At 36.6% G+C, this 72,089-nt stretch overlaps 2 protein-coding genes across 4 annotated transcripts in view; one reads left to right on the top strand and one right to left on the bottom strand.

The window, feature by feature from the left end:
• Positions 1 to 19,669: 19,669 nt before the first annotated feature.
• LOC148845251 (transcription factor TGAL1-like) lies at positions 19,670 to 40,521 on the bottom strand. 3 transcript variants are annotated; one of them, XM_088954055.1, is made up of 12 exons: positions 39,347 to 40,513; positions 37,586 to 37,689; positions 36,049 to 36,125; positions 35,721 to 35,915; positions 35,008 to 35,085; positions 34,853 to 34,912; positions 30,586 to 30,663; positions 30,420 to 30,471; positions 29,665 to 29,936; positions 24,783 to 25,028; positions 20,651 to 20,798; positions 19,670 to 20,150 (listed from the first exon to the last, which is right to left on the bottom strand). In XM_088954055.1, the coding sequence occupies exons 1-11, from the start codon at positions 39,442 to 39,444 to the stop codon at positions 20,697 to 20,699; spliced, it is 1,362 nt and encodes a 453-aa protein (XP_088810181.1). In that variant the 5' UTR covers positions 39,445 to 40,513; the 3' UTR covers positions 19,670 to 20,150; positions 20,651 to 20,696. The 3 variants fall into 3 exon arrangements, with proteins under 3 accessions (XP_088810181.1, XP_088810180.1, XP_088810182.1); XM_088954054.1 differs by lacking the exon at positions 20,651 to 20,798 and having other exon boundaries at positions 39,347 to 40,521; XM_088954056.1 differs by lacking the exon at positions 20,651 to 20,798 and having other exon boundaries at positions 37,586 to 37,713; positions 39,347 to 40,494.
• A 29,333-nt stretch (positions 40,522 to 69,854) lies between these two features.
• LOC148845250 (zinc finger CCCH domain-containing protein 12-like) overlaps positions 69,855 to 72,089 on the top strand; it is an 8,221-nt gene continuing 5,986 nt past the window's right edge. Inside the window, exon 1 of the mRNA XM_088954053.1 lies at positions 69,855 to 70,313. Within this exon, the coding sequence (XP_088810179.1) occupies positions 70,124 to 70,313 (190 nt within the window). The 5' untranslated portion in view covers positions 69,855 to 70,123. The remainder of the gene's footprint in view (positions 70,314 to 72,089) is intronic.

Here is a 72,089-nt window from a genome sequence, read left to right as displayed (position 1 = left end):
CTGCAGAAATGAGTTCGACATTAGAAAAAATGAAAAGAGTCCATTACACCTGCAGAAACGAGTTCGACATCAGAAAAAACGAAAAGAACTGAGCAAGCAAGAAAACCGCATAGCTAGAAACCTACCCGAACTCAGGCTGGCTGCAATAAGCTTGGCCTCCGTTAAGTAGTGGCGGCACTTTAAACCTTGCCATGCCCATTGCCAGAGGCCCTTCACCGTCTCTTTATCGAGAGTCACGCCTAAATCGGGAGCGGCCTCACCCCACCCGGTCTGAAAGGGCCATCCTTGTGCACTTCGCACGCCGAAGTAGTCCCGCTTCCATGCTGGGACCTTATTAGGAAGATCGTGCAGAAGCTTAAAACCCTGGCGAGGAGAAAGGTAATACGCCCGTCTCCCCCGAGGAAAAGAACCCGCCTGTCTCTTGAGCATCAAGATAGAGGAGAATATCTCTAAGTCCAAGGGAAGTTTTGCTCGCAAAAAAGGGAAACTGTCCCCACCAGGTTCCGAATAGAGTTCGGATGAAGTTGGCCAATGGTGACACCGAAGTAGTTTATGACTTCGACGAGAAGGGGATGGAAAGGAAGTCGCAACCCTGCAGCGAGCTGCTCTTGAAAAATCACGATCTCGTCAGGACCGTGTTCCCAAGGAAAGCTACCCGAAGGAATAAAATATGTGTACCCCCCAGGAAGATTGTAAGACATAAGTATGGATTGAAGCCCCTCAGGCGTCATGGTCGAAGGACCAAACCTGTCTAGCATCCGACCTCGGCGGGAGGTAGATGCCAAACTGCCTGAAGCAACTCGGCCTACTGGTTCATAGTCCTCAAGGTCCACCTCAGGATCACTGAGGCAATCGGGGGACACGGCTCGGTTGGTGGAACCTACGTCGGCCCTACTCGAAGAATCATCTGAGCTATCAAAGCTAGACATTGGGGAAAGAATGGATTCAGGAAAGTACTCACCGAAAAGTTTGAAGAACAAGCCAAAGAACCGTGAAGACTATATAACCAGCCTTGATGCGAGCTGGAAAAGACTTGGACGTGAGCTGAAAGGTTGGACGCGAACTCAGTAGACAAACCGCAGAAGTGACAAACCGACGGGTCCCCCACTATTTATAGCTACAATAACCAAGAATCGACCGTGCAGATCGAAGATGATCCGACGTCCCACGTTCTTACTGACCGCACGACCCTTAAGGTCGAGACGTGATTGGTGCACGTCTTTCCGAAAAAAGCGAAACGCCAGCGCACGTCTTTTTGAAACCGACGTCATTTCGACATGCGTCTTTCCGAAACTGACGCGCCGCACGTCTCCCTAACAGTCGCCCGCGCACGTACAACAGTGGCGCACCTTTTAGAAATGACCCGCTGTCACGTCCCAACGGCGCGAATTGGTTTGAAATTTAAAATGCGCCCTGTCACAACCACCAGCATTCTTGAGTAAGCACGTTTCCAGCCTTCTCGGAAACCGAAAGAACCCTAGCAAAAGCAACTCGCGCAGTGAAGATTCGAAGAACGGGACAAATCCACCTGCTACCTCACGAAACTCCCCGCACCATGGCAAGACCCCCGGTGCAAGGAGTGGGGGGCAATTGATGAAGGAAGATTTGGCCCGACCTCTCTATTACGTGACACATGGCAGAAACAACAGCTCGGAAAAAGGGGCCAAGCCTAGGCGGGAACAAGGGGACACAAGCGGACTGAACTCCCTACCGGGGGCCCGAACTCACCCTTTGTAACAGCCCGGGATACACTTCGTCGAACTGGCCCACCTTGTAACAGCTCGGGACACACTTTGCCGAACTGACCCACTTTGTAACAGTTTGGGATACACTTTGCCGAACTGACCCACTTTGTAACAGCTTGGGATACACTTCGCCGAACTGACCCTTGTAACAGCTCGGGATACACTTCGCCGAACTGACCCTGTAACAGCTCGGGATACACTTCGCCGAACTGACCCACCTTGTAACAGTTCGGGATACACCTCGCCGAACTGACCTGCCCTATAGATACCTCCGAGCTCAAGACCGCCTCGCTCAGCACTTTGCATCACCTTCTGGGCACCAAAACCAAGCAAGTCGTACCATGACTGACACTAAGGAAGTCCGTGCCCGAGGGCACCGCGCCTAACTGACTTGGAATCTGATGTTTGGCAGCAGCACTCTAAACGGCCACCTGCCACTGCCACTGACATCGCCATCTCCAGTTAGAAAGACGGTTAGGCAGTGACGGTTCTGTTTCAGCAGAAAGGACGACGGCCGAATTGACAAGCACAAGGGTAATCATACCCGACCTGACAAGGGCCTCGGGACGAGTGCACGAAGTGATTATAAGAGCCCCCTACCCCCCGACAAACGAGGTATACAAACTCTGCGCTATCTGGTATTACCTTGCTTTTGAAGGATTCTGACTTGAGCTTTGGAGCCTCTACACCGGGTTCCCCCCGGAGCTTCCCCATCTCCTCCGTTTCAGGTTCCCTGCTACCCCGTTCAGAAGCAAGGCCGCAGACAACTAAGACCGGCCGGATCGCGCTCCATCATCATCAGTTCAAAAGTGGAGTATTCCCTTCTAAAATCATCTAGACTCTTCCTATAAGATGTGATAAATATGGAAATAATAGTCGCTAAAACATCAAAATTTCAACGCCCAACACAAGCTCACCCATCTATTTGGCAAATAGAAATCTCAGAGAGTTCGGATTACCTGCCAACAAAACACGTTCTAATCCTCTACCATAATCTCATACCACACATTTCATGCATGGCGAGTCCGGGTCTCAGTCTCATAGTGAGAGATGCGGTGTTAAATCAAGTTGGTAGAGGGTTGGATGTTTTGCCATAGTGTGGTGTTAGATCAAGTTGATAGAGGGTTACAACATGTTTTATTGGCAGAAGATCTCAAACTAAATTAATCTTAGAGTCTTAATCTTGCTATAGTGTGATTCCTTTTGGTTTCTTATTTCCCCATTTTGTAGTTACAACTTTAAATTTACTGGAATACCCAGCAAAAGGATATGGATAAGCTCAATTTTTCTTTGATCAATAACATATAATTTCATTAAAAAAAAAAAAGAAAAGATTATGGAATTATAGAGGCAGAGAGAGGTAAACTGTGTTAACTCTCCCCGAGAACAGAGAAAATAAAAGAGCTACAACAAATCACAGAACAATTGATTTCTTCCCACCCCTTGTTTGGCCGGTGAATCTATAAATAAATTAGGACACCTTTTAACGCATTGCAGTTTCACTTCCATCCCTTCAATCCATCATTTGAATTGTCTCCATTCATTAATGCAATAAAGCATGCCATTGTCTTCCTTTTTAAGTCATCCTATCACCACTTTTGAGTCTCTGACAATCAAAGTTGCTAATTCAAAAAAAAAATGGTAATATTAAGTTCCTTAGGCTCAGTTTGGAAGGAGTAGAAATGCAAATATGTACAGTATAAATATATCCAAAATAATAAAGTTTTGCACTCTATGGTTACCAAATGGATCCTTAATCCTTTTTGCAATATGGATGGGCTCAATTATCATTTTTCTTTAGATTTACTAGTGGGAAAATTTAATGACTACCTTTTTTTTTGATTAATTAATTAATCATGCAAAGAGGGAGGAATGTAATTGATGGACAATGGGGTTTTGGAAAGTTGAACAACTAATTTGTACATATGAGACTAGTGAGTATGCATGTGCTTTTCAAGTAATAATTTTTTGACTCCGGATCACCCGCCTACGAGAATTCTGCCCACGTCAACCCACAACACACTACCCCATGTGAATTGGAAACATCTCCCCTGCATAATATTATGTAGAGGATGAGATGTTCTCAATGTGTGGCTGCGATAAACGTGGACAGAGTTTGTGTGGGCAGGAGATTCGAACTCTAATTATTGGTGATGATAGTAAATAATATGTTTCCAAAATTTTTATAATTTTTTGTATTTCTATGTCTATAAAAAATATTCTTATTTGTCACACTCTCTTTTGTTTAGTATAATGAATATACAATATTAGAGATCTGCCCATGGTTTTTACAAATTTATTTATTGTTTGTTATACTTTTGAGTGTTTTCATCCTTTTTAATTTTTATTATTATGTAATTATGATATCAAAGGTTGATACATTTGACCCATTATGTTGAATTGTTGACTTGACACCTAGAAAATAACTTCATTTTTTGGGTTGGTTTTAAATTTGTATTTTATTTCTACCATCACTAATAACATTTATTCCTGCTCACACTTATTTTTCTTTAATATGTTTGATTAATATATGGTTAAATGGAAGAATAGAAATTAATACCATCAATATAAGACTTAATGAGGGGGATTTGAATGAAGAGAAAGGTAGTTGATTAAATTACATTTTTGTCTTTATAATTATAGAGAGACCAAATTCAAAAATTAGAGTATTTTAGTCAAATAAAAGTTCTACACTCTTATTCACACTTTTAATAATAATAATAATAATAATAATAATAATAATAATAATAACAACAACAAAAACAACAACAACAACAACAATAATAATAATAAGTATGTTGAAAGGCTCACTTGGATATGCATCTGGTACATCCATGCCCTAAGCACTTTCTTAAAGAGAGTTAGGTGAGTGAAAGAAAGAGTTTTTATGGGGTATTCTATTTGATGATTGTATTTTAAGTGAGACTATATTAGATAAATTTTTTGTTCTATCTATAGATGAAACAAAGGGAGCACACTTGACATCTATCAATATTGTAACTGCTACTTTGAGGAATCTTAGGGTCCGTTTGGTTCGTAATCGGAATTGGAATCGGAATCAAAATCCTTGGAATCGGAATCGGAATGGTCCATTCCTATAGTCTGTTTGGTTCAAACAGGAATGGGAATGAGAATTAAAATCAGGAGGAATGGGATTTCATTCCCAAGGGAAGGGCAGGGAATGGTCATTCCCTCAAATGGGAGAATGGCATTCCAGCAGGAGTGGGAATGGGATTCCGATTCCGCCCAACCAAACAATTAGGATCGGAATAGCCCATTCCGATACTGATTCCATACCCTTATTCCCATGAATCAAACGGGACCTTAGTATGCTAACTACAATTATATATGATGTAGTTTCAAAGTATGCTTGGTCAAGCATCATATCTTTTTCAGAGAATAAAACAAGTGGGCCTTAATTTAAACTCACTAATGGATTTCCAACAATAACTTTGATTAGTGGGTTTCTAACAACTAGTTTGTTAATGAATTTTTAAGGATGTTATGTAATCCTAAATATGATGCAATAAAGTTCTTTCATTTTCTTTGGCTGAGTGAGTCTCCAACCTTAATATCTCATTATAATCTCTCGTATTAATGAAATTCTATCTAATTTTCTCCTTCTTTTTCTACTTCCGTTTAACACATTTCATCCATTTTCTTTCTTTATATTTGAGCTATATCAAAATATTTAGGGCTAGAATTAATTTCTGTCATTGGAGCCTTAAGTCTCTTACTATGCATAAGATGACTCCGTAGTTGGTTCTTCAATATGATATGGGATCTGCTAGTTGCTTATTTGCCAAATCCATTTCTAGATCCCAAGGAATTTGCATATGATCTTCTATAATCACATTCAGCAATTAAGTAGGGAAGGAATTCCTTTCCTCACATATAAAACATATTGAAAGTGAAAATGTAACTATAAAATTAAACATAACATATAAAACACATTCAAGCGCTTAATAATTTAAGCATAGGAAATTTTCAATTTCTTTATACTTTTTCTGATTATTTCACGCTAACTCTAGAATTAGCATGGACATTTTTAGTGGTGTAAATTGGGTCATGCCGCCCATGGCCCGGCATGGCCCGGCCCAATATAGCAAGACAGCTCGCGGGCTGTGCCAAGCCCAGCACAATGGTCTGTGTCATGTTGGGTCGGGATTCATAGTCCATGGGTTGGCACGGCCCATCACGAGCCAGAACGGCATGGCCCACAGGGCCCATAGCAGGTCGTGCTCAGCCCGTTGGAAAACTAGCCATTGGGACCCTCCCCCCTAACAGCTATATAGGGGGTATTTATGTACTTTGCTTATAGAGGGGGGGAAATGACACAAATGCCCCCAACAACTAGTTTAGAGGGCTTTTTTGGTAAAGTTATAAATAACTTTACAATAACCAAAATACCCCTCCCAACAACTAAAAAATAGCTAATTTTTACGGTATTTTAGGCAATTGAATTATTTTTAATTCCTATAAATAGCCCTATCCTCCACCACTCTCGTCACACCACTTCAACAATTCTCTTAGTCTCTTCTCTCCCTCTCTCATACATTCTCTACAATCTGAGTGAACTCTGATAGTCTGATTAACTGATTGTCCGATTCTCCAATTCTCAACTTTATTGAAGTTTCAATAAGAAGAAGGCTTGCTCAACCAGCTCAAATATCTCAAGTTAGAAATTTTGGAGGCTTGGACATTGAAAGTCTTTAACCGTTGAAATCAAGTTTGGATTCTGAACTGGCAATATGGGTAAGTCCAATTAAATTAATTTTTATTTTTTTAGAATTTAAAAAAAAATGGTTGAATCTTCCCAAAACTAATTCCCCAACATGTTCACTATTGACGATATTCAATCGCATCATGATAGTGTTAGCACTGATGCTATTGACATCGATGGAAGTGGAACTTTCACCCCTGGTACTAATACTAGGGGAAAGAAAAAAGGGCCTCTAAGTTTAGTAGCCTGGTTTGGAAAATATTTAAAATAGAAGATGTTGAGGGGAAGGGAAAAAGAACAGTTTGCCAAAAATGAAGAAAAGACTTTAGCTATTGTAGCAAGGGCAGTACTGGCCATTTGAGTAGACATTTGCTCACACATGAGAAGAAAGAAGAAGAAGAAGGGAGAGAAACAACACAAACACAAATTGGGAGGGGGTTTTTGGTACATTTAAATATTCACAAGAAAAATGAGACAAGAATAGAAAAATACATTGTACATAAAGAACAACAATTTTTGTTAGCTGAAGATACTAAATTTCAAAAATGGTTACATAATACTGTAAATCCAAAATATAAAAGAGCTTCTAGGAATACTATTAGATCAGATGCTTTAAAATTTTTCTATTCATATAAACAAAATTTAATTTATTTGTCATCAAATCTTAATTCTAAAGTTGCAATTACTTCTCATGTTTAGACTTCTAAATTTAACATAAGTTATATTTGTATTACCAATCATTTTATTAATGGAAATTGGCTTTTAAATAAAAGAATTTTAAGTTTTACTAGGCTTGAATGACCATATATTGGCTCAGCTATTGATGCAAGCATTTTAAATACTTTACATGCTTATGGAATTGAGAATAAATTATTTTCTATTAGTTTTGATAATGCCAACAATAATGATTTTGTAATAAATATTTTAAAATATCAATTAAAACCATGTTTAAATGGTAAATTAATTCATTTTAGATGTGCATGTCACATCTTAAATCTATGTATTCACGATGCTTTAAATATTATTTCTACTCATATTTCTAAAATTAGAAATTGTATTTTATATATTAACAGTTCAGGGGCAAGAAAACAAGAATTTAAATATTTATGTCAAAATTATGGTTTAAAATATAAACATTTTATATTAGATGTTAAACATAATGCAAAAATGCCTAATGATATTATATTTGAGGAAGACTAGGAAGTAGCAGTTTATATAAGAGATTTTTTAAAACATTTTTATGATGCAACTAATGAATTATCAAGTATTTGTTGTCCAACTAGTTGTAATTTACCTTATCAATTAATGGTGATTAGTGGTTGTTTCGCAAAATAAAGAAATAATCCACAACTTAAATGTATTGTTGAAATAATAGAAAATAAATTTAAAAAATATTGTAAGAACATTTCTCCCATTTATTGCTTAGCTACAATATTAGATCCTAAGACTAGGAAAGATGGTTTAGATATTTTACCTTAAACATATTGTGAAAATATGAATATTGAAATTGGAAATAAAAAAAAAAGAAGATATTAATAATTTATTATTTGAAATGCACAGTTTATATGAATCTGAAGTAGTAGGAAATAATCCTATAACTAGTACAGCATCTTCTACTTTCAATCTTGAGCCTAGTAGTAGAAGAGAAAAACTTTTTTATTTAATAAGTAGAAGGCAGAAATTTGCTACTTCTACAACAAGTTCATTTATTGAACTTAGTTTTTATTTATAAGCAAATTTTTCTAGTTTTGGTGAGGGAACAAATAATTTTGATATTTTAGCTTGATGGAGTGAACATTCAAAAAAGTATTCAATTCTCGCCGCCATGGCACGTGATCTACTAACCTCTCTAGTGCCTACAGTTCCATCGGAGTCTTGTTTTAGCGTAGGTATCAGGGTGTTGGATGACAAGAGAAACTGCATGAACGATGAAAGTATAGAGATGTGCATATGCTTTAATGATTGGCTAAATGCAGAAGATAGATTACAAAACAAAGGAGGGCATGATACTACACTGGATATTTCACCTTAAGCAGATGATGAAAGTCATGATTCATGAAGTTAACTAGTTGTATAGAATTTTTTTTTTCAAATTATTGTAATTTTTTAATTTTACTTAATTTATTTGCTATTTTTTTAACAATGTAATTTTGTATTTTCCATTATTAACTATATTGTATTTTTTATATTTTTTTTAATTTATTCCATTTTCATATTTCATTCATTCAAGTATCCAACCATTGTGTGCTTTGTAATTTGTGTCATTCAAATTTAAATGAAATAAAATTCTTATTTTTCTTTCAATTTGTTATTCCATCATTCTTATTTGGTTAAGTATTTTTTTCATTTATGTGTTAGATTTCCCATTTCTCATTTCTTAACTTTTCAAATAGTTACCACAATTCAAAGGAAAGTTAAATATTTTAGTTTTACACTTTTACTTAGAAAAGAATTAAAAAAATTCAAAAAAAAAAAGTCAACAAATCAGTTTAGCCCTATTTGGCCTACGCCCAAGGCCCACCCTGTGGCCTAGCCCAACACAGCCCAAGCCCATGGCCTAGCCTAGCAAGGCATGGGCTTGGGCCGTGAGTCATGCCAGGATGACCCCCAAAATTTTCACCGAGGGCAGCACGAACCATGATGACCTACGGGCCAGCACGACACGACCCACTTTATGGGCTTTTGCACCTCGCTTAGCCTCCATGCTTAAAAAAGGTAGGGGTGCAATTTAGGTGGGCCCAACCCGCGTGAACCAACCTAGTCCAAAATTTACATGGGCTAGGTTTGGATTTTTGGTCCTCAAGCTAGGTTCAGGTTGTATATATACATATGTAGATATGTATTAACATGTATGCATACATGTTAATATATACATATATTTACTTATATGTGCACTATTGGGGACTCGTGCGATGCACAGATTTTGTTGAGTGAAAGCTAAATAATAAAAACACATTAAAGTAGACAATTGGTTTATATTTCAAATTTTTAAATAATTAATAGTTATTTCTTATAATTTTTTGCAATACAAAAATAACAATAATTAATTTTAGCTAGGTTTGTTCATCAAACTGATGAAACTAACCAACCTGACCCAACTTGACCCAAGTTGGTCGACTTTGATTCAATAACTTTCCAACCTGATCAAGACAGGTTAGTTTTGGTTTGGCCCTTTGTAAACCAACCAAAACCCAGCCATACCCACCCATTTGAGAAGTGGGTCAAGATGCGTCAAATTACCCATTGGGGTCAAGTAAAAAAGGGTTGGGTCAGGGTGGGTCCCAAGGGTTGGGTCAGGGTTTGAAAATGAGAGAATCAAGTAACCCTTTACCTTAACCTCTCCACCTCCACCCTCTCTATTTCCACCTCTCTACCTCCACCTCTTTATCTCTTCACCTCCTCCCAATTTTGGATTTTCTACAATTTTATATAACTTTTTGTGCAAAAAATTCTGTAATTTTCAGTTTTTTATATTTCTTTTGCATTTTCTATAATCTTCTACTAATTTCTGTATTTAAGCATTTTCCCCAAAATTATCCATTACTTATTTTTTTCCAAAATATATTTTTTTTGAAACTCTTTACCGTTCTATTTGTTTTATGCATTTTTATCATTTAATGCATTTTTACGAGTTTTACTTCATTTTCTATATTTCTTGGCATTAGCTAAAATATATAATTTTTTATTTTTTTAATTTTATGTACTTATGTCAATTTTTTATTTTGGATTGCAATATATATATATATATATATATATATATATATATATATATATATGTTTTACATTTTATAATTTTATGTGTCTTTTGTAATTTTTATAATTTAATATATTTTCTACAATTTCCATATTTTCTTGTTTTTATGAAATTTCCATTTTCCTTAATTTTCGTAATCTTTGCATTCTGTACTTTCCTGAAATTTCTTGGAATTGTTCTATATTTTGTACAATTTTCTATGTTTTTCACAATTTCTCTTTTATACTTTTATTTAAATTTTCTATTGTTTACTTTTTTGTAACTTCTAATGTTTTACATCAAATGTATATTTTTTACCAATTTTGTGTTTTAATGTTTAATGTATTTTTATTGGAAAATTTTGAAATTTTTATGCTTTTGAGTTGAAATATATGGACCTTTGTTTTTTAAGCAATTAGAATTAGAAAAAAATAAAAATAAAAGAAAAACTATTTTGAATTAGAGGGTCAAGTGGGTGGGTTAGGGTGGATCATGGTCAGAGTGGGTTGTGACCCACTTTGATCCGCTAACATGAGTGGAAAATGGGCTAGTGGGTGAATATGGGTGAGTTGTTACTCAACCCTCACCCAACCCACCCATTTGCCACCCTTTTTTGTCTGTAGCTTCAGTCATTTCAGCGAAATGGGATTCAGTCGGTGCAAAGCCCGTTCAAATAACCATCGTAGCCTTGCATTGGAAATATCTCCCCATGAAATAGAGCATAGAAGTACGGAGATGTTCCTTATGCAAGGCCATAAAGGTTGTTCGAACAGAAGCCGATCTCCATTTCGACATAAAGGAAAGAGTGCATATGCAATAATGTCAAAGTACTGGAGAGGACAATGGTATTAGCATAAAGTAAGGTACTGAACCCCAACTGTCAATGGGGAGATTTCAGCAATTTGCTCTTTTTCTTTCTTTCTTTCTTTCTTCTTTCTCATCTCTCATATTATCTTTAAGCATTAGTTAGGGTTCTCAAATTCTAGATCTATTCAATCCTTACAAAATGGTCTATATATTGTACTCACAGCCACTTGCAACTGTACATTGAAAATATTTTCTCATGAATAAAAAACATATAAAAACAGTGGCTGTGAATATGGTGTGAACACCATTTTGTCAATACTGAATCCAAGTTCCTTATCATGATTGCTTTGTCTAAAAAAATTTAGGCCCTGTTTGGTTCACGGGAATAGGGGTCTGGAATCAGAATTGGAATGGGCTATTCTGATTCCAACTGTTCAATTGAATAGAATCGGAATCAATTTTCATTCCTGTTGGAATGACATTCCCCTATTTGAGAGATGCCCATTCCCTACCCCTCCCTTAGGAATGAAATCCCATTCCCATTGATTTTAATTCCCATTCCCATTCATATCTGAACCAAATAAATTATGAAAATGGACCATTTCGAGTCTGATTCCAGAATTTCGATTCCGATTCTAACTGCGAACCAAACGGACCCAATAGCAACCTTAACATGATTGCTTTATCTAATTTTGATAAAGCAATCATGTTAATAAAACTTAACCACTACATTAAATTAATAAAACTTGGGTCAGTAGCTTTCCAGGCTTCGGTGCTAATTAATATGTGATGGACCGGCACCAACCTTAAGGCTGTGAATTTGTACTGATTGTAAAATTATAGTAGCGTAAATGATTTGGGTGCAAGTTTTAATTTATTTTTGTTTCAAAATTTATTTTAATTTATTTGATTGTATTAAAAATTAAATAAAATTAAATTAAAATAGAATAAAGTAAAATCCAAAATAAAATTAAACCAAAAATTGTATTTTTTTTTCATTTGCACTCTCATATATTTATACTAACACAAATAAAATTGGAAGGTGACGAGCAGTAGTTATTCTACAACAAAAAGGTAAATGCAATCATGTATGAGCATTGTTCATTCTGACGCGAAAATGAATTCTGACCACATAATATGGCATTTGTCTTGGATTCCACTTATGATTTCAATTGCTATGAAATGACAAGTTGAGTTTATTTTCTGTAAAATGAACGGTTTTTTTTTTATTTTTTGAAAGATACACATAGCATTAATCGAGTTGCATTAAGTAGTTAAAATCACGCACTATTGGAAGAATTTACCAAAACTATATTCATAATTCAATGTAAGCGCTTTTTGGCTTTTATAAATCCCAGAGCGCCCAACTCAGCTATCAGTCATTTGAAGGGTTGTTCGCTGATGCGCGCCTCTTTGAATAGTTTATGTGGATCGAGCATTTTGAAGCAACTGAATGGCAGAACCAGCTTAACTGAATCTTCAGTTCAGCCCTCCCAAATGGACCCTAAGCTGAAGATTCAAAAAAGTCCTTCAGTTGCTTTAAGGTGCTTCGGATAAGCTCTGTAAAGAAGCCGAAGCAGACAGCTATTCAAATGATTGACAGCCGATTCAGGCTCTCATCTCAAAACACAAGCTAATAGGCTGTCCTTGTGGGGCCCATCTTAAAAGCAGAAGCCGCTAAGCGTCAGCCCCACCAGACGGGAACTAAGAGCCCATTTGGAAAATCAGTCAAGTTATTAACTCAGTCAATGGGATTATCTGCTATAATCCCATTAACTCAGTAAAAAACATTCCGGGCTTTTTCAGCAAACATAGCTTTTTAGACTTTCCCTGAAGAGCCTACCTTGCAAAGCTGGAGTTGGTTTTTCAGCAAACATAGCTTTTCAGCAACATCTTTTGATAGTGGCAAAAATCTGTCCAAATAGCCGCCGGACCGGCGCCAATTATTATATTCAATAGGTATTGACCGGTAGCCAGCGTATAAGCAGGTGACGAACGGTCCATGTATTGTGTTTATTCTATGTACGTGACAAGAATACATTGTTATCACAATTCACACACACACACCCTTTTTCTTGCTTTTAACTTTTTTTGTCATGAGATGGCAAACAATTTGATGAGTTTGTACTTTAAAAGCTGACCCCAGAGGCTGAACCAGTTTTATCTATTATAGATGAATGGTTCAATTGTTTGGGTTGAACCAGTTTTATCTATTATAGATGAATGGTTCAATTGTTTGGGTTGGACAGGCCAAACTATAAAACCTCATCCTATATGAATGTGTGCGTGGTTTAACGATATAAATGATTTGACTGTTTAGGAGGACTTCAGCATTCATCAAGTTGTGTTGACTTGGCGACAGCAAAGAAGCTACCAAAACTAGTTTCAAAAGAATTCAATTTCTCAACTCAATGTAAGCGTTTTTGGGTTTTCCTAGTTTTGTTTTGCTAAACATAGCTTCACCACTTCCTTGTAGTGCCCACCTTGCAATGTCAGAAGTTGTTGCATGAAAGCCCTCCCAAATGAACATTTAATTTGGAAGGGTAATCTATTACAAAGATGAGAAATTGGTGGGTATTGATTGATTCATATAACACCAATATGGCAGGTATCAATTCACACTACATCACAGCCCACAATTATTCTAAACTATAAATAAATTTGCCGAGAGTACTAATCTACACCCATAGGGGCATTCTGCAAGTGCAGTGTGGATCAATTTACATCACATGTTTTGATTCCATGCATCTCACATACTACTTGTGAGATAATCTACATAATCAACCATAAATGAATAATTCTTACACTTTAAACCCAAAACAAATTAGAAAAAGTATCAATAATTTCATGTTAACCAATAAGAATTAGTTTAACAAAAAAATTATAATAAAAGTAATTTAAACATAAATTTATATTGATAATCGCTTAAAATAATTATATTCATAAAATTATTAAATTATTTAAAATTAGAAAATAATTAAAAATAAACTAATATTTTAAAAGAAATATTTATGAAAAAAAATGAGCAAGTGAAATATTGGTTTAGATAAGAATAGCATCGAAATATTGGTTCCATTATTCATACATACTAATGCATTAATAAAACCACCAAAAAAAACTCTAAATTACAACTAATATTTACCCAAAAATAATAGAACCACTACTATAAAATAGATAAGAATAAATAAACAAAGTATGTTGCATTTACAACATGCAAGCAATACAATGTCCGATATGTGTAATTAGGCATGCCTTTGTATTACATGATGTCATATGTGTTGATGATGGGTTGTGTAGTCTTTGTGTGTCGGGCTAGCTGAATATCATGTTTAGTAAATTCATCTACCCAATTGAGTAGATAATTTTGGATTTATTTCAATGAATTTTAATTCTATCATTCAAGCAAATCCAAGCTAATAAATTCGGATTTATTACACTGAATTTAAATTCTTTCATCCAAACATATCATAGGACATAATGTGTGATTTATTTTTTCCACTATTTTTGGTATGTAAGGTGTGGTCTTTTTTCTTTGTTAAGAATGATTATATTTTATTTTCTAAAACTTCATAGGATATAATGTATGATTTTTTATACTGATTTGATTATCACCAAACTTATATTCTAATTTTGTTTTTATAATTATCCCTTAATCTTATATTAAATAATTCCAACATTTAATATGATTTTGTTGTTATATTTTTACCTTAATATTCTAATTTTTCTACCTTTCATATGATACCCATCATCGAAATTATCTTATATTTTTTCCCAACTTTTCATAGTATATTTATACCCAAATTTTATAGCTTAATATTCTTATCGCCGAAATTATATAATCCTTTTTTCCAATATTTGATAGGTTTATGTTCAGGACATGGTTGAGTTGGCCCTGCAAGACACGTGGCCGCCCAGTTATCGCCCAGCCAAATCGGCATAGCTCAGCCGAGCTACACTATTATGGTAGCCCTCTATCTTCTCCTTTCAGCCACGTCAACTACACATCACATGGATGAGCACAACTACGGATAAAGAGGAATAAGGAATACGACTCCGCTGGGGAATGGGACTCTATCCTGCATGCACATTTAATTCTTTTTTATTTATGTACTTTTACATCTTATTATCAATGTAAATATGCATTGGTCTGTCATTTGTCAATGCATAAATGTAATGTTACCAAACACAGGCAAAAGTGAACGAGAGTGCAAATTTACCCTAAACCAAGATTTACACTCCATTTTCATTGTTTCCAAGCACAGCCTAATGATATGCTTGGTTGCCAAGAAAGGGATGGGAAGGGAAGAATCTTTGAAGAATATTCGATTTTCTTATTGTTTGTTTTGAAAAAAAAAAAACTGGGATGGGAAGAGAAAGACTTGGGATGGAGTTTCCCGAAAACCAATACACGGGGTCACACCAAAATGGTGAGACCCTGCTGAGAAAGGAAAATAGATGCCTTTGTGAGAAAATTTTGTAGAGCCAACAACCCAGAGAGCGTCGTCTTCTTCCAGATGCCGTCCAACGATCATCTCACCAGCACTATCTCTGGTGATTTTTTCGAAAGGTAAGCTTAGATTTGGCATCCTCTTGCGATTTTCGTCCATTTTTGTACCATATTTGTCTTCTTTCATTGAATGAAAACCCCTTCAAATCTCACCTTCGTCTACCACCATCTCTAGTCTTCCAAACCACTTTCCATTCACAAAAAAAAATGGTAGATCTACTGTTAGAGGTGTCGTTCTTCCATGTCAACAGCCATTTCCATTCATTTTGATGCATAAGCTCCAGATTTGGCTTCCAGCGTCTACCTCTTCTAGATTTGGCGGTTTTATTAGCATTAAACATTAAAATGAACTCGGATCTGGCAGTTTTTTTGCATCTACCTCTTTCAGATCCAGTGTCTACCCCTATCACCATCCCTGGTCTTCCAAACCAATTTCCATTCACAGAAAAATGGTAAATCTACTGTTAGAGGTGTCGTTCTTCCATGTTGACAGCCATTTTCATTCATTTTAATGTTTGAGCTCTAGATCTGGATTCTGGCGTCTACCTCTTCCTACAAAATTTCCTCATCAACCAAACACTGGAGAAGCAGATTTTGTAGGATAATAGGTCTCAACAAACAAACATAAGATACCAAAAATGTGAAAATAAATTTTCCTTTCTCATCTCATCATTTCCCATCCCTTCCCTTCTCATTACATTGTTTTTTGACAACCAAACAGACCATGATTGATTAGAAATACTTTCATTTTTTCCAAACATAACAGAATCATTTCACTAGCATAGGACACACTTTAGTGGTTTTATCACTGCCTAAAAAGATATTAAGAAGCATTATGATATGTCCTACTATGTCATACATCAGCAAAGCATGTATTGCAGAATACTCGTTTCCCTAGCTAGCGTGTTCATAAAACAGATGAATTGGGGACTGAGTGAGTGGTTCATGACATCATGGAAGGTAGGTGGGCTTAAAAGAAAGACTGAAAAGGTGGTAATTAGTGGAAGGTCGGGCACAGATTAATTCAAATCCCATGACAAAAATATTAAATTCATGTGATAGACAGCACTAAGGTCGGCCACACATCTCATATAGTTGCATCTTCATTTTCCATCCCTTTGACCGCTGTCGGTGAGAAAAATGAACATTTTTTATCGGGTTTCCATTGGGAATCTGAAAACTTGAATTGTTTTTTTGAATAATTACTTAAAATACCTGTAAACTTTCAAAATTATATATATATATATATATATATATATATATATATATATATATATATTGATTTGGATGTGATATTACATAACACTTTTAATTTTTTGAGAACCCAGTTTTGTCTTCAGGATCAACCTTACCCACTTGGGATTTGGGAAGATCAACACCCTTATTCGCCTTTGGACTTGAGACAGGATATTGCTTCCTGTCACCCAGTTGACTACATTGGGGATAATATGGCCTTGAGTTGATGGGATCCAAAAAAAAGTTCTTGTCCTGGCTAGTCTTGGAATATCCTTCAGATCTCTGCTGCCACAGACAATATCTCTCCATTATTGACCTGCAAATATATGAGATAACTAGAAGAGGATTTGAATTTTCTTTTTCAAAATAATAAAAAACATTTTTGTTTTTTCAGATGCCCCACAACACTAGAGCAATATCTGCTAATTTGTTCAATTGAGTCTTCCCTAATTGGAGGAAAATGTGCATTAACCAATCTTTGAAAACCGGAAAGTTTTGTTCACAATTTGGGTTAATACCACAGACTGATCCAAGCCAAATACGTCTTGATTTGTCACACAGTAGCAAAGCATATAGTATTGATTCAGGGTCTTTTCCACATCTTTCACAAATACTAGAATCTCCTAATCCTCTTTTGGAAAGATTTTCTTTGACTGTTAATTCATTAACATAGCATCTCCATATGAATTGTTTGATTTTTGGTTCAGTTAGGAGGCTCCATACAAGATTCCAAAATTTTTTATTTTGTGTGGGATCTACATTATTTTCTAATCTTTCTTCTTGCATTTGTTTAGCTAGGAAGTAAGCTGATCTTACTGAGATTTTTTCATTTTTACTACCTAACCGAATTAGTTTATCATCTCAGGGATTGGATGGAATCTCCAAATCTCTGACTTTTTGTGCAAAAGTAGGAGGAATAATGGAGTTTATCATTTCAATTTTCCAGCTTCTATTATCTTGATTGATTAGGTCAGTCACTCAAAGGTTCTCACTATTTTTTTTCCTTGGGCCCATTAATTTGAAGCCATTTATGTCTAGAATCCACGGATCATCCCAAATTTTTATACCAGTTCCACTACCTGGTTTTCAGCAAATGCCTCTTTCTAATATTTTCCTTCCTTTCAAGATACTCCTCCATCCCCATGAGGGTTGGCTCCTTAGCTTTGCATGGGTGAAGTGATGCTCAGGGTAATATTTCGCTTTCAACACTCTTACCCACAAGCTTGTAGAATCGGTGCAAAGCCTCCATGCTAGCTTTAAAAGCACTTTGGTTTTCTGAGATGATATCATTCAGAATTGGTTTCATTCTGTTTACTAAAATTTTTGTAATTATCTTGTAAACTGTATTACAGGGACTAATTGGCCTAAAATGAAATGCATTTTCTGGACTTTTAATTTTAGGGATCAGGACTATAAAAGTTGAGTTAAGACTTCTACTCATCTCTCCTGAGTTAAAGAATATTCTTGCATCCCTTACCACATCCTCCTTCACTATCTCCCAAAAAGTTGAGATTTGGGAAGCCATCTAGTCCCGGGGCTTTCCTAGGAGCCATTTGGAACAATGATTCCTTAATCTCTTCTATTGAGACATCCTTTTCAAGGTTTTCCTTGTTCTCATTTATTACCGATTGGGCACCTTGCAAAGCCATCTCAATATCTATATGACATGAAGAAATATAAATTTTATGGAAATGGCTTTTTACAATAGATTTGATCTTTTCTTCCCCCTCTATCCACTCTCCAATTTCATTTTTCAGCTTTAAAAATGTTTTCATTTTTTCTTTTATGGCATGGTGAGGTCCAAGTATATATATATATATATATTGTTTTTGTCAGTTATTATTGTTTTTTATCAGTTTCCTTTTTAGCAGATTTTTCTAATAGGGTTTTCATGGTATTTTAGGTTTCTACATGGGTTTCATTGCATTTTTAGCAAGAGTATTATTAGCATACATATCAAAATCGGGCCCTTCAGGTTAGACCCGATTGTCACAAAAACTTATCGGTTCGATTCTGGGTCCAGAATTACAGACCTTATAGGGTCTGGGCCAGTTCTGGGTCCACAAGTTCTCCAATCGGTTCCAGGACCGGTTCTATCTGATTCTGACCCAGCACCAACCCATTGACAGCCTTATTTATAACACATGCAAAATCATACACAAATGTGCACTAATTTTCGATTTGGGAGGGTTTCTGCGTCGGAGGTAGATGTGGTGATTCAGCCGTAGAAATGGGCTTTTCGAATTTTCACAGCTTCTGGCATTCCCATGTAGGACCCAGTTCAAAATGCCAATGCCACATCCTGAAAGCCCTCCCAAACGGCCACTATGTACAGCCGCTTTTGGCTCTAGAAAAAGCCATTTAACGATTACAATTCCAATTGATGATTCATTAGATGAATAAAGTTGCTTACGATTAAGTTTGAGAATGTTCCTGCATTGCATTGGGCAAATGGGAGCAGCGCTTTAACTGTTCTGCAGAACTGGAAGCAATGATAAGATTCTATGCCAGAATTTAAATATATGGGACACATTTTTTACTGTGGAACAGCCCATTGAACAGCTAAAGCGCTCAGCTAATCCGACAAATGCAAATGATGAAGTTCTACGCCAGTAATAAATTCGTAGGCCCCATTATAAAAGATGCGGGCCTCCTGGCATGAAACCTTCTCGTTGGTTCCACAGCCCGCTTAACGGCTTAAGTGTTCTCATCAACCACAACAATGGGAACTGGGAAACTCGGCTCATTCACAATGGCCAGAGAGCGTCAAATCGCATACAACAAAGAGTATATTTCAATCATCTATGGTCTATCATGGTACACAACTAACGCTCACTCACAGAACCACCCTTTAAAAATTAAAACATGGGTGGGTTCTCACTCAACCCGACAAAGTATTTCATGCCCAGGAGAAATGGTTGGCCTGACAAAAGTTTGTAAATCTTGATTGCAAATGCCATTGACAGATTATTGCCAGTACTGTTCTAGTTAAGAAATCAACATACAACATACACCTGAGCAACCAATATGTCAACTGTTACATGTGAGAGGATTGGGACCTTGTACTCCAATTGGAAGATCTTTATACCCCAAGTCCCAACAACTGCAAACAGAGAGCTACCCAAAGATTAAATCGCTTATGGCTGTTAGTATTGCATGCCTGAACACCCAGATTTACAGCTTCATGACCCTCCATCGGCAAGATTAGTATACTTTCCAGATTGATATCATATGGGATTCATGGGTGGGTTCTCACTCCCGTGGGCGGGCAAGCCAGAGAGAGCTAAGCGCACGAAGCCTGGAAAAATAATCATTTATGGCAAGGAGAGCACGAGCTGATTGGCGTGTTGTCAATATTCGATGCATTTGTTGCAGTGTTTGTTGCCGTAAATTATCAGCCTGGTAGTTTCAGAAGAACAATAAAATCATAGAATGCATAAGTGTAAAAGAACCAAAAATGGATTATATAAAACATCCAGTGTAGCACATGAAGATGACGAGATCATCATAACGATTATAGAAATAGAATACATGCGGATAAGAGAAACAAAAATAGATTATCATCCAATAGTAACCAAGATGTCGAGAGCTTGTCACCAATACTAACTAGATCCTGCAAACTCTACCTCGCACTTATCCCAACTCAGATGCTTATATATGGTTAGATTTCAGCTGAAGATGATACATGTTATGTAGTTGCATTTTGTGGTAAGATACGATTTTGGCTTCAAACTTTTTGATAGCCAAGTCCATCGTTGCAAATGTCTAAGTTTCCAGGTAAGCCCAAAAGACAATATGGTAATGACGTCAGTGTGGTATGCATCTTTGAAGCATTCCCCTCACATACCAGTTCTTCAAGTATCAGACCACGCCAAATATTACAGAATTTAATGTCATACCATTTAAGTGTGCATCAAGTGGTATGACGTGACACCAATCAGAACATCACTTAGGTGGCATTTGATTCCAGTGAACCAGCGTCTGAAGTCTAAAGAACTTGCTTTTCAGACCACCAGGGCTGTTTGTGTTTTTATCTGATTTCACCATCTGCAAGCAAAAAAAAAGAGCTGATTTGTTATTTGTTAAGACATGGCCCAGGTACGGTATGTGGCCAGACACATTTCAAGCATGGGCCAATGTCTAAAGTAAACCCAAAGTCCTCCAAAATGACAGAAATTGCCCCTTCATAATCTATTTTGAACTCTAGAGCTTGAAATCACTCATCTTGAGATCTCCCTGCTGTGCTTCTCTGACGACAGTGGAAGATATTGACGGCACCTAGGGATGCCAATGGATTGGATCAGGTTAAATGGTAAACCACTAAACCCACCCATGGTCAGGTTAGGGCCATGTTTATTCAGGTGTAGAGTCAGGTTAGAGTTCCGATTCTTTAACGGAAGTCGGGTTTGGGTTTTGCTGACCCACCCCCCCGTATCATGATACCCCTACATATATACATATAAATATAGGATATTCCTGTAATTTTGTATGGCTTCTATCTCCATAGCCTTAAAATTTAGGATTTCTTTTCATATTTATTCTGATTTCTCTTCTTTCACTATGAACTGACACCTTAGAACACATAAGTGATAAGTCAAATTCCAACTGAAGTTAATGGCTTCTAGATTTTTAAATGTGTAATAACAAAATACAATTGAAAGGCTGCAGCCTGCATTGGGCTGAACATATAAGGTCGGGGCAGGTTCAGAAACTACCAAGTTACAGAATTTTCTTGGGTACAGGTGGAAACATTGGACAGTTGGGATAGGGTGGACGCAAAACCCGTACCAAACCTGACCCATTGGCATCCCTAACAACACCAGTAAATGATGGTAGTAGTAGTAGTAGTAGTAGTAGTAGAAGAAGAAGAAGAAGTAGAAGAAGAAGAAGAAGAAGAATATATGGAAGAGGAAAATGTGCTGATTAGATAAAATTTTTAAGTTCTTCCTTATTAGTTCAGGTTTTTAAGTCTTTCAGGGTTCAGTACAGCATTTAGCAATGTTTGTGTTTTTTTTCTTTTTGATGAATATTTAGCAATGTTTGTGTTGATTAAACCCTAATAAATAAGAAAATAATAAAAGGAAATTAGTGTATAAACACAAAATGATTATTTTAGTTTAATAATGTCTATTTTATAATTATAATATCAAAAAAAAACGAATAAAAAAGTATTTTATAGTAGGAAGTAGAAAACTGCTTGGCAATTAGGCAAGGCGAGCCTCAAAGGGTGCCTTGTCACCTAGGCGTTGCCTTGACAACTGTAATCAGATATTTATGTATCTGATATTACTAGTGCTATCATTATTGCAATCCAGTATACCTCCTGCAATTTCTGTGATATTGTATCCTCGAATTTTCTACACTTCTGTACTTTTTCCTTCTGTGATTTTTCTATCATCAACATCACTATACTCTGGTGCTATCATGCTTCTAGTGCTAATTAGTAATCTATGTCCACAGTGATCTGGTTTCCAGCATTTGTCTGCATCCATCACTTTTTATACTTATTATATTGAAATCTGGAACTTGTTTCTCATCTGCACATTCTCTCAATGTCCTGTGATTTCTCTATTTTAGAACCAATTTATTCCACTTGCACAGACTCTGCAATCTGAAAAAGTACTAATTTCAGATTCCTAATTCTTACTTAATATTTATGTGGTTTTATTCTCTAATTTCTTGGTCAACAAAGCACTATTTAGTTTTACTTCTTCAGTTGTTACTGTTTGATCCATTTCAGTTATATGCATCTCTTGAGATATGGTTCAGTTTCTTTGATGTATCTTCTGCTATGTGGAGAGAGAGGGAGGGAGGGAGACATATCTCTCTGATAAACTCCCCAGAAAGGAGGAAAAGAAGCACAATTGTGAATTTTATAATGATGAATATTTTTGCAGCACAATTATGCTACATCGTTGGTTTCATACATTAACTTAGTGAAACAAAATAGACAATTAAAAGAAAATTTGAGTATTGAGTCAATTTTATTAAGACTTTGCATTCTATTTTTCCAAGAAATCTTCATCATATGATCTTATCCATTAGGTTTGGTATTGAAATATCATGTCTATCATTTGAGAGGGTTGAGGCCACCAATTATTTGAGGAAGTTATTTAAAATTAATAAATTATCCTTTTGCTGATAAAAAAAAATATTTGGGAAAGTTAATTGGGAAGTATGATTATCATATTACTAGATCAAATATAACCAGATAATTTGCATGAACGACCTCTTGGAAGGAAGAGTAACAGCAGGTTTGGACTGTGCTTCCAATCACCACCATAAAATAAATTATGGTTATCATGTAATGGTGATTGTCTCACCTCAATTGAGGCTCATCAGGTTTAATCTTTAATGATTTCCTTTACATTCTTCATTGTTGGTTTATGCTACATCCTTTGGTTGTGCTTGTCTTGCAACTTGTTAGAAGTCACTGGTGACTGTCCAACCTCTATTTGTGATCTGTTTATTTAACTTGGGTCATCACCTGTACTTCTGGTTAGTTATGATAATGGTTAGTTTACTTTTATTATAATATTATTAGGATGCAACATAAGCAGGTCCAACCCAAGCTTTTGCACGGATAAGACTTGAGTTTTTTGAACTCAAGCTGGGCCTGGGTCAGAAAACTCAAGCTGGGCTTGGGTTGAGACCTCTGAAGCCCACCTGACATTTTATGATATACACATCTACATGTGAATATTCTGTTATGTATTTATAACATGTATGTATATTACATACACACCCTAAACTTTATTTAGTTATTTACAATATGTATATGATTAGTTTAAACTCACATGCATGCATAAGCATATAAAAATACGAACACATGTTATGCATTTTATTTATATAAAAATATATTTTTTACTGGTAAATCTACATGTATACATATATGAATTATGTATATATGCACTTATTAATGACATCTGTGCATATTTTCAATCTATTCTAGCCAGAAATTGAGCTACAAAGCCCAATGAAAGATGAATTACATTCAAAAAATACCTACATACCTGACCAACCCACCCGAGATTGACCCCAGCCTAAGATGTGTTGGGTTGAGGTCAGGTTGAGCCTGGGTTGGTAAACTTGGGCTTGACTACAAGTTGGGCAAGTCCCGAGCCCTAAGTTTGAGACCTGTGATGACCCTCAATCCAACCCAACCTGCCCCAAGTTGCACCCCTAGTTATGATGTCAGCTGTATTTTTGAGGTTGAAATGTTGATAGCAAGGGGCTATGATGTTAGCTGTACTGCTATGATGTTTACATCCAGTCATGTATTTGCTGCTATGTATCACGTCAGATGTTGAGAGAGAGAGGGAAAGAGAAAAATGTATCTTTGGATGCTATATCTCTTTGTTGATATGTACCATTTTGTAATTCTAAAATGAAATCCAATGAGCTGTTCTATTGTATAAGCTTCTGCTTCCTGTCCAATGAGATCTAACTTCTTATTGTATAAGCTGCTAAGTACCATTGTGATAAATGATTAGATGCATCTCTTTACTGCTATGGGGGGGGGGGGGGGGGGAAGAGAGAGAGAGAGAGAGAGAGAGAGGCATAACTTTTCTGCCATGTGTCATTTTGCCATTCTAAAACAATACCAATGACCTGTTCTATTGTCTTTGTTTATCCTTACATAACATAACTATATCCTGACTAATTTAGTATCCATGTATCATTGACATGTTTAGCTGTAGGGAATTGTTGGCTTGGATGCACTCAGTTCTCAGTTCTCAAAGCTGTGACACTTTCACCATGTTCCAGTTTGTAGGACCAGCTTAAAATTTTCACAAACAACCTTGTCTAAGTGTCACATTAAAAGAATTGGCCACGATAAAGTTGCACATGCATTATAGATTGTACAACGGTAACAGGAACATTTGAAGTGAGATAAATAACCCTCCAAGAACAACAGATGTAAGGCAGGCCTCACAAAAAATGAAATAAGGAAGCAGCAAACTATATTGGACTGCAAAAGGAATACACGGATTTAAAAGCAGCAGCAGTAAAACAAATAGGAGATATTACCTGCCTAAGGAAACCCTCAAGGGTTCCTAACTTTCCCATAGCCATTGCCATCTGACCCATATAGTTGGCAACATTCCCCGAACCTGAAGGGCCAAGAGACCCACTGGCCAACGTCTCAGCCAAGGACTGCTGTAATGCCTCCATTCCTTGAGACAAGGCATCCTCAGCCTGTTGAGAAGACTGCTGCAGGTTGCAGATGCCCACCAACTGCTGCTCAGTCAGAGGCTCTAATTGATTCACAAGAAGCTGCAACATGCGAGTTTTGTATAACAATTAAGAATTATACTAGAAGAATTAAAATTCAAATTCCAATCCCACATTAAGTTAGCATTAGCAAATTTTAAGAGGACTGGATTCATCCTAAGAGAAATTGAGAACCAACAAAACACAACATTGCCAACTGTATATAAAGTTTTCAACGCCATCTTGCAACACTGAAGCAGGACTAAGACAAAGTGAAATACAGAATTATCAGAAAAGACAGAAAAGAAAAACAGCTTTCTTTGCAATTTTATATGATTGTGTGTATGGTCTGACACCCCCTTGATTGGGCCTTGATAGTTTGCCTTCTCTTGTCTTCATTAACAAATTTCCTATTCTCAATCAAGAAAACCATAACTAAAAAAAAATGCACCAACCAAATATATTAAAATTCAAAACAGATATGCATACAGATCCCGACTTCCACACATCAACTCTTTTGAAGAAGAGGAATAAGGCTATGAACTAATCCTTGCCAAAACAAAGATTTCCCAGTCTAAGACTCAATTACCCAAAGAACTTCTCTAATAAAGAAGAAATTCCAGAAAATTATATTAAAATTAAAAGACAATTAACAGCAGATAAATGGTATCAATTCAAAAGTGGAGTCTTCCCTACTAAATTCATCTAGATTCTTCCTAGAAGATGTGATAAATATGGAAATAATAGTCATCAAGACCTAAAAATTTCAATGCACAACATAGGCTCAACCATCTAAAAAAAGCAACATAGAAATCTTAGAGTCTGAATCTAGCCACTTCATATCCACAGAAGATCCATGAAAAAAACGCAATTAAATCACCACATTAAATGCTAACTCTTCCCTTACAAATTACAACAAGAACCCTGCAGATCTTAATAAAACACAAAACCTCTTAACAGTAAACACCTAAAGGGTCTCAACATTAAATCAAGGAATATGTAAGATTCAAGCAAAGTATCCTACATCAGAAGCTACATAAAATAAGGAAATTATTATACCAAGGAATATTAAGATTCAAGCAGAGTATCCCACAACAGAAACTACATAAAATAAGGAAATTATTATACCCAACCAGCACGATTACCCGTACAAGATCTCAGTGGACCAGTGTTTTAAAAGTGCAAGCAGCCAAAAAAAAAACATAAGGGGATTTTTTTTCCCCTGAGGCACAAGGCACAAGGCAAGCCAGATGTTTTTTTAAGTGAGGTGCATAAGTTTTTCAATTTCAAAAATAAAACAAGAAATGCTAAAAGATTAAAACATATAAAACTAGTATTAAAATACATAAATATTGCACATAAAACCATGGTTCAAAGTATCGATACGATACGCCCCGTATCGGGTGTACCGTATTGTATCTTTTGAAAACAATACGGTCCGAAACGCCTGTTTCCAGGTGTTTCAGACACCCAATTTTTTTAATAATAAAAAGCATGCTAAAAGCTTCCCAAAAAACCAAAATTTGAAAAAAAAAATAAAAAAAAATAGAGTTTCAGCCATTTCTAAGTACCGATACGATACGGCCGAAACTCGTATCCTATCGATACTTTGAACCTTGCATAAAACACATTCAAAGTTAAAATGTAAAAAATAAAATTGAACATACAAAACACATTCAGGCACTGCACAATTCATGAATGTGCAACTTTCAATCTCTTCATTTTCTTTCTAATTGCATTAGCCTAATTCTAGACCCTAGGATGGACATGTTTGGGCTTGCCTCAATGGATTTCGCCACTGGTTCCCAGATCAAACAGTCCGACCAACTGGTCTAAACCCGGGTCGGATGGTTTTGGGATCCAAAACCGGACCTGGACTCGTGACCAGTCCCCGGGTCAACCAGTCCAAATGTCCAGACCGGAACAGTTTTCAAAACAATAGTCATGGTGTCCAGGCGCTGACTAATAAAATAGATATATTCTAAATTTGGTGTTGATGCAGTCTCAAAAATAATATAAACCATATCTCTGCAAGAATAGAATTATATTGAACAATTAGTTTGGAGCCTTTGTTTTTCAAAGAAAGAGTGCAACCTCAAGCATTTGGCATGTCATTCTTTGTGGCAACTCCAAACCAACAAACCACTGCTTGGAAGAAAACTTAAAAGAGCTCCATTGCCTTCTTCTATTTCATGCTTTTTTTCTATTTTGTATACCGTCATGGCATTATCCAATCATGTTTAATCACAATAGTTTCTAATGGGTTTTGTTCTTTCATGGAACATTGGATTAGAAGTAATATGAAATGCCACTTGGTTGTCACAATAAAGTCTCACGCTCCATATCGGGTGTATCGTATCTATGGGTCACTGAAACACTTTATATTAAGGTTTGACATATCTTATTCGTTTAGTGAAATAACTTGATATTGATCTGTATGGACAAGAAATCAAAAAATTAAAAAAAAAAAAAAACAAGAGTTTCAGTTGAACAGAACTCTTGATATGCAAATTCCTAAAATTTTGCATATCGAGAGTATAGATATATGGTTAGAACTATGCACGCAAGTTCCTAAATGAAATATTGGAGACAAACCAGCTCACATCACATGCAGTATGTACCATCACCCTATACTCAGTTTCTGCACTTCTCCGTGCCACACACCTTGTTTCTTTTCCTTCCAAGTGACAGTAGGGTACCACCAACAAAATACCAAGCAGTTAATCTCCTGTCACCAATAGAACCAGCCCAGTCAACATAAGTATAACCTTCCACTTCTAAATGACCATTTGTCTTGTACAACAAGCCCATGGCCCGGAGATTCCTTCAAAAATTTGACTAATCTAATCATAGATTCCCAATGAAGAAACTAAGGATTCTGCATAAACAAACAACAAATGAAATATTGGGCCTAGTGATAGATTATTTAACTTGCTCACCAGTCTTATGTACCTTCCTGGATCAGCATATAGTTCCTCTTTAGTCATGCACCCAAAAGCCCAGTCTCATCAAGAATATTAAGCACATGCTTTTATCTAACACAGACTAATGCCATATTTGGAAAATTGAACAAGCCACCTCAATGCCCAAGATATAGCACAGTGTGCCAGGGTCCATACTCTGAAAATGTTGTCAAATCTATCGGTCACCTGTTTATTAACTGTGCTGTGGCCAGAAGTCTTTGACAGTTCTTTCTTGATTCCTTAGCCAGGAGCAATCTCAGCTGGACTCCCCCTATTTCTGTTACAGAGTTTATCAACTCTTGGGAAGGGCTAAAGCCGAATTCGAGCAAGAGAGGAAGCTGCTTCTGGAAAGCAATTGTTCATGCTCTTATGTGGAATATCTGGGAGGAAAGAAATAGGAAATTATTTGATGAGAACTACTCCTCATTGGAGACTCTTCGAGATCGTACCCTGACTAACATTGGCAGCTGGGTAATGAATAACAAAGCTTTTGATGGTATCAGCCAGAATGGCATACATAAGAATTGACCTGCTCCAATGGCAACCTCTCCTATAGTGGCCCAGCCAAGGCTGCTGATGCTTCTGAAGCAGAGGAAAGGGCCCTCTTGGAAGGCCTCAGAATAGCCAAATCACATCAGCTATGGTTCATTGCAGTGGAAGGAGATTCGAGAAATGTCATTAATTAGGCTTCAGGACAGACAGACTCTGGATCTAGGGAAGTTATCCCATCGGCTGTTAGAAATCAGGGAGCTTGCCTCTTGCTTACATTGCAGCTTTAGATGGATTCCTAGAGAACTAAATCAAGTGGCTGATAGCCTACCTAAATCTGGGCTGGGAAGGGACTTTTTGTATAGCACTCATACTTTGCCATTTTAGAGGGCTTTGTCTTTTGTTTTTGTTGCGCAGAATAGGCTTTGTACATCCCTCCCTTTTTTGGTTTAATGAAATCAGTTATCTTCCCTCAAAATTATTTAATTTTTTCAGTCCCTTGGTTATCACTTCCAATGATGAAAATATCAACATAAACCACCAGTATTATCTCCCCAACTGTCATATTACAAATAAGCACCAAGTGATACACTCTGCATTGCCTCAAATCAGACTGCTTCACCACTTCATTACACCTCCCCAACCAAGGACACCGGATACGGTGATTTACTAAGGCTGTGTTTGGTTGCAGTGCAATTTTATTTGTACTAGTACAAATGCATTGGGAGTGCAAATGTAAAAAATGCAAATTCTCGTTTAGTTTTGTTTTGGATTTTACTTTATTCTGCTTCATGTCTTAATTTACTTCATTTGTACTGCAACCAAACAAAATAAGCTAAAATTGGAAACAAAAATAGGTCAGAATTTACACTCAAATCATTTGCACTGCCATTGCATCAGTGCAAATTCAATTGCATTTCAACCAAACACAGCCTAAAGCACATATATTGCTTTCCTCTGCTAACACACATTATTAAAGTATAACATTTATTGCAGGCCAAGCCGGATCAAGAATGATCACCACCACTGCAAATCAGGCAATTATGTGAAGCTACACAAATCCATATGAACCATGTCGTCAACTACATACGGTTACTTGTTAACCACATGGTTTAGGCAGTAAAAAAAGCAGAGAAACAGAATAATTAATTCCTGCAATTCTAGGGCGGTGGAGATACAATCGCAATTAGTTGCAGTTGCAGAAATCATGACAAAGGAATGGAAACCAGCTAGGAACTATTTGTCACCTTAAGAAGTTCAGAAGAACGAAAGCCACCAATCCACAGAAAGCACCTCTCTGCAGGAGTCTTCCACATGCCTGACAGTATGTGGAAAACATCAGCTTTGGCTGCGGTGCCCTTAAGCCTGAAAATATCATCATAGTGTGCCATAACACCATCGACAATAATACGGAGCTCACTGTCACTGGCATGGGAGTTTACCGCATTCCTTAATTCATTGATCTGCCGATTGTGCTCTTCCAGCCAACGTGCATATTCTATGTCAAATGCCAAAGCCCCTATAGAACAATTTAATCGATAGAAAAATCACTTGCATGAAACAATAGCTATAACTGCAAACAAAGGATTTCTCTCTCTCTCTCTCTCTCTCTCTCTCTCTCTCTCTCTCTGTATATATATATATATAACTGCATTCTGTTATAAATAATTGTTGCCCATTTTTCATTGTTTTCATGTATATAATCCAAATGTAGAGATGAGTTCCCAATGCAACTGCTGCTTGCCCTGAGTTTGTCACCATATCCATATACAGCAGGCCTAAAATCCAGAAAATCTTCTTTATTGGTAAAATTCAGAAACCCATTTTTTATTTCTGAAGCTTTTTGCATCTAAGGCATACACAAGACTATTATAGAAACAGAAGAAACTTGTGCACACGATTTATACATTGATGAACTTCAGCAAATATCCCAGTCTTCAAAACACAACTGAGGAAAGATAATGTAGGCAGAAATAGAAAAGAGGAGAGAAGAAAGAAATACCATTTCCACTCATTGAATGAGATTGGTCCCCTGAGCTTGAAATAAATATTCCCTACAATAAGGATAAGAATTAAAAGAGTAAAGTCAATGACAACTGAATCTGCCAATACTGATCTCAATTTTAAAACTAAAACCAGAGATTATGAAATAGATCATAAAATCAAACCTGCTGGCGAGCTCGTTGGAGCTCCTGCTCAAGTTGAGTCAGTTTAAGCCGGCTACTCTCTAGCTGTTGGACATATGCCTTAACAATACAAAAAAACAAAGCAGAATAGTGTCAATACAATAAGAAAATAAGTAAATAACCCAAACAATGGGAAACAAAGGAAAAAAATGCATAAATATAAGAAATGTAAACAAAAAAAATCAAAACACGTAAATAAGGCCTTCAATGATTTTCCTGTGTCTGAGCAGTTCCCATGAAAAAACGGGGTTTTTTCACATGGAGCCCACAAGCTCATATGAAAACAACCAATCTATGTTATCTCTGGAGGTTTTTACAGAGTTGACTTGACCAACACTGATGGTGCAGAACTCAGGCCACATTTTTTATCAATAATAGAAACTCGTTTTATTAAAGAAATAAAGTGACTTGGCTCTCCCCAAGAGAACAAGAAAATGAGTTATAAAATAGCCCAAACATTTGATCCCTTCCCACCTCCCGCTTTGCCAAAGTATCTGCAAAGGCATTTGCAGTTCTCTTCACCCTATGAATCTGAACTTCCAACCTCCCTCTTCTCATTGGCACATTTCCAGACTCCACTGTCCTGTAACCAGCTTTGAGTCTCCTTCAACAACTAGCTTTTGGATATTCAGCTCCTTTATCTTCCTTAGACCTTCCATTAAAGCATATCAGCTCTGAGAGAGCCACCACCCCCAATGGAACCTGAATACATTGCAACTACTTCTGAAGGCCCTGGATGGCTCTCACTGCTACCATCAAAATTTAACTTTATAAACCCAAGGGTTGGTGGTGACCACAGAGGACAGGCAATAGATGGAGTAGGTGCAGAGTTTGCCACCTCCATCCAACTTTAAAGCAGCATATCCATGGAGACACAGACTCGGGCCACATCAACCAATCCAAATATGGCCAAATTGCCTATGACATAAAAAAGTTCTCCCATTTTTTTAACTTCACATTAAGAAGCACGAAAAACTCTTGAAACATAGGCAACACTACCAATTTTGATTGCCCTGCACAACATAAGGTTGCACCACGAGTGTGGCACAAGGGAAACCACTTCTAATCTAAAATATTTTTATCAATAGAAGTCACAGTCAATGTTAAGAACAAAAACCATATCAATGCAAATTAAACAAGTACAATGCCAAGACCCAAGGACCATGAGTACTTGTCTTAGAGCAACAAAGACTTCAACGAGTAACAGTAACTGCAAGATTCACAACTTAAAAGCTTCTATGTACTCCTGAAAAAATATATTCATCATGTAGTAATCTGCCTATTAGTTGTGATCATTTATTGATCTAATTGTCCTTTTCATGTGGTAAAATAAATGCTATTTTCATCCATGGTTCTCAAGGCATTGGGAATGCAAATTGAGTTGGACCCCTAAGCCAACTTAATTTCAGGTTCGGTTAGGATTGAGGGATCAAGAAATCTGACCCAAACCAACATATGCATGATGTATGTGTGTTCATCAACAATTTTAAGTATGAAGGCTAAGATTTTTTTAGTGTAGCATAAGTATAGTACTCCTAAAGCACCACAACTTTGTTCCCATATCCACAATAATGCTAAAGCTAGCCTTTAGAGAAGGATCATTGTAGATAAGTATGGGCTCACAAACCTTGGTTGGGACTCGGGTCCTTGTCTCCCCCCAAGGAGTTGTGCTCTTTGGAGTAACATATTACTTTTCTTCCCGATTTCCTGAAGGGCATCAGATACAAAGTAGGCAAAGGTAATCATATCAAATTCTGGCATGATAAATGGTGTGGGGGTTTTGCTGTGTGAATGGAGAAGCAATTTGGGGCCCTACTTTTAGAAGAAATCCCAATGATTGGAAGATCAGTCCAATGCCTGAGTTGTCAAGCCTCACTCAAAGTATAATACCTAATCCTCAAGCTGATGATGAAATATTTTGGTCTTGGGAGAGCTCAGATTTCTTTTCTACGTAGTCTTTCTATAACAACATCTCAGCTAGAGAAGACCTTGATTTCCTTTGAGCTTTAATCCTCTCACATCCTATCGAAAATAGCCTTCCTGGTTTGGACTGCAGCTCATGGCAGTTGCCTAACTTCAGAGTTCAGACAGGCTGATTAGAAGGGGAATGCATATTCCTAGTATCTTATGTCCTTTATGCAATGAGGTTCCTGAATCTTCCAATTTTTCATCCACTGTAGCTTCTTCGTTCATCAGTTGTGGGCAATGGTTTGGTCCTGTTTTGATGTTCATCTTCGCGCCTGAATAAGTTCTTCAGCTTCTGCAGAGGTGGACAGTCAAGGGTTTGAACCAGTGTTTCCAACCCCCTGTTGACCCAGCCGGTTGAACCATTCGAATCATCACTTGGCCAGGATTCCAGGTCTGGTTCTGTTGAAACTCGTCAGTCGATCAAAAACCGTCTGACCCGGCCAGTTCAACCATCAACCTGTTTGACCCGGACACCGGGTCACGGGTTGCACACTCAACGCATGCAAACTTTAGAGGCCATAACTTTGCACTCCGATGTCCAATTGGGGTGATCTTTTTTTTTGGTAACTTTTCAAGATCTATGCGTCCCAAGGAGCTGTAGGCACCTTGCCCCGCTACTTTTACAAAAAGAAAAAAGAAAAAACCTTTTTGGGCGGAAATCCCAATTTTTATTATTTTCATAAATAAAAAAATTAAAAACTAAATGTAAAATAATACATAGAACATATCTACAACATAATTATATGTTATTTATTTATAAAATATGTATTTGTACACATATATATACATGTATACACATATAAAAAATGTATTTGTACACATATATACATGTCTCAATCACTCCTTTATTACGGATTATTGAATAAAGGCAATGGAAGAGGCCAAATTGAGTTATATCCAGCTCTGAAATCCTAAGTGTACCCTGATTTACAGTTTACACTACTATTATTATATTGCATATATTCTATTTTAGTCTTAATCATTTTAAGACCACTTGTTTCCAAGGTATTAAAAGGCCATTACCCAATGTTGGTCCCAGCTATCTGGGGTCTTGGAAGGGGTAGATTGGACACAGTCCCAACCTTTTGACATTTTCTGTATGAAGTAGCCACTCTAAGGTATTTTTCCTCAAACCTAACTTTGTATGTAATCCTCAACTAGTACTATGTCAGCAACAGGCACCATGGATCCTCATGCCTCATGGACACATTTAGTAAATTCATCCAATAACTAGTGCAAATAAACAATGATCATGTGTAGAGCCTTGGTGAAGACCTATTAAAGCTGTAAAATTCGAAGTCTCTCCCACAGATGTTCTAACATTAGTTGCCGAACCCTCATATTAGGTCCACATACCTATGGAACTCCTTTCTTTTCCAAAACCCACCATATCATCTCTCTAAGGACTCTATTATATGCTTTCTCTACATCAATGAATACCATAAAAAGATCTCTCTTCTTACTTCTAAACTTTTCTGTCAATCACCTCAATGGAAGGATGGCTCCTGTGGCTCCTGTGATTGATCTTCCTGGCACAAAACCAAACTGCTCATCTAGGTATAAGGTACCAAAACAAGCCTCAATTAATGTAGAATCTACCAAACAAGACAATCATTTTCAGGGGGATCATAACCCCACCATCAAGTGCTACACAAAATGCACCTCCAGTTGATAAGATCGGAACAGTGTTTTTCTCACCGAAGTTTTGTCAGCAACACCCACCACCTTAGCTAGACACTACCAACTTTTTTGGAAGAAAGCAGCCATCAATCTGGCAAGTTCTTTTTTCAAATTTCAGTATCCCAGGAGTTAGCAACCAAAAAAAAAATTTGATGAATAATGAGTGAATTTATTAATAGATTAAAAGCATAAAAAGATACACAGAGAAAGTTCCCAAGTTGAGGCACGAGATGCAGCCTCAGATTAAAGCAAAAAATTACAGCTCAGCCCAAAACATCTGATTCCCATGCACCCCTTGTTAACAACCAAAATATTATTAATACAAGACCTTACCACAATAATTATATCTCTATATCCCAAGAGTTAGCAACCAAAGCTTTATTGGCACAAAACCTTACCTCAATATACACAAACTTAATCAATTTAACAAGGAGAAAATATATAGATATTAAGTTTTGCGCCCTTTTGGGTTTTTTTCATTTTTTCGGTAATAGAATTGTTTTCTGATGTAATATGTGCCAAATTGAATCACATGCAAGCATGCAATTTCTAGTCCTGTCAACTGCCAGCTAAGAAAGCAAATAATGAAAAAAGAGCATACTTTCTTTCTCAATCGGCTTTTTCTTGCAGCTTCTCGATTTTGTGCAAGCCTGCGAAGAGTCTGCCAGATAACAATCAAACAAGTTATGCAAATCTTTAAACTCAGCTCAGGTATTATTCCTGAAGAGGAAGGAGAAGAAAGAACTATCATACAACCTTCTGATCTGCTTTGTCCTTTGATCGATCACTAGAATCAGAAGCCACCACAGCAGTAGTAGACTGACCCATTTCCATCTGAGCGAGGGATTACTAAAACATTAGGCATAGCTCATCTATGAAATTCATTGATAATCAAAAACTCAATCTCATCTTAATAAGTAAAAGAATCCAATGCATATGCGATATACTCAAATATGGTAATAGAAGAAATAAAATTGTATCTGAAACACTGAAGAAAAGGAACCAGACAACAGAAATGAATAGCTGATCCTCTACTTTATTTGTTATATGGCTCCAAAAAAAACCTAAAGCTATTTGCACAAAGGAGACTTTGGAATCCGTAGGGAAGCCAGAAATAATGTATCTATGCCAATTTAGAGGGGAACATATTTGTTTTTTACATCCACCCGGATTCTAAACACAGCTGCACATTTTCACTCAAAATAAACATATGAACAACCATGTCATATGGAATCTTCAAATGGATAGCATGTCTGCATCAGTCTATCAGAAACTTAAACCTCTTAATCAATGCCCAATACCTTGTTCATGCCATATGTCTGTCTATATAACATGTTTGCATCATTTAGAATGGTATCACAGAGAGTCTAGAGGGCAAAGTATAAAGCCTTTCTATTACATGAGGATCTCTTTTCAACAACAGCTACAGGAAAATTTATGATTTACGTGAGGAAAAATAGAGGCCTCACCCTTGGATTTTTATCATCAGTATCAATGTCGGTTGAGGTATCTGTCCTAGGACTGGCATCTGCCATTGTGGACTCTCCCCAATTCTCAAAATGACCGCTAGATATAGAAACCAGATTTGGTTGTTCCTTTTGTGTAGGCAATCTTTGAGTCCCAACTCTAGCAGGAGATGGATTTATTTCAGAGGAAGGAACCAACTATTATCCCAGACAAGAAACAATGGAAACAAGAAAATACCATTAGGAATGAATAACAGAAAATGACAGGAAAAAAAAAGTATTTTCTATTTTCCAAATCCCAAATACGCTTGAAGTTAAATTTGTGGCTAACCTTATTAAAAGTACCAAACTGCAAAGGATCTGAAGCAACAACCTGTGCACTTGACTTGGTTGGATTAAATATAGGGTCTTCAACAAGATATGTGTCAGAGGGTGAAAACAAATTAGAATCTGAAGTTGCATAATCAAGACACTATCAGAATGACCATAACACAACCACTATTCTAATTGAAATAAAAACTCCTTAGATTTCAAAAATCAAGTATATAACAAATAACGTCAACAAAAAAGGTGATTATCATCATTGTCATCATCATCTAAGCCCCGTCCCAACTATATGGGATTGACTACATGAATCCTGCTTCACCGTTCCATTCTGTTCAGTGCCATATTCATCATTAAATTATATAGATGCAGAAAAGGCAATGGCAACAGAAAATATTAAAGTGGGGCAATGCCCAACCACTGGGCACTCTTCCATTAGAACACAAACAGATGTAAAGGACTAATGGTCCCCCCCCCCAATAGTCATTTAATTTTATCCATAACAAATTAACAATCCACTATTTTTATCAACAACCAATAATCCACTTCATGAGTGGCATGGATTTCACTAACCAAAAAAAAAACCTGTTTAAAATGTGAATTTTGAATAAAAAATAGGTAATGTAAATTGCAAGATTGGGGATAAAGTCCAATTCAACAAGTGGTCAGTAACAGTCAGTCAGTAGACAACCCAACACAAGTACATGTATCAAATTTATGCAGAGACAGGTGAGATCCCACTACCAACGATGGCCAATGCACATGATTCTTCAACTTATCAAAAAAAATTATTTCAAGTTTCTGTGTGTGTTCATGATGAGGAAAGAACATAAAAGCAAGAAAGGGGCTGATCAAAAAATTTTGATGGGAGTTCTCTTGGCAACCCGGGAAGGGCAGGCATAGGGAGTGTGTTTAGAAATTATCTGGGTGTGGTGGTGGCACTCTACTCTGAACTAATAGGTTATGGAGACTCAATACAGGCTGAACCTCCAGCCCTACTTCAAGGTCTAAAGATGGCTGAGCAGATAGGAACAACCGACTTAGAAATTGAAGGAGACTCTCTATTGGTCATCTCTTGGGCCAAAAACATCACATCAGCACCTTGGAAGCTTAAGTTTATTTTCAGAGAAATTGACACACTTGTAAGGAAGTTCAACTCTCAGTTTGGTTGGGTTAAAAGGGATGCAAATGGGATGGCGAATACCCTAGCAAAACAAGGGGCAAATAGATCTTCATTGTATTGGGCAGAATTGTAACTAATTGCTGGAGATTGCAATTTCCTATGCAATCTTTAGCTATTGTATCTTAATCTCTCTGTTATTAATGAAAAATTTTTACTGATCAAAGTAATAATAATAATAATAATAATAATAATAATAATAATAAAATCAAGAAAGGGTGTGTTTGTATAACATCAGTAATCACTGCCAGATAGGATAATGTAATCACATAATAATACCATGTACATGGCAAAGATAGATACAGTAGCAAGGGAAGTGCCTGAATTCATGATAATCCCATACAAGGATAAAGGATATACTTACTTCTACTAAGGTTAACAGCATCCTCTATGCGATATCCAACGGATTGCTCAAGCGGCCCTAAGTCAGATACTCGAGAATTGTGGACATGACTTCCATCCGTGCCACTGAAATCAATGGATCACCAAAACCTGTTAGTTACCAAGAACATAACTCAGAAAATAAGAGTTGTTAACTATATATTTGTTTTTATATGGAGAATGATGTTAGAACTTAAGGTATTCCCAGCCAAAATATCCATCAATATTACTTTATAAAGCATTCTTAAATAAGACCCTGCTGTAAGCTATTCAACCCACAGAACAATAAAGCTACAACATTTATTTGATCCTAAAGTGAACCTTAAGAATAGAAGGTCCATTGAATGGTGGTAACCCCAAGCGCTTCATCACACATAAGTGCTACAGACACATTGACAGTAGAAAGTATTTTCGAAAATTAAAGTCTTAAATATGATTACTACAAGTCTACAACAGAATTATCGTATTTCAATTACCAAAACAGCCTCTAGTGCAAATACATCACTGTGCTAAACCCTATTTACTTAAGCTAAAGTGCATTAAATTTCATAGTTAGCACCAAATGCAATAACATTTCTTTGCGTTGAAAACATTTTTAACGTTGGCATCATCAGAATTTGTCAGACCATTTGGATTGTGATATGAACTCATTACCACCTCATAAATATTTATGCATTCATTTATTTTAAATCCACCTTAATACTAACTATAGAGGGTACATTAATTTACTGTTAGCATAAAATGGAATAATGGACTTTACATTGAAACCAGTACCAACTGGAATCATTGAAAACTATGGAAATTATTCTATAAGGGAAAAAAAGGCAATAGCCAATGTCATGATGGTTCACTAATCCATCAATCCAAATTGAACAATCGTTTTCCTGAATGCATTCCCCAAGATAATAGAGTGCAATAGTGCTATGGTTACCACCACCAAGAGGCACCAATGTCATGATGGTTCACTAATACATCAAATCCAAATTGAACAATCATTTTCCTGAATGTATCCCCCAAGATAATAGAGTGCATTAGTGCTATGGTTACCACCACCAAGACGCTTTCTTCCACATCCAAACCATTTGTGATTGACATCATTAAATTTGTTGGCAAATATTATGAAATAGGTCATGGGGAAAACTCATTTATACCAAATTCAAGTTATAGAGTCATTTGCTTCAAATGTTTTCTGAGTCAAATTATTAAAATCACATTTTAATGGTACATCTAAAATTAAATGGCACCAAGAAAAATAGTTAAACATGGCGGTATTTGGTTTGGCTCCTGTCACCAATATAACCTCATCTAACTCATTAATTTCGGTTGGACCCATGGACTTGCATAGAAGACATCATATCTGTTCAAATTTCCCAACACTGGTAACCAAAAAAAAAAGTGCAAGAATAATATCTTAAAAAAAAAGAAGAGAACAAAAAACAGGAAAAATAATAATAAAGGATCAACATTTCCACAAGTACATCCCAGCTATAAGCAGAAAACTTGAAAAGAAATGGAGAAAGAGTGAAGCTAATGAATTCAAACTCAAAAAAAAAAAAAACATATAATTGAAATTTAGCAATAATAACATATAGAAGTAGAAACGTTCCACCAATAATCTGTTCAAAATAGAAAAAAAAAAACAAGAAGAATCACAACACTGGAGAATTAAGCACGCACATACGGATAATAAGAAATCAAAGGAGGGAGAGAGAGAGAGAGAGATTGACAGGAGAAAAGAAATTACAGTGCATGAGAAACGGGTAACGGAGGAACGAAGCTCGGCATCCCGCCCGCTGCTTCCTTACCATCTTCTGTACCAGCCCTCGCTGTTCTACTCCCCATACATCACCATCATCATCACCACCTTAATCCCCCAAAAACAAAGAAAACAACGAACGAAAATCCTAAACCCCTCAAGCACCTTAGTAGCCAAAGAAGAACCCTAAAAATCCCAAGAAGCCAAACTCAGAACCACACCTTTCAACCCCACTATTACACTTAGCCCCTGCACGAGCCGTTCAATCACAGACACGTAATAATACTAAAAATTAAAAGTTTTATATACAAACTACAAAAGCAAAAACCCAAACCCCAAATAAAACAGAAACCTCCGGAACCTAGGTACAAGAAGATCAGCCCACCGTCGCCACCCAATTAACTATTCACAAATTAGAATAAAAACAAAAAGAACCCTAACCTTCACACACAGACACAGGCCGGCGGAACACTATCATCCCCGTACAACCACAGATAAAACAAAAACACCCTCAAATCCCTAAAATCCAAGACCTATTCGAGCTAAAAAAGATACCAACTTTTCAAGCCACTGACATCGAAAACCATAACAAAATCCTAAGACAAACCCCACCACATAAAACAAACCCTAGATGATCACCAGAATCGTCCTCACCGCCAACAACATATTCGAACTTCACAGCAATCCAACCCCAACTAAGATGTCAAAATCCACGAAATGACATTGGGAAAACCCTAAACCCCCCAACTTTAGAGATCAAAACGCCTCTTTTGACTTCCCTCTTCCCTCTTTTTAATAAATTGCCTCTTTGCTGCGATTGATCACTCCACTGCTTCTCACTCTACCTCTATCTCTACAAACTTCGATCGAGCAACCCACCTCGAACTTCGATCTTTTGTTTTCAGGCGAGAGAGTGAAGAAGAGAGAAGGCTGGTGACGTTTTAAGATCATTCCAATCTCCAGAGTCCAGACGCCCTTTTCTGCTGAAATTTTCGCACTTTTCAAAGACCCTTTTTTTTTTCCTTTTTCTCAGTTAAAAAAACAAATTTTTTCTTTGTTTATTGTTTCTTCTCTGTCAGTATGTCAGTAGCAGAGAGAGAGAGAGAGCAGCAGCAGCAAAGCAGAGCTCCAGCCCCCTGGTCCTCGTGGTGAAAGAGGAGAGAAAAGTTTGGTAGAGTTCCACAATTCAAAAATGCACTTGCATTCCTTTCTAATTACAATATTGCCACTTCTCCAGTGCTCCTGTCTTTTTTCAACGGCTTTGACAGTTTGACTGTTGCCAACGGGAAATGGCTATCTACAAGAAGCCGACGACATACAGTTTGTAGTCATGGGTCCACAGACGATATCCGTCCATGCCTAAACCGTTAGATTGGAATCGTTATCCAGCTGCTATTATCGACAGATTAAGGACTTTGTCGTAATGGATCTACTGAGCATCTAATCCGTTGGATTGGATGCTCAGTAGGGGAGACCGATGGATCTAAGGGTAGTTGAAAGAATCAAGCCTTGCAGAAGAGAGTAGTACATAGGAGATAGGACAGTTGGTGTTCACTGTTTTACCTGCCAACAAAGTGGAAATTAGAAAAGAATATTAGATTTTTGTCTGCTTCTAGGTTTTTTTTTACTAAAAACTCTTGTACGGTGGAGTGAAAGATCAGCCGCTTGAGGGACGACCATGATCGGTCAACCGACGCGTTTTACACTAGTTGAATTCGATCAAGAACGTCCAAGTAGTGGACTCTCTGCAATTCGAACCTTGTTGACTCCTTCAGTGTAGTGCTGTGGATAGTGTAAAGCTGGTGCTTCCTCAGAAAGTTAGCATGGCTTAAGGGTGAAATTTGCGCCAGGTTGAGGTCAACCCAGGCCCAAACCGTGGCAAGGTAAGTCAGTCCTACCCCGAACCAAGGTTAGCCTCAACTCAAGTTGGCCATGTGGAAGATTCTTAGGCCATTTGATTTGTTCCCTGTACCACGACAATAGGGTGCAAAGTGGGTTACCTAATTTAAAGAATTTCAACTGCATTGGATTCGGGCCCTTTCGAATTTGACAAATGCTCAACCCAATTCGGCCTAACTTGTACCCCGGTTCCCCCTTACAAGTAGACCCATCCAGTGTTTTGAAACCTTCGTTGACCGGTCGGATCATTCAGCCAGAGAATCATTTAGGTAATTGATTCCATTTCCCACTTAACCTCTTCTTTGGCCAAAAACTATTGATTTAATTAGTGGCCCACTGACCCTGGTGATCAAATCGATCATTTGACCTAGACAATAGTTTTGTCCATTTTTATTTTAATTATTAATTGGAAGGGGCCATTCATTCAAACCAAATGGTCAAACCACTGATTCAAAAACTAGTGAGCAAAGCGGTTTGTGTTCTGTGTCGATTTTTAAAACATTGGACCAATCTTTTTATGTTAATAATTTATGTCTATATTTATTTATGTATGTAATTTTGACAAATCTACTTATCATTATTTATAATGAAGTTGCAGGAAAATTGACTTATTTATGGGCTGGGGTTTAGACTTAGCCATGAACATTTTACACAGCTTCAGGTTCAGAATTCTAATCAGATATATTCAATTTTTGGCAAAAACTCAATCCAAGTGTAACCCAAGAACACAGGTCTGAAATGTGAATTTGACTGGGAGTGAGTGCAAACAGATCACTAATCAAATGATATCTCATGCATGAGGGAGCAACCATATAAGGATGATCTTGGTCTTGAGTGAGAAACCCATCCTTTGGAGAAAAAAAAAACAAGATATATTATGTTAAAACCTACCACTCTAAAACCCCAGATAAGCATTAAACAACTGCCTATTTGGGAAAGTATACAGTTTTTTTTTTCTTTATTTTCACCAAAAATGTTAAATTAAAAATGTATAAATCCATTATATATTTTCCATTGGTATCATCACTTACTTGGAAATACAAGAAACCCCCTTTGTGCACCAAATAATTTATTTTGTATTATCAATTACTTTTTAATAACCAGTTGTTTCAATCATTAAATTTTGAAAATAGCTTCTTAATCCTCAATACATGAATCGAGGGAATTGGTTCTTCTTTATCCAATTACTATATAAAGGACACCACTACCACAAGAGGCTTCCCAACAAGTAATGGATGTAGATTCCAGCTTGTTGTCTCAGGGCGGATAATGGAAATAAGATGATGTGGGTTTCTTTGCAGAAGAAACCAATCAAACAATTCAAGATTTAAACTGACTTTTCAATTTTGTATTCAAGCAAATAGTTTGGGATCCGAAGGAATTTCATTTATTATTTTTCAAGGTTACTGATGAGGGCAGATTTGGCTCTCTAGTGGAATTGTGACATGTGGCACCTCATGCCAATTAAGTGTGACTTCTTGACAACTCGCCATAGGCAGCTCGCCATGAGCAGCTTGCCACAGGCAGCTCGCCATGAGCAGCTTGCCACAGGCAGCTCGCCACGGGCAACTCCCCATAGGCAGCTCGCCATAAGCGGCTTGCCACAGGCAGCTCGCCATAACCAGCTTGCCACAGGCAGCTCCCCACAGGCAGTTCGCTACAGGCAGCTCACCCTCATAGCCTGGCAACTTAGACAACTCGGCATTGCATAGGCAGCTCGCCACTTGTAAGGTAGCTCGGTACAGGAGTAGTTTGACGTATCGCAGGAAGATCTCCTATCGGACGACCTGGCCTAAACACCGACCCGCCAACTGACACAGGCGCTGACCTAACGACCTGGCCCAGACACTGACCCGCCAACTGACACAGGCGCCGACCTAACAACCTGGCCCAAGTGCCGACCTGCCCACCTGACACAAGCGCCAGCATGATGACCTCGAGGAGTTCACCACCGCACCCCAGTTCTGACGGGATGTGACGAGTCTTACCGTTTGGAGGCTTTTAACCCACCTAACCTACGAGGACACCGGTATATAAAGACCTCACACCCCAAAGGGGAGGGGGATGGAAAAAATGGAGGTAATCCTTGCTCTTTAGCTCTCTCGTTTCTCCAATATCATCTTCAAAATTCTCTACAATCAGAGTGCTAACTTAAGCGTCGGAGAGCCCCCACCGGGAAAATACCCCCAGGTCCTCTGATTCAGTTCTTGTAGGTCCCTCAGCTCCCACCGCCTACAAAGAAGAGGAAAAGATGGAGTTCTCGCAGGTCCCTCAGCTCCCACTGCCTACAAAGGAAAGAAGACCACCTCATGCAGAGGGCAATCGGGTTGCGCTGCACCAAGGAGCTCCACCATTCTCTAAGTCATGGGCACCCTAGTAGGGAGCTCGCCACCAAGTAACTCTCCACCAAGGAGCTCGCCACCAGGCAGTTCGCCACTAGGCAATTCGCCACCAGGCAGTTCACCCCCAGGCAGTTCGCCACCAGGGAGCTCGCCACCATGCAGTTCGCCCATAGGTAGTTCTCCACCAAGCAGTTCGCCACCAAGTAGCTCATCACCAAGGCACGTCACCACCAGGTCAAATAACGAGGTACTTAGCCAAAAAATTTTTACATCACAAAACATTGATAAAACGATTATTTTCTTTTCTTTTATTATTTTTGAGAAAAGATGTCTCCTGAGTAAAAGAATGTATTATTTGAAATGGCAACCAAAACCACTCAACAACCCAAAGAAATGGATATGTTCAAAGTGGGTGGGGGAGCTACAATTAGATGATGATGCCCACGTACAAAAAAAATGCAATAAATAGCAGCAGAAAGGCATTTGGTTACATCTGAAGTGGCTGAACCGAATGGCTAAGTGATTAAGTCATTAATGAGGCTATAATCTCATTGATGATTGATATTTGATTTTGTGTTACCATTCGTGCTGTTGAATGCTTTATTATTTGTTTTACTATTATCCATTAAAAGGCAAAACATTCAGTCATTCAGTTTAGCTACTATTATTAATATGTCTTTTACTATTAAATTATATTGGTATTAACTTCTAACCTTCCAAGAAAGTACAACCATATATGTGTTTTGACTTTATCGTACTAAAATCGTGTTTGTTTGGATAGGTTCAAGTTAAAACTTTTGACTACCCTCTACATTGGTTTACTTGTATGGAGATATACCATTAAACACCTTTTTAGCTAGTAGTGATAAATGGGTGGATTGGGGTTAAGTTGGGTGTGGGTTGAGTAGTAACCCATATTTATTTACCCTCTGACCATTGACCACCCATATTTATTGATGCTAGTGGGTCACAATCCATCCTGACCCTTGATCCACCCTAATCCATCCTAATTCACTTATATGATTCATCCTAACCCAAACTGTGAAAATAAAAATTTAAATGAAAGTATCATTTCACATAAAAACAAAAAAAAAAAAAATTGTAAAAAAACATAAAATGGCAGGAAAATGCAAAACAAATGTTACAAAAAATCAAAATAATATATTTAGATAGATATAAAAATTGAAAAAATATAATTGTAGAAAATTGGAAGAAATTATAAAAAACAAAAAAAAAAAAGTTATAGAAAAAACACAAAACTGCAAATAAAGGACAAAAAATACAGGTAATGTATAAATTGCAAAAAAAATCAAAAGAAATTATTAAAATACTGAAATTATATAAAAACATGAAAATGCAAAAACAAAATCTAGGGAAAATTATAAAAGTTGCAAGAAATTCAAAGAAAAATGGTAAATTGAAACAACTAACTTTCAAATAACCAAAACAAATTAAACAAAAAAAAATTAAAAGAAAAATTAAAAATATATATTTTCATACTTGTTCAATTACAAAAAATTGAACAAGTGTTGCACAGACCAGGATCAGCTACAGTCAAGCAGATCTCCTGGAGAAAAACTTTGATGCATTGGTAAGCTTGGAGGCAAAGCTCCTACCTTTACACTATCAGAGCCCCATCGATCCAAGTATTTCCCAAAGTAATTCATCGGCAACAAACCCTCGGAATAGAAAATGCCCCTAAGGATCCATGATAAGCAATGTCTGGAAGAATAAAATAAAAATGGTTTATCGGCATTTGAGGGGGGCGGAAGAAAGAAAACAAAGACGACAAGCTCGACCACTCAGAGGTGATAAGAACATTGATGGAAATCTCCATTGGTCAGAGGCGGTAGGGGTGAGCAAGAAAAATCGAATAAAAAATTTGATAAAAAATGAATCAAAAATTCAATTAATCCAATCTGTTGGTTCAGTTTTGATTTCAGTTTGGTATTTTAAAAAATTGAAGGTGTCAATTCGGTTTGGGATAACCAAAATAGAAAACTAGTGGTTAACCAAATTGATGAGATACATATATTTACGTATATTTGTGTATATTATTATATATATTATATTTTTTATACATTATAAATTAATAAATATGCATTATATATTAATATATATTTATAATATATAATATATTATTTATTAGTTAAAATATAATATTATATATTTTATAGTTTTTTATTATATATTTTTATATTTTTATAGTATATATTGTAAATAATAAAAAACCAAATAATCGATAAGCTGAACGATGGTTAAAAATAAGCACATGACACGGTTAAGCGAATCGTGAGCACCCCTAATAGGCGGCAAGAACAGAGACAAAGTTTCATTGGTTAGAGGCAACAAGAATAAAGGCGACAAACTCCATCGTTGCATCATCTGTCTAATCTTGCTATACTGGCAAGAAAAATGACATTGGTAATAGTGGGACGGAGAAAACCTAACAATGGCGACTTGGTGATGGAAACTAGTGAAATAGTGGATCTGGAACAGAGGGACTTCGTTCAATTGATTCAAGACTTCCCTTGGCCCAATTGACCCTAACCCTTTATGACCCATTGGGACTCTTGACCCAACCCCACACAAACCCTTTTCCCTGACCCTAATGGATCGCTCAACCCATAATGACTCGCTTTGGAATGGGTGGGTTTGTGAATGGGTGGGTTGGAGTCAATATTACCACCCTTATTTCTGGCATTCCCTCAGACTCTATTTTGGGTGCCTTTAGTGGTGCTTGTATGTGTGAAAATGTAAGGCTGTGTTCGTTGTTTTGTTTTTGAAGGTGGGGGGAGTTGGTAAATGAAATTTTGGTTCTCACTAACTAAGATACGTATGTTCTTTTTTCAAATTTATGTGGGGTTCACAGAAAATTTATTTTTCATGGGTATCACTTGTATTCATCTCCCAAGTGGGTAAGTGACTTTCTCACCTAGGGCGAAATTGTCAACACTTGGATGGACAAAATTGCCCCAATCAATAATGCATTTTTATGACTAAATGGTCATTGTCTTATTTATCTAATAAATAAAATAACATGGATAAATACACTTATTCCGATAAATAACTTCTCCAAAAGCAAAGGAGGCCTAATTAACAATTGTGCATATGTGCAAGTTGCAATAACTTCAATTTCTTGTTTTCCAATGCTAGGCTTAAATCGTTCGCATTTTGTTAGATTATGCCACAATGAAACTAGAATTTTGTATATCTATCACTGGTCTTGGAATAAAAAATACATGGTTATAATCTTTTAGAACTAGCAAATAGAATGCAATTTTAGTGGGCAAGGTAGCATGTAGATTAGTTCTTAATAGGTTAATGGGTAAAGACGTCGTTTAATTATTACAGCCAACCCAAGTTCAAAGCTGAACCATATTTGTGGCATTTTATAGACCACTTTTTCTATAGCCTTAACGTTGCAGTGGAATTAGCCTTAAAAAATAAAGTGGGTCCTCTCTAAACCAATCTCACCAATCCATAATGCAGTGGGTTTTGCCTGATTAACTATGACTAGTTTGTCAATTCACAATGGGATCAGAGGTTCAGAATACAGAAATTAAAATAAATTTGTTTGATGTAGACGTGTTCATTGGTCGGGCCGGGTTGGGTTCGGGTCGGCTTTTATTCTTTATTAACAGAAAAATGTTAGGCCCAAGCCCAAGCCCGGCTCAACCAACGGGCCTACAACTTGGGCCCGAGCCCGACTCTGATGAAAAGCCCGAAGTCCGAGTCTGAGCATGAAGCCTGACCTAATAAAAGAAATTCAAAATTTTCTCTATTCAAATGAACATTATCTATTTTAATTCTGATGTTTTTTCCCCTATTTAAATGAATAATGGGCTTACAAGTGAATCAACAACCTTCTTAAATCAAAAAATTTATTCAAATAGACATCACATAGGTTTTTTACTTAGGTTTAACTATAGGTCGAGCCGGATTGGGCTCGGGCTGAGCTATTTTGGCAAAGCCTGAACCTAGCTCGAATTTTATGCAGACTGGGCTTTTTGGCCCGAGGTTAAACCTGCTGGCCAAAAAGCTTGTTCAAACTCATTCGGGAGCCAAACCGGGCCAGGCCGGCCCATCAACGGGTCTAGTTTGATGCATAAAATAGTCATATAGTGAATTATTCAGGGGAAACCAGTCATTCCAAGTTCCCAACACGAGGGTTCAGCAGTTAAGGATTCAGTTCAGTCAATTCAGCCATTATCAATTGGCCCATGAACCAAGATTATATGCTTTTATTCGATTAAAGGGGTCTTTTCCTCTTTTCTTTTTTGTTGCATAGAATGATAGAATCCTTTCGGTCTTGATTGGGATCTGCAGTTTTTCCATCAGGTGGCCTTCGTGGAGAATCTTGACCAGTACTAGACTCTAATTTTGTATAAAAAATAACCTTAAATTTTCAACTTTCTTTTCTCATAATTTTCGTATGAACAAGGCAGGAAATGTCTTTTATTATATGCGTTGGAACTTGCCACGTGGGAAGAGGCTGATGTGAAAAGATGCATGAATCCATTTGGCTTGCCTCCTCAACTGCCATGATAAAGGAGACTAATATGCTTTTTACACGCTAGGAGATGAGACTAATATGGTAAAAAATTAATATTTAATACCAGAAAAGGGTCAAAATACGGTAAAGAGAAGGTGCTTTTGTAATTTGAACAAAAAGGAGGGCTATTCTCGTAAGTCCGAACTCCCAAGAGACAAGAGGTTCAAGTGTGTCAATTGCACGTGCGTACGGATATTTTGACATATTTTTATCAATTTATACTACAATTTCCTTTTTTTAATAATGTTTATCGTTCAGGTCTGAGAGACAGCCTTTATTTTTCTGCGCCGTCTGCGAAGAAGATTGATGAGCATCTTAAGAAATAATTATTTAATGATTAATAATAAATGCCAATAATGCCCCTCTGATCAAAAGTCAAACTAGATCAGGTCTGAGGTCTCATCCACCAATTCCAAATTATTACGTTTCCCCCACAGGTGGCGAATTAGGATGAGCAGAGATGGAAAATCCGACCCGAACCGGAGCCACTTTATCCACTGGTTTATTGATCAACGGTTTGATCGTCCACTCTGAAGGATCAGTAGTTCGTGATGTTTAAAAAATAATTCTATATATACATTATATATAAAATAAATAAATGGGGTTTAAAATAAATAAAAACCGAAAAAATGTACTGTACCCCACAGTCTACCGTCAAATAAAATTTGATTAAAAATTGTTAATTGGATTGAATAGATTAATAGTTTGTTTTTTGAAGGATTACACAATAAGGATAGCACATCGTCTAATGGTCTAACCCGTAACCCCCGATCCAGATGTAGCGGGATTCGATTACAAGTCTTTACTACGACTAACAGTATTACAGTAGGCTTGTCAACCCGCTGATTGGCACCTTGCAATAGATTAACAGTTTGATCACTTGAACCAATTAATTACTGATCAGTTTATTAATGTTTGGGAAAATAATAACTCAAGATAAATGAAACCTATCCTGCACCCTGGCCAGTTTTTGAGCCGAACGGTTTAACCATTTGAATCAATAATAATTTTAAAATGTTGTTTAGGGTATTGATAATATGACATCATATTCCTATTTTATGATGTCATAATCATTTTGGGCGAACTTGATGGGATGGATTGAATAAGTCCAGTTTTTCCAAGCCCAGTTATCATTCCGTTGCGAAAGGCATGTATGAATCACGTGTCAAAATCATGAAAGACTGCTTATATGCTGATAAAACGATTTTTTTAATCAAAGTTATATAACAAAAATTTTATTTTTTAGACTAAATATAACAAAAATTATATGAAAATCAATAGAGCTTTAATACGTATTTAACAAATTAGGCTCAGTTTAAAAAGAGTAAGAATGCAAATATACATTGTGTAAATACATACAAAATAATACAAATTATAAAGTTTTACACTACATGTTTACATTTATACTCCTTAAACCGATCTGACATAATCGGTTTGATCAGGTCGGTTTTATTGGGTAGATCCGATTCATTGACAACACTTAATTATAAAGTAGCAGTTGGCACATCTATCATCCAACACTTAATTATGTACCAAAAAAAACTGAGAGCTTGTACTTAGTAACGGAGCGTACGTATTATAGTTATAATGCATCAAGTAAGCGCACATCTACTATGCTTACCGGTATAGTACTGCATCTCTCCGTCTGTTTGAACCGATAACTGGACTCCTGACTGATTCGGTCAAGGATTCGTTTTTAAAAAACATGCATATGGGTGCAAATGTTTGAGATCCGATTCTATTTGGTCAAGTTGGGATCACCATTATCCGATTTGATGTATATGTTATATATTTATTTATATTAATATGATATACATATATGTTATTTATTTATTTATTTATATTAATATATAATATATATGCTATTTATTTATTTATAAATATATTATTTATATTGTATTTTTGTAAATTTGTTATATTATTTATTTATTTTTATAAAAATATGTATGTATATGATGGAAATAATTAAAAAATATTTAATTTTTTTTGTTTTTCTTTATTTAAATTGGTTTATTTTTTTTCTTTTAATAATTTATTAATTAAAAAAACAAATCAGATCGGATCATGTCCAAATATCTGATTTCCCGATCGGAGTCAAATTTAAACCCATGTCTATAAAATCCGATTGGATCGGATATGCAATACACATTGTCAGACTGGATTCGGGTATACCCCGATTCGAATCCGGTCCAATCTGTTTGCATCCCTAGGGTTTCAACTTTCAAAGAAATTTAAGAGAAAAGAGTAAGGGGATCTAAGGGGTGAAGGGGAGGTTCACAAACATGGATTATTTTGGAGAGGGAGGCTTAAAAAAAGGACTATTTAGGGGGTTAGGAAGAGTTAACAAAGATTTTATTAGAGAGAAACAAATAGATCATATGTATGAAAAATGAGAGGGATGAAGTTCCATGTGACTATATGAGCAAGGATCAAAGTATCAATATGCAGCAATACAAAAAAATAAGTTTCAGTGTGTATTGATAGATTGATACATTGCTATTTTTTTTTTATATTTTTTTATTTTATCAGTTTGAGAAGGATGCTTTCTATCATCTAAAACTTTCAAAGCCCCAAACCCAATGTATATGGGTGTATCCATGACCTTGGATACGGGGCATACTTGATCCTTACATGTGAGCAGTAAAGTGAGAGGACCCTTAGCTTCCCTCTTTCCTAATTTTTCTAATTTGGCTACCCTTTTGGCCATACTTAGAGAATGGGTCTGACTCATAGAGTATGCTTTCATTTTCCTTAAAGGAAATCATAGTTTTTAAAATTTTCATATTTTTTTCTTGCCATATTACATATCTAGGCTTTACCAAACTTTCTCAGTGGTCTTGTACATATGCCTTGTAAGCCAAAAGCATTTTAATTGAATATTTGGATGTCAAAAGGGCCTGGATAAAGTTTCCCCAAATTTAGGTCAAGAACTCCCTTTTCAATAAAGCTGAAACATCTTTTTTCTCCATTTAGCTTCTACTTTTTGTTCTTTCCACAAGTGCTATAGTAAAAAACTCATAAGCTTTTAAAGCTTTTGTGATTCCTCTAAAATTCTAAAAGTTCTCTTAAGATACATTTACTAAAAATATTAATGACATTTTATCGCTCGTGAACCTTTTAAAAACCCAAAACTGACCATTGATTTTTTGAAATGACTTAGGTGTCTTTTTTGTTTCTAAAAGATCCTTTTTCAATTTTATTTGGAATTTTAAATGTATGCCTAAGTGCTCCTTCGGGAGGGGTTTTCATGAAGATCTCCGTCCTACGAGAGCTCTGCCCACATTTATCCACAATACACTACCCCCCCGTGAATTAAGAACATCTCCCCCTGCATAATACTATGTAGGAGGATGAGATGTTCTCCATGTGTGACTGCAATGTTGTGCAGGTAGACATGGGCATAATTTGTATAGACAGGAGATCCAGGCTCTTTCCTGAAGTGGCATCTAGTTTTGCAAGGTTGGTCCCACTCGAAAAAGCTTAGAACAAGTTTCAAAATTTCGATACACCTCTATGTATCGGCATAGGTGTATCAGAACTTAGAGACACACAAAATTTTCATTTAGTTTTTTTTTTTTTTCAAAATTTAGTTTTTGGGGAGTTAAAAACATGTTTATTTATTGGAAAAGTGTGGGGCCCCGAAACACCTACAAACAGGTGTATCGGGACCCAAAAGATACGATATGCTCGATACGATGTATCATATCGAAATTTTGAACCTTGGCTTAGAGGTTGTGTTTGGTGAAAAACCCAAAAATCCCAAGTACGCTTTCATTGAGCTTGGAAATTGATTTTCTAGTAAAGTAGCTTATTCAAAGTGATTCAGTCAACATGGCTCAATCAACGTTGAAGCTCTCCCAAATAGGTTTTAAGACTGCTCCTTTAGGTTATGTTTGGTTTGAAGGAAAAAGTAGGGAAAGGAAAGGAAAGATAGGAAAACTTTTACAAACTTTGTATAGGTTTTTGTACCTTTCCCTTCCTTTCCCTACCTTTTCCTTCAAACCAAACATAACTTTAATAGTTTTAATTTTTTTTTTCAAAAGGAATGCATGATCACATTATCTCTAAAGCAAACAACATGACAACTTTGAAATTAGATTTTGAATTGTGTAGGGTTTGACATACACTTTTGAATTCCAAAAATTTAGCCATAAGTTGTTTGCTCTAAACTTGTCTTTGGTTATGGAAGCTACAAAAAAGAAAAAAAAAACTACAAAAAAAAATTAGCCATAAGCTGTTATGTCGTTTAGAAGAAACTACAAAAAAAAAAAAAAAAAGAAAAGAAAAAGAAAAGAAAAATCACAACTATTCTTCATGACTATGTCGGTATGGTTTGGTGCATTGATTGCTGACTCAGATTATATGTTGTCAAAACAATTGTTCGTAGGAAGATATCAAGTAGAACTTTGATGGGTGGTAGCCACATAATCGGGTTTCTTTATTTGGAATAATCACCTTTGGTAGAATTTTGGCATTTGTATATCATTTTAAAATTTATGGGGAAATTTATGCACTCGTCATCAGGTAGGTTTGCATTAGTTTCTAATGTTAAATAGTGAAAGATGGTTCTATGTGGGCATAATTAGGTATTGGGTTTGCCAAATCCACAACATATATGCTTGTAGTTGAGACAAATTAACACTTTGATTCAAACCTCGAGAATAACGCAAGAATTTTAACTTGGTGGTGAGAATTATAAATAATAAGGAGATTGGGATCACACTAGGGGGTGTTTTGTACAATGACATTGTGTTGTTGCGTTTTGGGTTGATTGATACAAATTCTTGTAAGAGGGATTTTTTTTTTTTTTACTTAAAAATGTTTTGAAAACATTTTGAATTGATTAATATAAATTGTTATTTCTACCTAAAACTAGGGGCGTTCATCGTCTACTTTGGAGAAGATCTTAGACCAAACCGTTAAATTTCAGTATGAAAAATTCTCAGACCCAACTAAACCAAATCATTTCAATATAAAAATCAAACCAGATCTGATTTCAAATACGGTTTTGGGCTTAACCCAATTAGAAAGCTCAAATAACATGCATTCTTACATACATAACAATTATAATTCAAATATCAAATTAAAATGTTACAAAGTGCAATCTATTAATATTATATAAATTACATTCACATTTTCCTAAACACATACACACACACACACACAAATCTGGTTTACAGTTTGATCTGGTTCCTAAAATTTGGAAAACCATACCAAACCAAAAAATTATAGTTTGAGAAATTCTCATACCAAACATCATTTTGTTATGTTTAGTGCCATATCTATCATAAACTTTTGAACCCTCAAATCATTCTTAACTACTTCTATATCCATATTCTTTTTGTTTACCTCTAGCTCTTCTAGACCCTTCAAACTATGTAAGACCTTTTTTATCTTGGGGGTCTCCTCTTGCATTCCCGCTCCATCCCCATGTGAAGTTGAATTTACAAATTTTGTTAAGCAAATCTAAAACAAGCATGAATGTGTTTAATTTCATATCTTCATCCTTGCGAAATCACAAAGAACCAAAGAAATTTAGGACATGGAAAGGTTCATTTACATAAGAAAGCCATAAAATAGTCCATTAAATTGACAAACTAAACAAAGCTTAAAGAGAAAATCTTTGCGCTACATTTGGTAAGAGTGCAATAAGGAATGATAAGGGTGCTTTTTTGGCTACTAAGTTATATGCCCAAATACTAATGTTAGCCCTCTTTAAGCAGAAGCGTTAGCCATTAAGGAAGGTTTCTTTCTAGATAGGAAGTGTAGATTCTCAAAACTAGTGACCTGAAGTGATAGCCGATCTATATGATCAATTATCTTAAGCCTTTATTTTTTTATTTTTGGTAATCCAAGCGGAGCTACAAACGATACACTACAGGCTGAAGCTAGAAAAAACAAGACACACAGAAAAACAAACTACAACAGAAAGAAAAAACACAAAACAAACTAACTATTCAAAGTATTTATATCTACTAGAATCATTTCCTTTATTTAGAATGAGCAGCTTAATTAGCACCTCATTGAAACTAGGCAAATCAAATATTTATATCCCTTGCCATATAAAGGTAGTCTTGAACTTGGAAACAAACATCTACAGAAATAGGTAGGTCCTTATTTAAGAGACAGTACACTAGGTTCTTACAATCACACTCAATCAAAACATTCTTAAGTTTAATGGTTTTGCAAGTTTTACACCCTCAAAAACAACCAAGAATTCCACTTGAACCGTAAAGCAACCAAAAAATAGGGTCATATTTGATAGCTAAATACATACCCAATGAATCACAAGTCACCACCCCAACTACAACTTCATCTTTTTTTAACAAAATCTCCATCAACATTTATCTTTACCCATTCCTCTTGAGGGAGATGCCAAAAGGTGTTAGATGAGTTAGTATCCATCTTATGGATGGCTGAACCATACTAGATGGCTGGGAGAAATTTCAAAAATTTCCTAATCCTAGAATTGAAACCAAACCAAGTGGGAGATGTGCACTTGATATGGATACCACAAACACATATTTCAAGGTGGAAGTTCATGCCCAAATCAGTCTTAAAATCAGCCTCCATTGAAGTTAGCGCATTGTGTACTTGAAGCCGGTTTAACAACACAATTTTTTGTAAGATTGAGATCCAATTGCTTAGATCGAATTGAGAAAGATGAGGAAAAACTGATCTATATCAATTCCAAATAGATGATGTTGAACTGGCTAAATCTGGGGGACAAAGAGGAGTAGAGAGAACAAGAAACTACAAAAGTATGAAGTTGTGTTTGTCTGATTCGCCCCTTCTCTTTTATAATATCTCATGGATCTATCTCCTAATATAATTAGGAGATAATCTAGATCTAAATCAGATATGGATTGTAATTAGAGATAAACCCTATATTCGTATAAAAATAGGTGCTTCATATTAATCATGGGCCTTAGGCCCATCAGCAATAAGGCTCACAATCCAAGGTGTTGCTTGGCCAACTTAGGCCTGATTTGTATGGCGTGGGACCCCACAATGACTTTACATAAGTCCACATGGGTTCGGCCCAGCCTCTATGAAAAGGTTTGGCCGAATTTACTACTAAACGTAATAAACCCCTAAGCACATCACTATGGGCCCAACATTTACACTTAAATGATTTTTAAATTCAACCATCCTATGAAAACCCAAGGATAATGGATTTAAGTAAGATAAAACCCATCATGTAATCAACCCAGTAATGGTGTCTTACACTTAACCTCTTGGCCCATAATGATCAAACACTACCCAACAGGGAATGACTTCTCTCTTGGTTGCAAGGTGTAGTGTCACATTCTCTACTCGGATGGATCCTATGAATTAAAACATTTTACAAATATTTTTCATAAAACATTAATATATATATATCATAAATATATTTTGCAAAATCAGATTTCAAACACAGTTGACATTTACTACCGGCATTTTAGGGTTCCATCAGAGAGAGTAAATCCTATCATTCACTTTGTTTGACAAAGGGGTTGATCCTATCAGTATGATCACCCACTCAAGTGAATTCTTAGATTGCTCAAACATACCCAGGTTTTGACCCTGGATGGATCTCACTGATTGACATATCAAGGACAACTCAATCCAACACTTAATACAGTATCATAATCAAGTCTGATGTTATGTCTAACTTTCTAGTTTTGTCCATCAATTTCCAAGCTCTAGGGCATAATTGGAAAATGGTCCAGGTTCAGTTTTTCATCCAAACACACACTATATGTGCTTCGATCTAACCTTAACAGTTGAGACAAATTGCCTCAACTTCTTTAGCAGCACATCAGTGTCAGCCTTGGCAAAATAAACTTTCAAAGTCTATCCAATGGCTGAGAACATTCTAAACTAATACGAGTCTCATAAATGTTCATTTTAAGGGGTAAATACATAGAAACATACCAATATTAACATGAAACAATAGTGCACTTTTATTCATTTACAAAAAATGTATTTGTACATCAATTTGATTAGATCTAAGGATATAAACTATTTAACAACTCCCATTTGTAGTTAGGTCCAATCGGGTATAAGCATCAATCCTATATTGTCCTCATGTTCCTGAAACACCTTTAGTGTCAGTGGTTTAGCCAATGGGTCTAGCATGTTCTCCGTTGATGCTACATTCTGAATCTGAATGTCTCATCTACCAACAATCTCTCATAGTATGTGATATTTCTTCTCGATGTGTTTAGACTTCAAGTGGGATCTTGGCTCCTTAACTTGAGCAATGGCTCCAACGTTGTCACACAATAATGGAATGGGTGATGTGTTTGATGGAATGACTCCTAATTCATGGATGAATTTCTTCATCCAAATTACTTACTTAGTAGCCTCACTTATGGCAATGTACTTGGCCTCAATTGTGGAATCTGTTATGGACCATTATTTGTTGCTTTTCTAGCTAATTGTACATGATCTCATCGTAAAGATGTAATCAGATGTAGACTTTCTATCATCTGAGTCACATTGGAAGTCAACATCAGTATATTCGACCATTTGTAATGAACTACCATTGAAGATAAGACAATAGTCTTTGGTACTCCATAGGTACTTTAGTATGTTTTTCACAGTAGTATAATACTTTTGTCCTAGGTTACATTGATATCTTTTTACAACACTGACAACTTGAGTAATGTCTAGCCAAATGCACAACATAGCATACATGATGCTCATTACGACTAAGAAATAGGAAACCTCTCTTATGCCCTCTATCTCCTTGGGGGTCTTATGTGACTCCATGCCTAAAAAGAACGAATTCCTTCTTAGAGTTCTACATGTATCTTTTGACGATCTTGTCAATGTAAATAGATTGAGATAATTCAATTATCCACTTCGATCTATCTCTATAAAGTCGAAGCCCCAAGATATAAGAGGCTTCTCCAAGATCTTTCATGGAGAATTGCTATGAAAACCATATTTTCACCGTAGTCAACATTCCTACAGCATTCCCAATGAATAGAATGTCGTTTACATATATAATCATAAACATAACCTTATTTTTTATAGTCGTTCTATAAACATAGGGTTCATTTGGATTTTGTTCAAAATCAAGCTGTTTGATTATTGAGTCAAATTGGATGTTCTAGCATCTAGAAGCTTGCTTCAACCCATAAATGGAAATATTCAACATACACACTACGTGTTCCTGACCCTTAGCAACAAAGCCTTGTGGCTACTACATATAGATATCTTCAGTAAGATCTTCATTCAAGAACTTAGTTTTGACATCCATATGCCAAATATCATAATCGAAGTGTGCAATTGTAGCTTATAGTATCCTTATGGATTTGAGCATGGCCACAGGCGAAAATGTTTCCTCATAATCGACTCATTTTTTTAGAATGTACCATTTCGTTACAAGCTAAGCTTTATAAGTCTTAACTATTTCATCGAGGCCCTTCTTCCTCTTGTAGATCAATTTGCAACCCATTACTTTCACCCCAAGGGGCGGGTCTACGAGAGTCTAGACTTCGTTGGTTTTCATCGAGTCCATCTCGACTTTCATGGCAGCCACCCACTTCAGAGAGTCTATGTCCAACATAGCTTCCGTATAAGTCACAATATCTTCCTCACTATATGTATAAGGTCAAATTTGACCATACTTCTTTCAGGCTTATCTGAAAATGACATTTTTGCCATTTTTCCTTAAAGACAAGATTCATAAGTTGGTAGATCTTCCACAATGAGAAAATCTAGAGGACAATCCTTCACCAATCTTGTGATATGTTCTAATGTAGGGATACTTGGTAGACCTTGGATCGCACCACGTGGCATTGACCAGATCAAATCTTGGTTTCACATCACCAACTACTTCTAGCTACTCCAAGGAAAAGTCAACTATAGTGCTCATCTCAAGGTAAAGACACTTAGTCACTTACATTCAGAATCCCAAGAGAATCATTCTTAGCTATTAAGGACTAAACTCAGAGCCTTCGTCTCTAGTCTGGTCTGACCCCTCTTAAGCACTTGACTAACTTGACTATCGAAGTCTCCACCCTTGGGATCACACCTGGGGCCTCTAACGTGTACTCTTCTCTTGTTTATAGGTCAGACCTGTTGGATTCAAACAGTTGTGAAATCTCCTTGTTGCTCTCAGCCTCATATTTAGTAGCAATACATTATATATTAATATGGCCAAGTCGGTAATGCCATAGGCACGTGGGATTAATTGTATCACATGTTCTTTTCTTGGGGATGTGTTCCAATACAGTTTCAGTCACATTTGTTTTTAGAGAAGGATGGGGAATATAAAGACCATTCTCAAGTTCTCCGTAAGCAAGGAATTTGTTATTTAATTTAATTGTAATCTTATTACTGAATGAAACAAAATAACTATTATTATATAACTTAGAAATTGAAATTAAATTTCTTTTAAGTAAAGTCACATAATGACACTATTTTAATGTCATAATTCATTCTCTAAAAATTAAATATATTTTTCCAATAGAAGCATCTGCAACAATTGCAGTTGCCCCAAGTAAAGCACAACCTTCTATTTTCTTTGAACCCCTACAATATATTACATGCATGGGTGGAAGCCCCAAAATCAATACACCAGGATGCAGAAGTGACCAACATATTGGTCTCTATGACGAGATTCAAAATCATTTTCTTTGTTCTTGCAATATTTCATATACTATGGATAATTCCTTTTCTAGTGCCCAATCTACTTGTAGAAGTGACATTTACCAAATGACTTGTCTCTCTTATATTTCTTTGGTTTGGCTCCATTTTTTTGAGGCTTCTTCTTACCCTTCATTGTCTTCCTGCCAGATTTGCCACCTTCAACAAGAATGGCTACTAGCTTATCATTCTTAATTAGTTTTTCAACTTTTTGCAATATATTGTTGAGCTCTTGTAAGATAACTTTTATTTTGTTCATGTTGTAATTCATGACAAACTGATTGAAGAACAATGGTAGTGAGTTTAAGACAACATCAATTTTTGTGTCATCGTCAAGTTAGGAACCAAGAGCCTCCAATTCATTTATATAACCTATTATCCGCATGAAATGGTCATGAATTGTTTGGCCCTCTGTCAACCTCATGGTTATCAATAGTTTGAGGACATTTTGTCTTGTAGAATGATTATGCTCCTCATACATGGTCTTTAGACTATTTAGGATATCTTTGTAGATATCAATTTTGTCAAACTATTTTTGGATATAATTATTCGAGGAGGCTATTACATAACACCAGACAAGAGAAATTTTCACTTCCCATTCCTAATATTCCCTCTTTCTTGCATTAGAAGCCCTATCATCTGAACATTCCGATGCTAGGTTTTCAACAACATTGTCCAATTTATCGGGCGTGAGCACTAGGTTTAGGTTACGAAATTAGTCTGCATAGTTGGGTCATTTCAATTTGTTATCGTTTAACAATTTAGTGAACTGTTTGTATGCCATTTCTGATAAAAATCATGATTAATTAGTCCATGACCTTAATATTGTTTCATGTTATCTTTCATAGAATCAACATTTATCTATGTTTCATCTCCATTTGTTCATCTATGAAATTTCCATCTTATTTCAGTGATGAGGACATAGTTCATGTCCCTGAAAATGTGAGAAATCACATAGGTGCATGGGGCCAACTATTAATCCCATCACTTTCTATAAAGCATCACATATCCATCAATCCAATGAACTTTCCCTTTGGCCTCCATCAGATAAGATTCATTGCCATTTTATGTTAAACCTTTTTATTTGGTAAGTGCAGACCAGTCATATCGAGAGCCCTAAGGTATCACTGAAGAGTTTTTGATTTTAAGATAGGCCCCTCTCACTAGTCTATGGCACCTCTATCATCTCATGAAGCAATCCCACTGACTGTCTCAGTGAAATGGAGAGCCCAATTTTATGGTGCATCTCCACTCACCAATTCAATCCGTTTTCATGCTAATGACGAAAGCCCTTTAGAGATATCACCTTATGATATTCTCTATCTCATTGCACTTGTATTAATCATGAGGGAATGTGTATATCAGTTTCAAAGTCATATTTGGGTCATATCATAATGACTCCCACTAACTTTCATTAAGTTAAACTTCCTTAATTTTCTTCTATTCCTCGCAATTTCCATCATCATTTTTTATTCTTAGTATCTTGCTCCTCACTCTTCTCCCTAAGATGGATTGATGGAAGAACTTTGTGTTCCTATCTCCATAGTTTAGCCAATTGCATCTAGCCTTCTGAGCCCAAAAAGTCTCCCCTCTTCTAAGTTACATATTCAACTTTTCTTCACATGCTTTGACTTTATTTAGAAAGAAATTGTCCCCTTTTTCCTTTAGTGCACTTTCAAGTTCACATTGGGATTTTTGAATTTTTTCATTTAAGTTTCTAAGATTATGTTTTTTCCACTTTCTAAGCTCTATTTGTAGCCATTTGCACTTTATGGTTACAAAATTTTTGATAGGCCCACTGGACTGATCCTTCTATATCTTCCCAATTACATTCTTGTAGTGTTTTCAAACTATCATTGATCTAGATGGTCGGGCCGTTCAGCCTGAAAACCATCAAGGCAATTGGTTTCATTTTACCCTTAACCCGTTTTTGGGCTAAAAACCATTTATTTGGTCAAAGAACCGCTAGCTAGGTTGGTCGAATTGTTAAACCGTTTGACCTAGGTAGTGGTTTGTAGTTTAATAAAAAAATATTTATTATTATTATTATTTTTTAAATTATTAACATGGAAGAAAACTGAAAACAAGATTGAGAGATAGGAGGGGGACTGAAAAAAAGATATCAGATCTAAGAGATATCTGTGTGTGTGTGTGTGTGTGTGTGTGAGAGAGAGAGAGAGAGAGAGAGAGAGTTGAGATCTCAAATCTCAGATATCAGATTTGTGATCATTAAAAAAGATAAAAACGAGATTTGAATCTTAGATCTGAGATCTCAAATTTGAGATTAGAGAAAAATAGAACCATTGTCGTTGTCGGCATCACACAATGAACTTCTTCTTTCTTTCTTTCTTTTTTTCTTTATTTCTTTCCTTTCTTTCATCTTTTCTCAGCTAACAACCATATTTCTCTTTTCTCACATAAGAAAAAAAGGGATATGTGTGTGTAATGTATCTACCCTAGGTCAAACCACCTAAGCCGTTCAACTTGGATTATCGAACTGCTGACCCAGGAACCAAGTGATTAGGGTGATTTCATTTTTGGGTCAATTTTTAAAACCTTGCATTCTTGCATTCATCATCTATAATCCACATCTCTTCAAATCTAAAGGGCCTTTGCCCTTTACCAAATAACGGATTTGTATCTAGCATGATTAGATGATGATCTGAGCTAGTCAAAGACATAGTTAGTATGGACATTTTCGAGAACAAGTTAAGTCAATATGAATTTGATAACCCTCTGTCCAAATCCTCTCTACTAGGCCTTTATCCCCTCTTGTTGCACCAGGTAAATTTTAGTCCAAAGATTTTGATGTCCTTTAAACCCATACCTCTAACAACCTAATTGTTTCTTTATAAATCACAATTATTGACTTATCTACCTTTAGTCTTCTCCCCTTTCTTTAGAATCAGATTTTGATTGCAGATTGTTGTTCAAGGGCCTAGCATTTTGTCACTTAATTTTTGCCACAAATCTAAGAAATTCACCCTATTTTTCCTATTCGGTTCGTTATAGCAAAAAAGAGTATAGCCGAACATTGTTTTTTGGTCTTTTCTTCTAGTGTGGATGGCATTCTTATTTGCTACTACAATATCTAAGTTAATTTTTTGAATTCCAAGACAAAGCCAAACAACCCACAAGGCCTATAGGGTCAACATCCCTGTAACTCCAATCACTCAGACATTTGAACTTTCTCCTGTAGTTTACCAAATTACATTTTGTTTTCATGAAAAAACAAACTTATAGGGCTCTTTCTTCGTAGGATCCTCTTCGTTGATTGAACTATCAGGGGGAACCTATGCCCTAGTAGTTCTAGTAAACCATTCTCATTTCTATAGTGGTGGTTGTTTCGGGACAACCACCCTAACCCACTTATTTATCTTTCCATAAGGGGTATAGATAAACCTGCCCAAGATGGAGGGCTTTATCCAACCACTTTTTTCTAACCCACCCAAATTGAACTAGTCTAGATTGTCTAGTAGAGACCAAGGATTTCTAGGACTTATTCAGTCTCATGGTAGAGCTCTACTAATTAGGGAAATAGTCAGGCTACTGAACAAAACAATCATTCCTATGTCTAAAAAATTAATTTGCATCCCAATAGATTTTGAAGGTAAAATTTGAAGGCCTTAACCATTTCCTTTACAAATGGGGTTGCATGATTGTCCTGCTTTTTTCTAAAGGTACACCAATATCCCATCTTTTCTTTTCTTGGAAATGTGAAACATTTACTCAGTCCATGTTCAAAACAGATTTAGGCCATTCTTAAAACAAGTCATGGTGAAAATTTATAGATTTAGGCAATTCTTGATGCATGTCAAAGTGAAAATTTGCAGATTCGAACAGATTTTAAGCCTTTGTAGATGATAGTAGAAGTTGATATTATATTTCACTTGTAGGACATTTATAGCTTTAGCTAAATCTTTGTTGATCGATTTTTTTTTCTATAATTAAGACTATAATTAGGTTGCTCATTTGTTAGAGCTTAGAGGGTTGTTAGACCATGGAGAGTTCTTGTTTTTATCCCTCATTGGTTAACAAGTGTTAGAAGTAGTTTCTCATACATAGGACTATAGGAGTTTGGTTGTTATCTATTTATTGCTCTTGTTTTTCTGTGTAATGAAGTTTATCTTTTCTACTAGAAAAGGGTGAAGCAGCAGAATGAACCTTATAAATAATGGTAAGGAGGGTTATTTAGTTTTCTATCATAAAATACCACAATCAAGAATCCATAAGCTAGTATGAGGAAGTCAACAATGAGTTCATTTTTAGCAATCAAGATGTTAGTTAGAAAGGCCACATGACCAACGATTGATGCAACAAGCAATAAATCAAATTATCAACCTATCTAAAAGTAGAAGAGTTAAACAATAGAATCCAAATCTCATTTATCCACTATTGTCTCAATGCTGTAGCATGAATCTACTTTAAATCAACCCAACCTCTAGCCAATTTGTCTTTAAACTGAAAAGTTGTATATTTTTATAAATATACTAGTCATTTTGATGAGAAATTGTTACTTAACAAGACATGGAAATGATTAATCTTTTAATCAATACAAGGCAACTTTGTTTTTACTCCCATTACTACTATTAGATTAATGTTTCAACCTAATAGACTATAAAATGGGAAGGGAGAAAGATATATATTCATTAATTCAGTACATTGGTTTATACAACAAGAGTCATTGAGAGGTAAAACAACTGATAAGATAAGATAACGAGTGAAAGAGATGTAATAGAGTTTGAGTCTAATATGAGTTTAGTAATAAAAGGATAAGAGTGCATGTGCTTAATGTTTAGGGATTATAGTTGATAAGGGCAACTTTTGGACCCTAATACTAATAAAAATAATCATTTTCATATAATTTCTAATATAGGTTAGCTTTTTAAAAAATATATCAAATAAGGGCAAAAACACTATTAATCTTCTTCCTCCTCCAAACCACTTCCGCTCCAGCCCTGTGAACTTCAATCACCACCATCCACCAGCGTCGCCTCCATCCACTTCCGACAATGCCAATTTGACCACCATCCTCATTCTGTTGGAAAATTTCCAACAAAAGATGAGGTATATATAATCGAGCTAAAGAAGCAACATCCATCCACCTAAAGGTCCTAAATAACCATCTTCCTCAGTGATCTGAATTTTGCTAGGGATTGCCTGGAATGTTTGGATGTTAGGAGGAAGGACAACGACTAATTTCTCCCGTGGCACCCTAGCATTGATCCACGTCGGAAATAAGCTTATAGTTGCTCATGATTAAAGCATTATTTGTAGTGCCATGGTAATCAAAGCGTATAGGCGTTATAAAGGCTACACTCTCGATGATTATGTCATTCGGGGGTTCGGAGAAGGAAAAGTTAGCAACATAGTGGGCACTGAGAGAGAAATGGAGTGATCACTGGATGTTGTGGAATTCAGAAATGGCTAGTGCCAACTTTGACATGATCAGGTAATAGCTAGGATAAATCCAATCAAAGTGAAAGGCATCGAACATATACTGATCAATGCGGGTTAATGGAGCGCATGCTGGATTCTTGGATGAAACTGATGGAGATAGCAAGGTTAGGAATTGATTCTAGAATGGAGAGGAAAGTATTTAAATGTGGGTTAATGGAGCGCATGCTGGAAGTATGGTTGAGCAGTCATTGAAAGTTTAAGGACATGAAAGTGGTGTTATTTACTTGACCGATGGAGTAGATGAGGTGAGTCAATTTTGAGGTGTCAATGGTGGATGGAGGATATGTCCTCGTCTTCCATAATGGTCAAAACACAACCTTGATTGAACTTGTGGAACTTGGTTGCTTGCACCACAAAAAAGTTCCATGAATTGGCCACTAGACAAAAGGTGGGTTTGGTGATGGAACAAATGATGTGTTAGAGTTCGCCCGTGCGACAAATGATGGATCATAGCTGAATACAAAGTATATCCAGCGTGATGCCAGGGTGATAAGAAGAATGGCAGATACTCTAGCATTCAAGCACATGGTTTGATTATATTAGAGAGAAGAGTAGGGGGAGTTTGATCACATATAGAGATGAAAAGTCTAGTACTCTACTGATTTCAACAAAGTGCTATCAGTGTTTGACATCGGTCGTTTTATCTAAAACTGAAGTGGCATAAACCTATATACATAAATCAATGATAGAAAAGATCAAAGCCTACTTGAGAAAAACTCTTCCCTCTGTTATCTTCTATCACAAAAGAACACACCATCACTTGCTATGTGATAAATTTTGTAGATTATTTATAAGATTCAAATATTGCATGTTCTTTGAATTAGTCTCATAAGATGTCAATGTGGCATTATTGATAGTTGGAGAATCTCAGTCTTTTGCAACCACACTTAAAAATCAATATGCCAGCCATTACCAAAAAGAAACCCAGTAAACCAAATATTAGTTGATTTGAAGCAACAAGTTAAAGATACATCTGGTGAGCATCTTCGCACTTGATTCTTGAAAATTACTCCGATGGCTATTTGTAGAGCTCAAAAGTTGAAAAGTTCATGGTTCGCAGGGCTATTTGTAGAGCCCAAGGTTGGTGTAGTAGAGGCCTGTTGTCAGATTGGCATTGCTGGAGGTGGGTAAAGGCAGAGGCAGCGGCGCTGGTGGATGGTGGTCATTGAGGTTGGCGGGGCTGGGGCGGAAGTGGTTTGGAGGAGAAAGAAGTATTTTTTAAAAAGTTAATCTATTTTAAAAATTATATTAAAAGGACTATTTTTATTGATATTAGGGCCCAAAAGTTGCCCTTATCAGCTATAATCCCTAATGTTTATCATCATCCCTTAAGTTATATATGGGTTGACCATGTTTAACTTGGACCTCAATAAGCTAAAATGATCAAAGTGCAATGGCTTGTTATGTCCATTGGCAAGCTAACTGTATTGAGTGGATGAATTCAACATAAAGTATCTTCTTGTTGACATAGTTTCGAGCAAAGTGAACATCAATTTCTATATGTTTAGAACGAGAGTGGAGAATTATATTTGCAGCAAGAAAGGTGGCATTGTGGTTGTCACAAAATAACGTAGGGGCATAGCAAAGAGGAAAACCAATTTCCATGAGAAGAAGCTGAATGCATAAGGTCTCGAAAGCAGTAGTGGCCATAACTCTGTACTCGCTCTCAATAATTGAGTGAGAGATAGCCTTTTGTGTACGAGAGGACTAAGAAACTAAATTGCTTCCAAGGTATATGAAAAAAAAAAGACTAAGATTTCCTATTAATAGGGTCACCAACTTAGTTAGCATCGAACAAAAGTGGTAAGTGTGTCAACAAAGGAGAGAGTGATACAAATAGTGAAATGCATTGTGGATTTCAAGTAGCAAAACTCACACTTCACATCAATCTAATGAGACATTGTGAGAGAGTGCGTGTGTTGATAGGTTTTGTCCATAGAAAGAGTTATATCTATCCTTGTGAGAGAAAGGTATTGACGAGCACTAACATTCTAATGGTAGAACATAGAACCAACCATAAGTGTATCATTATTGTAGGAAATTAAAGAACTTGTAGCAAGTGTGCGAGCTGTTGGTTTGGTGGTATGCACACCCACCATTGTCAATAAATCAGTGATGTACTTATGTTGGAACAAAAATAGATTGGAGGTGAGCCAAGTGGCTTCAATGCCAAGAAAAAAATGAAGAGGACCAAAGTCCTTAATTGCAAACTTGTTGCTAATTATGTGGATGAGAGAGGAGATGTGCTCAATAGAAGAGCTAGTGATGGCAATGTCATCTATATATATATACAAAAAGTGAAATGCCATGAGAGTTCTTGTGAAAGAGAGAACAATCAGCCTATGAGAAGGAGAAATTGCATGATTAGGAAAGTTCTTATCCTTAAATCTAGGTGATTGTTGCATGTAAACAACCTCATCTAAATCACCATGTAAAAACACATTTTGGACATTAATTTGATTCAACAACCATCCTTTGGAAATAGCAACAGAGAGTACTAACTTATTTGTAATTGGTTTCACAATAGGACTAAAATTGGCATGATAGTCAACACTTTCCAGTTGTGAGCAACCCTTGGCTATAAATTGTTCTTTGCATCTTGTAATGGAAAAATCAAGACCTCTCTTGAGGCAAAAAAACCCATAGGCAAAAAACCTATTTACACCTAATGGCATTACAATTGGAAGGCTTTGAAACAAGTTGCCATGTATTGTTGGGCAAAAGTGCATTGCATTCTTCTTACATAATACCATGCCATGAAGGATCTGAGAGAGCCTAGGTAATGAATGTGGGTTCGGATAAAGGGTTTAATTAGGGGTATTTTATAGTGGCTAAGGCTTTTGGTTTGAAGATACCACTTTTGACACAGATAATTATAGGATGAGTGTCTATAAGAGGAGGTTTGGAAGGAAGGAGAGGTATAAGGGGAGGAGAGATTTTAGTTTGAGTAGGTATAAGTGGAGGAGAAGTATGAAGTTGAATAGGAGGTGTAATATCAATTTTAGATCAATGTGAGAGAGGGGTATTATCAGGATGCAAGGGTCCAATGGGTTCAAACAATACTGTACAAGTGGGTGGTGGATTTAGAGAAAGTTGGTTATGGAATTTTGGCAAGACAATGGTTTGAATGGGAAGAGAAGGTTGTTGGATGATGAATAAACCTATTCATGGGCTTCGGGCCTAGCTTTCCACTATGTTGGGCTTGGTCTTCGAGTCGAGCCTATTCAAATTTTGGCAAAAGCCAAGCCCAAGCCTGGCCCATGAACATGTTTGGTGATGAATGATTTTGTATGGGTATGATGTAGGTGAGAAACGATGAGAATTCCTTGCCACTATGAATTGCTGAAACAATGTGTGAATCACATTACTTCAAGATGGACCGAGATATATGAGAATTCCTTGCCACTATAACTTTGAATTGATTTGATCTTATGACCAATTGTATTTTCAACATTTCCTTCAAATTTCACAAAGATAGGAAGTGCATCATACTTTTGTTTCATAGGGAAAGCCCAAAGAAATTTACCATAGACATCCACAAAAATTGATATAGTATCTAAACTAGTGCTAGAAGAAAAGGGGTGCTTATGACTTCTCCCCATAGGACAAATATTTTAAAAAGACATAGGCCCTGTTTGGTGTGTCTTTTCATGCGGACTGTCAGCTTTTTAGAAGCCCAACATCTTGTGTTTTGGTCTTTTCCCATTTGGTTGGGAAAAGATCTAGCTGTCGAAAGCCATAGCCCCGAAAAGACGTGGGAAGCCCATTTTAGGCAATTTTAGTGAAGCTCCAAATGGATATTTTCACATTTTTTTTCAATTCATCTTTGCACGAAAAGACGTGCAAACAGAGGTACCTTAACCAAATGATCTTCAAGCTGTTAAGATCTTGATGCAAAAGCTCACATCATCTTTTGACTGTTAGAACTTTGGAAAGATCTTTCAAAAAAAACTTGCCAAAGGGTCCCATAATCTTCTTAGTGATGAGAAGTATCTTATTTGTTGATGCCAAATGGGGTTGTTCATAAGAATGACCACTCCGACCAAACCGACCAACCCGGATCGACCCAACCCGAGTCGGCCGGGTTTTCATCAATATCGATTAGTTTCGGGTTGGGCAAATATAGAAACCGATATATCGGGTCAGTTTCGGTTTTCTTGTGTGAAAACCGAAACCAACCCGACCCGAACCGAACTAGTGACTAGTTCGGTAGTTCCTAGTTTGAGTAGTTTCCTACTTAACTATAACCAGTCTTTTACTAGAACTAGAAGGCCCATTAGGCAATTACAATTAGAATAGGCAATCTATCATAGTTTCTAACTTTCTATAATCTTTTACACCAAATAGGCAACCCATTAGGCAATTACAATTAGAATTCAATTAAGTGTCCTTTTGTACAGGAGCAAAACCGAAACCGACCCAACTCGACTCAAACCGACTAGGTTGGTTTGGCCTATCAGTGGATCGGTTTCGGTTTCCACCTCAGGTAATCCGACCAGGTCGGGTCGATTGGGAAAACCCCAATAAACCGACCCAACCCGACCCGTGAACACCCCTAATGCCAAATATCAAAGGTCGTGCACTCTCTCATAAATGCCAAGTGTGGTGTGGAACATGCATCATCCAACTAGACTGAATTGAGGTAACCAATTTGCATCAACGATGGAGGTAGAGGCCATGTTGGCAAAATTTCCCGATTTTCTCACAATCTTTGTGATAGTAGTAGTCTCTTGCTGTGTGATTTTTTCTTCTGCATATTTGGCATGGGCGAAAATTGTTATTAGAGTATAATTTCCTGTTATTGTTACTATTATTGGCTATAGTTTAGTTGTTGCTCTCTCCGCCTTGGTTTTGCTTAGGTTAGATTTCTCGACCTCTGTTCTTATTATAATAAGATCTTTTCTGTTGCCCGCGTTGATAGCCTTGGAGGTCTATCATAAATAAGGCTTACAACTTCCAAGTGCCCCCACCCTCCCAATTCAATGGATTTATATCATTTATGCGCCAGCCCTTGGTTCGTTAATGCTCACATAGCAAATTGAAGCCTATTAGCCTCTTGCCACGTGGTAAAATAAATAATCTTTCTAGTCATATGTATATTTTTTCTAATAAAAATTTGGAATTCTGATTGCGGGTGCTAGAATTGGGCAAAAGGATTGGGCTAAGCCAGTCAACCAAAGCCCACTGAGCAGTATTAAACACCAACTGATTTGGCTGATGGGTGCCCAATTGGGATTGCTACTGCTTGGGCTTGGGCTACATCCTTTAATTCTAAGTAGGCAAATGGGCTTAACTATAAGGCTGGTCCAACAAGAAAGCTGTGCTTTCAAGTGCATATGGGTCAGGGTGTGCCATGAACACTGTGGAGTGGGTTTGGAGTACCAGATCCAGATGGGGCCAGGGCTTAGGCCCTATGGTGTTGTCGGATTTTATTTCACACTGGGCCTCACAAATGTTGGGGCTCATAAATGGGCCAAAGCCTAATAAGAGATGGTGTTCTGACAACCCTCAGGCCTCAGAAGATTCAGGACAGCTAACAGTACCAGAGGCCCAGAGCTCAGTGTAGGCACAAATCATAATTTTCCGTAGACAAGAGCTCGTTTTTATAATTATTATCGTAGAAGGCCTCATTTTGTAATTTTCTCTTTTCTACCACCAACTGCAAGAGCACAGCTTGGTACTCTCCGACGACCTCCACATCCATTCTATCTCTTTCTATTCCTCTGCATAAACTCTTTAAAAGATTTTTCCGAAACCCTCCCTTTCATCTGTATAAAACCCTAGAAAGCAACGGGAGAGAGGGCGAGGATCTTCATTTTTCCAAGATTTCTGTAGCAGACCCAGTCAAGATCTCTTCGAGATCAGGCCATGGAACCTTACCCCAAAAGAACCCGTTCCGAAAACGGTGGGTTTGGATTGAATTCTAGGGGTGGTGAGCAGAAAGAATGGGGATATCCCCAGCAAGGTAATGGAGGCGGGGATCTTGAATGCAGGCGGTTCAATACGCCCGAAGGTTGCCCGTATGGATCGGCTTGCAGATTCCGACATGTTACAGCTGGTAGATCGATGTTTTACTCATTTCTTCAATCTCTATGTTTTTTTTTTTTTTTTTTCCCTTTCTTTGGGGTTTTGAGATTTTATCTGGTTTTAGCTGGCGGTTGAACTTAGAATTCAATTACGGAATTAGAATTAGAACTCTACCTGATAGGGTTGATACTGATGGATTTGATCGTACGATGGGCCTCATTATATATACCATCTATGTTTTTTATGGTATGAAGAGATAAGTTGTCTTTTTGATGGTTTGACTTTAGTTGGCACCTGATGATTGTGGTGTTTTCGGGTTTATTTAGGATCATTAATTTGATGCCCCATTTGATTCAGTTTATTTTGTTGCTGAGAATTTGTTTTCTTCATTTTTTGACCACTCATAATCCGTTTTATCAGAATTTAGACTGTTATACTTTATGATACAGATGTTGTTAAGGGCCATGTATCTGATTATCTACTTACATAGTCTCTTCTAGTAAAGTTAGAGACTGTTCAACAATGCCATATAGACAAAAGAGTAATTCCTTCTGTCCAAATGTTGATTCTTTCCTGGGAAGGAGTTATTATTAGCCATGTAATTTTGTCTAGGGCCTGACTGACCCATATCGAGGATCCAACTCTGAAGTCCCACTTTTAATGAATTTTAAATTCTGCTAATACAGGCTTTCAATAGTTATTGGAGAGATTCATATTTCCATGGTTCTGCTTGTAATACTGGACAATAATGATAAACCACATCAATTTTGTATTATGTGGATGCTGGCAGTTGGTTGCCTACATTGTTACAAGCAACTGAAACGATGTAACGGGTACTAATTGTCTTAGTACTGTAATTTTGATGAGTATAGGATTCAGAATTTCAGGGTCTAATGGGTGACTATTCAAATAAATAATGTCATGGCATTTGCAAAATGTTAAGGCAGTTTTTTATTGGCAATCTAAATTTCTCTTGAAAATCACTGTGGAAAAATTATTAAGTTGTAGCCCAATTCAAAAGAGATTTGCCTGACTGTGGGAGTGTAACGATATCATTTATCTCTTTAAATGCCTTCAGAAGGGCCTGAAAATTATTTTAGAGATCTAAGCTAAAGGAAAGTTTTTAGTCCATTCAATTGATGAGTTGCAGAAACATTCTTTAGGAATTATTTCTGCTGATAAAAATTTGGGCAGCTAGAGGTCACATAAGGTAAAGGCTTCTGCTAAATGATTATTATATAAATTTTTTAATGGTGGATCATTTATTTGGGGCTTTGTATGAAATATGGCATTAAAAGAGATTTAAATGATTGATCATCTATGAGCAGAACTTAGTATATGCTGGCCATTTTGTTGTGTAGACACAGTGAGAAAATTGCAAATCATTCCTTGTTTAACTGTAGATTATTGTGGAGGCCTTTTCTTAGATGCACAGATGAAGTGCACTTTACCTTGGAGTTTAAACCATTTTCCTATGTAGGACTTGAACCTAGAAGTATGCAACCTTTGTGTTAATTGTCGAGCTAATTCTTTTTTTTGGGAATATTTACATGCTCTTACAGGTTACATATTAAAATGTTTTCTTGTTTTTTTTTGAAAAGTAGTACCTCATTTTGTTCAGGTGCATGTCTTGCCTTGTTGCCCATGCTTCAGGCTCTAGGAATATCTTGTGCTTCAGATTTTTGATCAATATTCTTTTGCTTCAGTTGGACTTCTCACAATGTCTTTAGGTACAATAGATGATCCTAGGGTATGTATTGGGACTTGGTTGAAAGATGGATGATGAATGTTTGTATAGGTTTACTGC

The sequence above is a fragment of the Nelumbo lutea genome, chromosome 7 (genome assembly GCF_056320005.1).
Source record: "Nelumbo lutea isolate HS-2025 chromosome 7, American lotus-T2T, whole genome shotgun sequence".
NCBI classification, from domain to species: domain Eukaryota; kingdom Viridiplantae; phylum Streptophyta; class Magnoliopsida; order Proteales; family Nelumbonaceae; genus Nelumbo; species Nelumbo lutea.
This window is presented reverse-complemented; position numbering and strand designations above follow the sequence as displayed.

Excerpts from the sequence above, each read along its gene's own strand:
- LOC148845251 (XM_088954054.1), bottom strand. The coding sequence starts at position 39,444 with ATGGGGAGTAGAACAGCGAGGGCTGGTACAGAAGATGGTAAGGAAGCA. Across the intron at positions 35,086-35,720 it reads CTGATGATAAAAATCCAAGG|ATGGAAATGGGTCAGTCTAC; the intron begins GTGAGGCCTCTA and ends TCCCTCGCTCAG. Across the intron at positions 29,937-30,419 it reads TCATTCAATGAGTGGAAATG|GGGCTTTGGCATTTGACATA; the intron begins GTATTTCTTTCT and ends ATTGTTCTATAG.